Below are 72,089 nucleotides of genomic sequence, written 5' to 3' on the forward strand. Positions count from 1 at the left end.
TCATTCCAATCCCTAAGAAAGACAATGCCAAAGAATGCTCAAACTGCCACACAATTGCACTCATCTCACATGCTAGTAAAGTAATACTCTCAATTCTCCAAGCCAGGCTTCAGCAGTACGTGAACCATGAATTTCCAGATGTTCAAGCTGGTTTTAGAAAAGGCAGAGGAACCAGAGATCAAATTGCCAACATCTGGTGAATCATCGAAAAAGCAAGAGAGTTCCAGAAAATCATCAATTTCTGCTTTATTGACTATGCCAAAGCCTTTGACTGTGTGGATCACAATAAACTGTGGAAAATTCTTCAAGAGGTGGGAATACCAGACCACGTGACCTGTCTCTTGAGTAATCTGTATTCAGGTCAGGAAACAACAGTTAGAACTGGACATGAAACAACAGAATGATTCCAATCGGGAAGAAGTGCATCAAGGCTATATATTGGCACCTTGATTATTTAACTTATATGCAGAGTACATCATGAGAAACGCTGGGCTGGAAGAAGCACAAGCTGGAATAACAATGGTTATTAAGCAGCCCAGGGAAGGTAGAAGTCAAGTGATCCCAGGAAGGGCCTACATTACCCTGCTCCACGGTTGTTCCATTGGGTTCTGGTAGCCAAACTGCATTTTTCAGAAGCCTATCTGCATTTACTCTAACCAAGCCACTTGTGTTGAGGCAAAAGCAACCTGATATATTTTTGGCCAGTGCACAGACTCTCCCTGGGCAGCTAACACCATTTAGGGCAAATCAGTTATCTTCAAATCTCTACTGCTTGGCAATGCATACAGTTACTTATCTTTTGCTGGTTTCTGGAAAAGAAGACTTAGATCTGAGAGATTCACAAGAATAATGGTCGGGGGGAGGGGTGTGAAGGGAGTTGTTCATTGTCTTGGATTGTCTTTCCACGGGTTAGGGCCTGGATGCCTTCCTTACTCGAGTTTAATGTACCCATGGAGCAGTGCCCTAAAACTTCAGGGAAACATGGGTGGTTCAGCTCCATTCAGTCACTCAGTTGTGTCTGACCCTTTGCCACCCCATGGACTGCAGCATGCCAGGCTTCACTGTCCATCACCAACTCCAAGACCTTGCTCAAACTCATGACCATTGAGTTGGAGATACTATCCAACCATCTCATCCTCTGTTGTCCCCTTCTCTTGCTTTCAATCTTTTCCTGCATCAGGGTCTTTTCCAGTGAGTCAGCTGTTTGCATCTGGTGGCCAAGGTGTTGGGTTTCAGTGTCAGCATCAGTCCTTTCAAAGAATATTCAGGGTTGGTTTCCTTTAGGATTGACTGGTTTATCTCCTTGCAGTCCAAGGGACTCTCAAGAGTCTTCTCCAATACCACAGTTCAAAAGCATCAGTTCTTCGGTGCTTAGATTTCTTTATGGGTGGTTAGGATCACCAAGTGGGGTCTGTTCCCATTACAAGGGAGCTGATCTTGCGGGCTGTTGGTTTTCCCAGTTTTTTGGTGCACCCAGTCTCCCATGTGACCTGAGAGGGGCATGGAGCTGGTGCTGGCTCACTGGTGGGTGATGTTGTATCAGCGCATGACTGTCTACTCAGCCGGACTGTGCCGGGCTAGTGCCTACTTTCTGGTAGGGTGAGTAACCTCCTGGCACTAATTAGGCTAGAGGGAGGATTCCAAAATGGTTCTTGCCTGTGCCAGTACTACTGCTGTCAAATGTGCTGCTCAAATTGACTGCTGCCAGCATCTCTGTCCTTAGGGGAAGTCCCAAGGTTCTTTTTCTCTCTTTGCGAGGGTTTCCAAGATGAACAAATGGGTCTGACTAAGGCTCATTTCAAACTACTGCCTCTGCACTGTAATTCAAAACATGTGAAATTTTGTGCACACCCTTTGAGAGCAGTCTTTGTTTTCCGTAGCTTTCTAGTTTCTTCTGAACATAAGTCTCACTATGTTCTGGGGGCTTGTTTCCATGGTGAAGGCCACTTAGGCTGGAAACCCGAATATGCAGCTTAGAGTTCCTGCCCTTTAGGGAGGGCTTTACAATTGTGCGTGCATGCGTGCTCAGTCGTGTCCAGCTCTTTTGTGACTCCATGCACTATAGTCCACCAGCCCCCTCAGTCCATGGGATTATCCTGACAGGAATACTGGAGCGGGTTGCCATTTCCTGCTCCAGGGGATCTTCCCGACCTGGGGATCGAACCCGTGTCTCCTGCATTGGCAGATGGATTCTTTACCACTGAGTCAGTGATATCCCTTCTGTTTGTGGGTTGCTGATTAGAGTCCTGACTATGCTATGTCTCTGCCCCTCCTAGCATCTCACTGTGATTCTTTCTTTATGTCTTTACCAGTGGAAAATCTTTTCTGTTAGTTTTCAGGTTGTTTTCATAGTTGCTCTGTAGGTAGTTGTCATTTTCATGTGTGTGAAGAGTTGAATTCAGGATCTTCCTACTCTGCCATCTTGATTGCCCTAACCTCTATTATTTTTTAAAAAGTTCAACTGTACTAGAAGTATTTCTGGTGTTATTTGGAGTATTTATGGACAACCTAAAGATCTGCCCCTAGAAAATCTGAATTTATCTTTTCTCAGCAGGTCCACCCCTGTTTTTGCAGGCCTGGGACAAGAGTTCAATTTGAGGTCCACTTATCATAAATTTAAATTGATTAAAAGTTATCAGTCAAATTAACAAACTTACATAATGTATACTCTTGTACTCCCTTGACAAATATAGCTTCATAATAGCTTGGAAGGCCAAGTTATACTTCTTGGACTCCTTGGTGATATGGTGGCCTGCTCTCCTTCAGTTTCCACCTCCAGTTCCATTCTGCACTGCAGGGACCTTAAAGTTAATTCTATCCTCACTTTAAGCAAAACGAAACAAAAACAGCTGACTTTAGCCATCTCTTGGTGTTTGTTCTGTAGTCTTCCTTTAGGAGGGTAGACCTAGGAAGAATCCCACCTATTCCTGGAAGAAAGCTTGGGGCCATTTGGGCTAGGAAGTCTGGGGTCGTGGGTATAGAGAGTGTGTAGAAGTGGGGGCATTGTTTCCAGAAGTGGCATGCTCTATTTCTGTGTAGATTCCTTGACTCTGGAGGAGAATCAGACTGTGAGGTCTACAGTGTGAGGTAGAGGACGTGGCAACATTGGCTAGGGTGGTTCCGCCTCTCAGTGTCACGGTAAAAGCAGACTCCGGCCAGTCACAGTGTAGGAGCTGGCAAATGAAGGACAAAGTAGGGTAGAGCTAGTACTTTCTCCTACCATAAATTAATGAATAATCGAAAAAAAATGTATCTTGATATGAAGTTTCCGGAAAAATTCTCAGCAGATGTTTTAAACCCCATCATCCTTCCTTTTGCACTGTCTCTCCTTAGCCTGGGGCTCACTCACCAAACTGTAAAATTGAGATCATTGTTTGAATTATTCCATCATTTTGCTCTTCCTTGGTTTCAAGAGAGTATAACTCTTTAATTTGGATTCCAGAAACTTGCTGTTTAATCACTTTGTCTTTTGGACTTGGTTTGTTAACTAAATCTTTGGATTCATAATTTTTCTCTTGACTTAGAATTTAAAGGAAGATATTTTTCCTTTACTCTTTTAAGTTTCAAGGTATATTTGCCACTGTGGAAAAAAAACATGTAAATCCAGTTAGAGAAAAAAGATGTCAAGAGTTATTTTGGATACAATGTTGCTTGAGAAAAATTAAATTTTATTTCTCTAATTTGACAATCATTGTTTATTTCATTCATAAAGGAGAAAAATTAAGTTCTGTGTGCTGTTTTAAATATACTTTAAGGCAAAAAATTAACACAGAATATTATATGACATTAATATATGTCAGGAAGGTAACTTGAACATAGTTAAAAAACAAACGTGAAAATATTTGCTTTGCTGTGCAGGCTTTTCAAGTTATTTTTAACGAATGAGGAATTAAACACCTGTCACTTTTGCCAGCTGGTGTGAATGTTAAAAATTGCTGTCACTCTCTTGCCTGCTATTCTATTTTGCACCTGCTACAACTTGAGTCATGGGCATCTCACACATGGTAATTTAATAAGGATAGGTCCCATGACAGTGTATTCAATATTATCCCATGGGGAGTTAAAGCAGTTTTATAAGGTCTTGAGGGTAAAATATTAAATATCAAGCTTGAGAACTAAATATTCAGTGCCTTGTGGACATCACATTTTTTCTGAAAGTCATTAAAGGAGTGTCCAAGATGAGAAATTTAGCCACATGTTCCAAAACAAAAACGAGCCTTTTAGGATTGGGTTTTTTGTACCAATTGACTTCTCTACATACTGACTGTTGTAATTTTTAAAAACACATTTTATTTCCTGATGTAACAACATAAATAGGAATGTGTACTGAGAGCTGATTCGTTCAGTATGTATTCATGAGTCACAGAGGGCTATTTTAATTAATTAAAATGAGATACAATTAAAAATTCAGTTCTGCAGTCACACTTGCCACATTTCAAGTTCTCAGTCGCCAGATGTGGCTGGCTAGTGGTTACCATATGAGACAATATAGATAGAGATTTCCATTTTTACTGAAGTTTCTATGGGATAGTGCTGTGTTAAATTTCCAATTTCTGGTCTTAGGCTAACTTGACCTTAAAGATCTTGAGGCCATAGTAAATTCTCCTTCGAAAAATGATTGCAATGTCCCAACCTTATCTTGGCTACAGAGACTTAGGCCAAATTTAAAGCTGATGGCTACTGAAATCTGAGTGACCTTTGCTAAATAAAGGAGCATGATGACCTGAAGTGCCTGACATCAGGACAAAGCCATTCTAGCTTCCAAAAATGTATAGACAGGCAGGTACTTTTCAGAGATTTTAAAATCCCATATATTTTAGAGATATCTCTTTAGAGAGTGGGAGAAGTATTTATCATTTCATCTCTTCTAAATATCCAGCTACTAACTTGCAAATTCTGCTTCTATTCTTAAAATAAAAAAGTGATAGGATGTGATAGGATGAAGTAAGTTTACACTGTGAATTTATCTATCAACTGATCTTACTATTCAGAGCATGTGTTAAAAGGTGAAATCAAGATTTTGGGACACGGACATACAAAGTAGGAGAGAGGATATTAATAGATAAGAGTCTTGAGTAAGAGTGTCATTCCCAGAGAGGTTTTTTTTAAAGTGACAGCTGAAAGGTCACTTTAAATTTTATCCTTGAAGACATTCAGTGAGACAGATCAAGAGCTTATTACAATTTTCCAATAGGCCAGATTGTCACTAGAAGTGAAATAGTTCAAGCTATGTATACGATGATTTACACAAAGCTGAAGAAACGTGCTTTCTCTTAAATTGCCTGGATGTTATTGTTTAGTTGCCGAGTCATGTCTGACTCTTTTGAGACCCCATAGATTGTAGCCTGCCAGGCTCCTCTGTCCGTGGGATTTCCGAGGCAAGAATACTGGAGTGGGTTGCCACTTCCTTCTCCAGGGTACCTTCCCAACCCAGGGATTGAATCCACATCTACTGCTTGCCACATGGATTCTTTACCACTGTGCCACCTGGGAAGGCCAAATCGTGTGTATAATTTATATTAAACTATCTCTATCTGAATTTCCTCGGTTTTCTATTTTGCTTTTTCAATAATATATGATTATCATTATTATTTAGTTATTGCTCTATAGACTGTAATTATTCTCTTAAAATTTTATAATTCATCAACATTAAGAAAAGAACTGGGATTTTGAAAAATTAGTTTCTCTAAGCAGGAAGATAACAATGCAATGCAAAATGAACATTCCAGACTGACCAAAATTATTTATTGATTTATTATTTTAAGGATGTTCTTTGACCCATGGTAGAAAATAAAGAGCAGGGCTTGGATCTGAGATTGTCAGTGTTTCACCATTCTTGTCTAGATCAGCAGACACTTACTTTGTGTGGTATGAATATAATTCAGAGAGAAACATAAAAGGTATAAAAATTCAGGGAGTCCTTCAGTTTAGAATAGTACAAATTGTTTTGTTTTTCTAAATGATGGTAAACAGATTTGGACAGTTAGTCATGGGTGTTCTTAAAATAAGGTTCAGCCAGTCTTCATAAACAATGCTTGATCTATAAAGGAAAAGGGAAAAAGAGTTAGATGTTGATTGCATCTTTTCAGAAAGAAAATGGGGAAGGAAATAATGTAAAGTGAAAAAGAAGGAAAAAGCACAAAATGAACCATAAGTTCCAAGCGATGGCATTTCCTTGCTGCACAAACCTGGTTTCAAGTGCTATACTTTGGACTGTGATAATATGCTTTTCTAGAGCAATAATTATTAAAAACTACTTTAATACAGTTTAGAGTTATTCAAAGAACCTAGGATAAAACTTAGCTTTTACTGTTCTTATGTTCCAATTAAATCAATTAATTACACTCTAGTTTCTTGACTCTCCACTGCATATAGTACAGATTAAGATATGGTCTATTTGTTGTTGTTTAGCTTCTAAGTTGCTTCTGACTCCTTTGTGACTTCATGGACTATAACCTGCCTGGCTCCTGTGCCCATGGGATTTTCCAGGTAAGAATTCTGGAGCATGTTGCCATTTCATTTTCTACAGAATCTTCCTGATTCAGGGATTGAACCCATATCTCCTGCATTGGCAGATGGGTTCTTTACTGCTGAGCCACGAGGGAAGCCTTGATATGGTCTATAAATGGAAGCAAAAACCTCAAAAGTTTTTGCTTGTACACTTATACAAAAATAATCTATTTCTAAATAACCCATCTCAAGGAGTTATAATAATATAACTCATTAATATTAATATAATATTAATCATATTAATGTGTTCTGGTTAATATGAATAATTATTTATTCTAACTATTAATAACTAATATGAATAACTCTTTACATTAAATACAATGTTGAGAAAGCCTTATATATTAAAGAGGGAACAGATAGATACCTTGAGAGCTCCATTTAGTTAGACATGATGTGCTTGACAAAAGCTGTAGGGATAATACAGTTTAGAGTTAGAAAAGAGTTAAATTAAATAAAAGAACAGTATGGTAAGTTAACTTAATTCTAATTATTCTTAGCTGTAACTCTAGAGTTTATTTAAACTCTGTATAGCCCACTATTAATACTAGATTTATGGCTTTTGCCCTGATTTTATAAATTTAGCTTTTTAAGTGTTACATTCACATGGTTAAATGTTTTTCTTGGAAGTATGAAAGAGTTTATAACAAAAAATGTTCCTCACCACTGTCTCCTAGCTATCTAGTTCCTTTTTATAGCTAAGCTGGTGGAGTTATTATGCTTGCTTAGCAAGCATACAGGAGTGGGTAAGCCTTTTCCTTTCTTCAGGGGGTCTTCACAACCCAGGGATCGAACCCAGGTCTCCCACATTGCAGGCAGATTTTTTGCCATCTAAACCACAAGGGAAGCTCCCCCCGACCCAGATACAAATATACGTTATATAATTATTTTTACACAAATGGTGGCAGTTCTACAAACCCTTTTGCTCTTATTTTTCTCACTGCATAATGTACTGTCTTAGAAATATTACCATAACCATAAATAAGGCTGTCCTTGTTGTTTTTTAGAGCTGTGGGGAATGTCATTGTGTAGATGTACCAAAATCTATTTGATGCATTCTATATTGTTGGACATTGTTCTTTGTTGTCGTTGTTTAGTTGCTAATTGTGTCTGACTCTTTGTGACCCTATGGACAGTTGCCTGCCAGGCTCTTTTGTTCATGGAATTCTCCAGGCAAGAAAACTGGGTTACTATTTCCTTCTCCAGGTGACCTTCCCACTTATGGCAGTAACTGAATGTAAAATGTTGTTTATAGAAAAAAGTAAAGTTTAACCAAGATTGTCAGTGTAGATATGCTTAGCTGAGTATTTTCTTTTTCTCCTATCCTTTCCTGTCCTCTTCTCTTCTCTCTTTTCCATTTCTTTTCCCTCCCTTCTTCTCCCCTCTGTGTTTCTTTTCTTACTTTATCCAAGTTATTAGACTTTGTAAGTCCATATTGACATCAAAGCTATCAACATACTTTATTGAGATGTGGTGAGATTAGTCTTTTTGGGAGAGTGGATAAGTTTCTCAGTTTTATTGCAACATTTCAAATTTACAAGTTATATCATGCAGTTTTATCTTGTATCTTTATTTTGGGTGGTGCATTGCTTTTCAGACCCTTTGGGTGAAGCTGCTGTAAACTGGTGGCAGGAAATAGATAATTGGATACTATGAGATAAATTTCATTTAAGAAAGAACACCAGATAAGGAGAACTAAATTTTAGCACCAGCCTTGCTATTAATTATGTGACCTTCACTAAGTAGCTAAACATCTTCAGCACTCGGATTCTTCATTTTCATCACTGCTTGCTGCAAAGGATTTTGTGATATCTTCAGTTGTAATATTAAAGAATTAATATTACATTTAATATTAAAATTTATTCTGATACAAATGCTGTTTTACAGAGGTGTCGTGAAGATCTAGTAAGATGGCTGATTCATGTTGATATATGGCAGAAACCAATACAATCTTGTAAAGCAATTTTCCTCCAATTAAAAATTTAAAAAAAAATTTAAAAAGATCTAATAAAAAAGTAAAAACACATTTTAATCTGTATAACAGTGCACAAAAATGTTAAAACCCACTGAAATAACGTTTATGTATATAGTCAGATCCTTACAAGATATCTTTTTAGGGTTATTGTGTAATTGGTTGATAATAAATAACATGTGTATGCTCAATAAGAGAGTAGAGAAAAATAAGTTGTTTTAAACTCAAAAGGCATCCGCCATCAACCCAATCAGTTCAGAGTTGCTGTAACCACCAGAGCACATGAAATTATACCTTCATAGTTGATGCAGCCGTTGGAGTCTTCCTGACCTGCCATCAGGGCTTCCACTTCTTCTTCTTTCATCTTTTCACCTGATGAAACATAACTCTTTGTTCAAGAAGAAAGCCAGAGAATATTCTCAAAATTACACCATAAGTGATGAGATTTGGACTCCTGGAGACCTCTTGTAGGATAGACACCAAGACTCCTGTTCCTTTGGCAGGAAGTTTGCCAATAAATTGTTTTTGAATAAATGAATTAAATGCACATTATACCTGATAATCCACACTCTATCCGGTAAGAACTACAATGCCATATGTTACTTATTCATAACCAATAATTCAAGTTATTAAGACTATTTCCCCCAAATAAACTCACTGACATTGAGGCTAATTGAAATGGTCATTAACTTTGACTATTCCTTTTCATTTTCCCTTTTTAGTCTTTTCCCCTACTTATTTTGGTTATAACATGATTCCCCTAAGTCATGCTCCTTCCTACATACTCTATCCTATTAAGTCCACTGAAATGAATTTTTCTTACCTAGTGTGGCTAGAACATGACGAAGTTCAGCACCCATGACAGTGCCATTGCCTTCCTTGTCGAAGACACGCAGACCCTCAACAAAGTCTTCATAAGTGCCCTGGTCCTTGTTGTTGGAAATAGCTTGCAACATGGGCAGAAATTGTTCAAACTCAATTTTCTTGGCATTCATCTCTGAAAGAAATTGCAATTTGGAGAGTTATCAGCTATCATAAAATGTTACCACTAAGTTACAAATTAAGCTTGAATGTTCATTCTGAATCATCAGAAAGATCTTCATACAGCTTAAATTTCAGTTGGCAAATGGCTGCTGACAGAAAGTTTGTAACAGAGAATAGCATGACCTCTGGAGTTCTAGTGCTTGAGCTTTTATCCTTAATTCACCATTTACAAATACGTGGTCATGGGCAAGTTTCTTAACCTCTTTGTGCCTCAACTTTTTAATCTTTCAAAAGAAATACTTTGTAGTGCTATGTGAACATTAAATGAGGTAATAATGCACAGTTTATTGTAGTACCTGGGACAAACTGAGTGCTTGATCAGTGTCAACTACTATTTTATTAGTATTGTCAATTAATAAATACTATAAATACTAGGGAAGCAATATAGAAATATACTGATAACAAACCTATTGGCATATAAATATAGCAAAACTAGCTGAACTTTAATATGTATTCCACCATAGTTTGAGCTTTTGCAGAGCTTTCAATTTCTTTAAATTTTAATTTTAAAAAAAGAAGCCTATGAGAAGAATGTGCATGTTAAATACTTTGTGATCTCCTGACTTTGTGGTTTTAGAAGTCTGGAGATGATAAGAATTTCTTTAGTAACCTTCTGACAAGGTAAATGGTATTCATAGCAAAAGTATGAAACAGACTAATCAGATGTACACAAATAGATAAAGTTATGTACCCATAAATCAAAATTGCATTTACCAGTCTTTCCTTATAGTGTAGAAATCTAGTACATTGAGAAAATTAAATTTGAATGCTAAATAAATGAACATTTATGTAATAATTCCATTAAAGACAGAAGTTTGATAAGTTAGAAAATGGCAGTTAATGATTCATAAAAAAATTCTAGAGAAGAACATAGGCAAAACACTCTCTGACATAAATCACAGCAGGATCCTCTATGATCCACCTCCCAGAATACTGGAAATAAAAGCAAAAATAAACAAATGGGATCTAATTAAAATTAAAAGCTTTTAATTATGTATAAAATTAAAAGCTTCTGCACAACAAAGGAAAATATAAGCAAGGTGAAAAGACGGCTTTCTGAATGGGAGAGAATAATAGCAAATGAAGCAACTGACAAACAACTAATCTCAAAAATATACAAGCAACTTATGCAGCTCAATTTCAGAAAAATAAATGACCCAATCAAAAAATGGGCCAAAGAACTAAATAGACATTTCTCCAAAGACGACATATGGATGGCTAATAAACACATGAAAAGATGCTCAACATCACTCATTATTAGAGAAATGCAAATCAAAACCACAGTGAGGTACCACTTCACACCAGTCAGAATGGCTACGATCCAAAAATCTGCAAGCAATAAATGCTGGAGAGGGTGTGGAGAAATGGGGACCCTCCTACACTGTTGGTGGGAATGCAAACTAGCACAGCCACTATGGAGAACAGTGTGGAGATTCCTTAAAAAATTGCAAATAGAACTACCTTATGACCCAGCAATCCCACTGCTGGGCATACACACCAAGGAAACCAGAATTGAAAGAGACAAATGCACCCCAATGTTCATCGCAGCACCGTTTATAATAGCCAGGACATGGAAACAACCTAGATGCCCATCAGCAGATGAAGGGATAAGAAAGCTGTGGTACATATACACAATGGAGTATTACTCAGCCATTAAAAAGAATACATTTGAATCAGTTCTGATGAGATGGATGAAACTGGAGCCGATTATACAGAGTGAAGTAAGCCAGAAAGAAAAACACCAATACAGTATACTAACACATATATATGGAATTTAGAAAGATGGCAATGATGACCCTGTATGCAAGACAGCAAAAGAGACACAGATGTGTATAACGGACTTTTGGACTCAGAGGGAGAGGGAGGGGGTGGGATGATTCGGGAGAATGGCATTGTAACATGTATACTATCATGTAAGAAATGAATCGCCAGTCTATGTCCGACGCAGGATGCAGCATACTTGGGGCTGGTGCATGGGGATGACCCAGAGAGATGTTATGGGGAGGGAGGTGGGAGGGGGGTTCATGTTTGGGAATGCATGTACACCCGTGGTTGATTCATGTCAATGTATGGCAAAACCAATACAGTATTATAAAGTAAAATAAAGTAAAAATAAAAATTAAAACAAACAAACAAACAAACAACAACAACAAAAACAACAACAACAAAAAAGGCATTCCCTTAGTTTATGCTTTAACGTTGTCAGGTACCTCTCCTGCATAGCATATTTAGAGTTTGTGCAAATATATGAAAAGAGGCCTGAAATAGTGTTCAGTGAATGGCCATGTTTTGGGAGGATCGAATTTTTACTTTCAATGTGGCTTTTTCTTTTATAAGCACTATAATTTTAATAAAATTAATGGCATGAAAAATAAAATAAAAATAAAAAGAAAATGGCAGTTAAGAATGAATTTGGCTAACTGAGCTCTCACTTTATCTGATATTCTCAGCTACTTTTTGAATAAGTTATGTGGACATTTTTGTCCAAAGGAACTATAATTTGAGGAAAATTCTGGCAGACTGATTTAGAGGTAGTTTTTTTTCTTAATCAAATATTTTTCTTTTGTAACAAAGGAACATAGTCTTTTCTAGAAAAAAGAGATTGCCTTCCCAGCGTTATTCTCCATACAGTAAAGATAAACTGAGATATCTACTTGAAAAAAAACTTCAGTTTTGTCTCTTCTGTTTTGTTCAGAGTGGTATTTCCCAACAGACTATTATACTTTGCCATGAACCATGGGATTAGAAAAAATTTCCTTGTTGTTGACTAATGACTAGATTACCCTACCCAGCAATCACCTCTGCAGTTTTGCCACTTACATATTTCACTAGCTTTTGCCTTAGGATTTTCCTTGGGCAACCAAATGCAGGTTTTGGCTTAAGATTTTTAATTCTTTCTAGAATTTTTCTTAAGGTGTCATCTGTCTATTCTTAATTAAGATAGCCAAGTTTCTTTTAAGATGGTCACAGAAGCAGGGTATATTTAGATAGCATGATGATGATGATATTAGCATAAGGTATTGTTTCCTTTCATTAACACGAAATTATGCTTATGAATTCTCAAAGGAAGGCTAATATATCTTATGGAGGAAAAAAACTGAGACTAGATAGCCAAGAAACACTGTTACCATCAGGAGTAAATTAAATCCTATTCTATGGAACTTGTTTCTCAATAACCCTCTCTCTCTTATACATACACACACTCCCACGCATGCACACACACTCCCAGCTTCTTGGAAAAACATGTGGTTACCTTCATTGCTGGGGTTTCCCATCACCTTCTTGACCTCTGCATTGGTGGGATTTGTGCCCAGAGCCCGAAGGACATCACCAACCTGACTTAAGGTAATCTTGCCATCACCTGTTCTGTCGTACAGGAGAAATGCCTCCTTGAATTCTGCAAGAAGCAAGAAACATTTGGTTGCTTTTTTTCTGCCTCAAACTTATAAAGGAACCCAAATGTCATCAAGGATCCAGTTCAAACTCTCCTCTATTTTATAACTTTTGCCAGTCTCTTAAGTTGCTATCTTTGGAATTTCCTTTTTCTGAGTTCAATGTCAACCCTCTTTTGACATTTCTTTTTGGGACTGTTTTAAGCTGCTCCTGCTAAGTCACTTCAGTCGTGTCCGACTCTGTGCGACCCCATCGATGGCAGCCCACCAGGCTCCACCATCCCTGGTATTCTCCAGGCAAGAACACTGGAGTGGGCTGCCACTTCCTTCTCCAATGCATGAAAGCGAAAAGTGAAAGTGAAGTCGCTCAGTCATGTCTGACTCTTCACGACCCCGTGGACTGCAGCCTACCAGGCTCCTCTGTCCACTGGATTTTCCAGGCAGGAGTACTGGAGTGGGTTGCCAGTGCCTTCTCCGTATTTTAAAGCAACATTTCTAATTTCAAGTCATATTTTCAGTTCAGTTCAGTTCAGTTGCTCAGTCGTGTCTGACTCTTTGTGAACCCATGAATTACAGCACGCCAGGCCTCCCTGTCCATCACCAACTCCCGGAGTTCACTCAAACTCACGTCCTTTGAGTCGGTGATGCCATCCAGCCATCTCATCCTCGGTTGTCCCCTTCTCCTCCTGCCCCCAATCCCTCCCAGCATCAGAGTCTTTTCCAATGAGTCAACTCTTCACGTGAGGTGGCCAAAGTACTGGAATTTCAGCTTTAGCATCATTCCTTCCAAAGAACACCCAGGACTGATCTCCTTTAGAATGGACTGGTTGGATCTCCTTGCAGTCCAATTATTAGATATGGAAATTGAGAATCCTCACCATATTTGTTCATATCGCCTTCATCTGCCTTGGAAACAGGACTGGGTTAAGAAATTCTGATGCCTGGAGAAATCTTAAGAATTCCTCATAAAACCCCTCATATAATTAACAAAGTTAATAAAATTTCAAGAAAACAAACATTCAATTTGGGTTGTGTCATGTTAGGTTAACCCAAACTTCTCAAGTTATATAGAAAAACTTCTCTTGAGGTACAAACTTCCTAGACTCTCTTCTTAACTAATTTTCTTCAGGAGTAACTTCATTTTTCAGGAAAATTTTAGAAAGATGACACAAATCTCTAAGTTCTCTGGTGTCCTTTAACCATCGATGCATGACTTTAAGAGGCTCCTAGAGTTGGACACGATGGAAGCGATGTAGCAGCAGCAGCAGCAGCAGTGTAACAGAGTCAGAAGGAAGCATATTTATTTGAATCTATTGTTATAGTGATTGCTTTAAACTTTACATTTTTCAGGTATGACATATGATAACATGTTGCTATATTAGTTTTATTATACAGTTACATATTTTAATTTAAAATTTTGTGAAGATAATTGTAGATTCACATGCAATTTTATGAAATACAAAGAGATCTCTTAAATACTCTGTCTGGGGGAAATAGTGTTTCCCTCAATAGTAGCATTTTTTCAAAATTATAGTATATGATATATATACACTATATATATATGTATATGATCATAACCAGAATATTCACATAACCAGAATATTCACATTGATAGAGTCCACATATTTTACTTAGATTTCCCTAGTTGTACTTGTATTCATGGGTGTATGTAAGTACGCATTTTAAAAGTGTCTGTTTTTATAACAGTCACTCTGTTGATTGTGTGCATGTGTGCTAAGTCACTTCAGTCTTGTCCAACTCTTTGTGACCCTATGGACTGTAACCCACCAGGATCCTCTGTCAGAGGGATTCTCTAAGCAAGAATACTGGAGTGGGTTGCCTTGCCGTCCTCCAGGGAATCTTCCCCACACAGGGATTGAACCCACATTCTTTATGTCTCCTGCACTAACAGGCGAGTTCTTTTTTTTTTTTTTTTGTTACCACTAGTGCCACCTGGAAAGCCCCATTCTATGGCTTACTCGCCCTAAATTTGGTAACTTTCCTTTGATAGAATTGGTTTTGCCTTTCAGGATTACATTAACCCAGAATTAAGAAGTGTACACCAAAAAACAGAAAGATGTGCTACTATGGATTTAGGAGCAAATAAAGACATTTTAATTGAAACTACAAAGCTAAATTGAATCACTTTTCCTGGCAAACCTAAAAGTACTGGTGGTGATCTCTTGGAGTTTAATACCAACACTTAAAAACTCATTTGTGAATGAGCTGCTAGAAGTGAAAGCCTTCCTTTTAGGCCATTAGTGGCCTCAGATCAAGAGATACTATCTAGCTAGATGACTCAGAAAAATATCTTAACTATGCTTTTATCCTCTAATCCAAGACTACTAGACATTGAATTCACAATCAACTATAGATAATGTTACCACTCTTTGCTGAAACGTCCCCCTCAAATTCTATTCAAATTGACATCACAGATAATTTCCCTTACCTAAAAGACATGCTCTAGGTCCTGTGGGGTCATTAGTCAAATACAGTTTTTCATCTTTCTAAGGGAATTGTGAAACTGAACTGCTCTTATTACTGGCTCCAGGCTTTCAAGCAGATTGCTCAGAGGGCTCCCTATTACACTGGTCAGATGCTGATATAGAAATAGGGTTTTATGGGCTGTAATGGAATCTCTTTGACAGTAACTCTTTTGTTGATTTAAAGGCCAAGAACAGAAAGATATTGCTCTTCTTACTCCAGATTTTTAAAGCTTAGTTATTCCCTTGAAGAGTCTAAAACATGGGTTAGCCAATGACTACAGGCTGGCCACCTCTTTTTGTAAATAAAGTTTGATTGGAATATAGTCATTCCCATTCATTGATGTATTGTCTATGACTTTTCATACCTCAGGGACAGAACTGAGTTGTCTCCACAGAGACTGTAGTGCCAACAAAGGCTTAGCTATTTACTATTTAGCCCTCTAGGAAAAATTTGCCAGCCCCTAGTCTAGAACAACACTGTTCTAGGATTTTTTGTGATGATTGAAATGTTCTGTATCCAGGCTTCCCAAAAAGGTAGTAGTAATGAGCTGCCCATGGCTTTTGAGCATTAAAATATGACTAGTGCAAAGCAGAAAGTAGACTTTTAAATGCATTTATTTTTACTTAATTACATGTTAAATTTAAAAAGCCTCATGCGGCTAGTGGCAACTTTTCTGGATGGCACAGGCCTTAACACCTTTAGAATGCTATAATTTTCTGGTGTTCCTGTCTTTACTCCAAACTTGTGATACATTCAAATAGAGCAGCCGTGAGAAAAGCTAATCGTTGAAGAAGGAAACAAACAAAGTATGCCTTTATTTATTTCCTAAAATATAAGTTTTCCTTTTAATTTAAAGGTCGCTCAAAGGGTTTTTAAGGCTTCTGTTTCTTGGTTCTACCGTAGTTTGGCAGTCATAATGACACTGTAAGTTAGATATTTGAGAGGACTGGATATAGTACCAGATATTGTAGAAGCATCATTAGTCAAAACAGATTAAAAGTCAAGCAAACCATAGCAGAATTACCAACTGCTTTCAAAGAAAAACTAGTCCTTTTAGTACTAGGCAAATGATCTTGAGCTGAGTCATCAAATCATCTAATTTGTCTACATGAAGGCATTGACCATGAAGTAGATATAAATGAGTCTGCTATGGCAAACATCCTTTTATTTTCTTTCCTTTTTTGAAATATTTTAACTGATGTCCAAATGTGAGGTATTCTTGACACTCAAGAAAAAGCTGAAAAATGTTGACTCCTTTAGGTATAGCATGGAGTATAATTATAATTATATTCTTATGAATATCTTCACAATTATTTTTATATTATATAGCATAAATATATAATATACACATACTTATTTTTATGACCAATATTTGTACAATATTATATAACTAAAATTTTATTATTTTATTCCATTCTTTCTATAGATGTATTGTTGTCTCAATTTATCTGAGTATGTGACTTTTTTCCATTAAACATTTTGTCCTACACTTTCCAGTAAAAAAACAAGATTCATAGGCCATGGGATCTCTTAGATCTAAAGACCTGAAGAAGAAACAATGAAAGTGTTAGTGAAACTATTCAGATTCTTTTGAATCTCTTTGAGCTTAAAGTCTTGCAATTAGAAATTGTTTCTATGAAACAAATTCCTAATTAATTCAGCTAGTTTTGATTTTGATGCTATCATTATTTTTTTTTTTGATCTTTAAGTCAGTCTCAACATCCCTCTGGGAGTCTGTCCTGCATCTCTAAAGATGGACTAGGAAATGTCTAAGTTTCCTTCCACAGTTTTTTTTTTTTTAATAAATCATTTCCCCCTCTATCTCTGAGTGTACTTTTCCCCCTAAACCCACTTCACCCTCTATTTCTCTCAACTCACTGTGGTGCCTATTGAAATCATGTGTATTTGGTAACTGGGTAGTATTATTATCAATTTTATTTTCTAAAGTGAACAATTTAGATCTGCCAAATTTCTGTTTAGGTATTTGATTAACAAATCAGCCATCCAAGATCCACATCCTTTTGGGGGGTATATGTATAGTATTACCTACTATATCAAATTAGTTCTATTTAGAAATCAGTGAACACAAGGAATTATTTTGTACTGTTTAGTTTTGTTTGCTTAAACCTTTGATTACTGATTATAAATGAAGGGTTCATGCTGAGAGAATTTATATTTAGAGGGATTGAGAGCATTTATATTTAGAGTGACAGCACGAGTGGGGATAATTAGAAAGAGCTAATCTCATCTCAAGGGAGTTGGTTTTCTCACATGCCATCTTTATGAGTGTGCACATATTAACAACTATATCGTTTAAACTTACCATCCTGCTGTTGCTTAGAGAACTCGATCTGTTAGAAAGAAATTAACCACAAAGAATATTTTAACCAAACAAAAATGTCCTGATTTTATAAATGTATCCAAGCTCATTCCCTGAGTAATCGTCAAAGTAAGCTCAAAAGGTATGCCTACTTTTCAGAGTTCAGGCATAGCTTGGATACTCACAGTCTGAGCCACACAGTAACATGCCTTGGAGATGAGTATTATTTCAGAAACTGAGCAGTGCTTTGCCTACCTCTGAAGTAGAGAAGCTCAATTCACTTACCAGCAATCTGCTCAGCACTGAAGGACTGCAATGGCGAGAGAGAGGAAGAAAGAAAGAAACAACTAGTACTCTTTCAAATGCATTGACAGAAGGGAGTGCTCTCTGTTCTGAGGTTTTTAGGAAGCCGTGTAGGTGTCAGAGAATAAGAAGTTTGCCTTAGGATACTTTTGAATCTAGGAAAAATAAAAAGCTATTGCAAAACATAGTTAGGGAATATCTCTCTGTATCTTAACCCATGAGTCAATAATTTAACAAATATTAAATCAAATTCTTCCTGGAACAATATCATAGTCTGAGGTGCATTTAAGATATGTCTAGTATAGATATACTATATTAAGAACTACAGACACACTGCATTAAAAAGATCACTTGAAGTCTTTCTTCTATTTAACCAGCATGTTTTACTCAATGCATCAAAAGTAGTTTATTTAATTTTAGTCATCAGCATCATTGGATTGTTTTTTTAAGGTGCAATATTTTGCTATAATTGCAGGTTTCCCCCCTAAATTTAGATATAATAAACCTTATGAGATATAGAAAGTTGGTGAAGCATAAAGTACTTCTTTTGCAAGTAAGATGTATTTCTCTAGTTGGCATAATAATTGAATTAATTAATTAATTGAATTAATCTTGAATTAATTAATTAATCTTGAATTAATCTTGTCTATCCTCAACACACCTAGATAAAAACCAAAAGTAGATTCTACAGACTCACACTGAGCATGTTCTCTCCTCAGTTTCATTCCTATCTACTATCACATCTGTCTATAAATTACAAATAGTTTTCTCATAGGACCCACCATGGTGGAGCTGCTGGGCTGCAGACAGTGGCGAAGCTGAAGAGTGAGTTGAGGGCCGCTCCAGTCCCGTGGGTCCTCCCTTGCTGAAGCTGCCTTTTATTTCTGGAGAAGCTGTGACCTCACAGCTAGCATCAGGTTCCCGAGAGAAGTAGCCACTCCTCTTGGAGGGTTTTTTAACTTTCTTAGGGCAAAGGGAAGGAGAGATCTGTACCCTGAGGTCTATTTTTAGGAAATCAGAACCTAAGAGTGGATGGCCATGGTGAGACCATTGCCTATCAGTACTTTTATGGTCTTTATTCCTGAGACAGTCTCTTGGAGTGTCTTCCTTGAAGAAGATTCTTATTTGTTCAGTGGCAGAGGGGCTTAGACTTTCTCGAAAGACTCCACCTGACCTCTTCTCTTAGTGAATTATGGACTTTGCAAGCTTTAAGTCAGCAGTGTGTGTATAAATGGAACTTACTGGATGGGACTGGTTTGGGGTTTCAAATGGCAACTGCTATAGAAGGAAGAGCCTCTGGAGCTCTGTCCTCTGTGGTAAAGTTCAGAGGACTTGAAAGGGACACACACATTCCATGTGCTTCTTAAGGTCCTACCAAGTGAAAATCTGGTCAGTTTGTGAAATCGCCAACTAAAGACCATTCTTTTGCACATTGTACTCTCAGAAGTATAGAATTCATTTAAGCCAGGTATGGTTTTAATCTCCATTTTTAGTATTCTTCCTTAGCATTCTTACCTTAGGGGTAGGTATTAGATTCCTTCCTTGTTCTCTTTAGGAGAAGGAAATGGCAACCCACTCCAGTATTCTTGCCTGGAAAATTCCATGGACAGAGGAGCCTGGCAGGCCACAGTCCATGGGGTCGCAGAGAGCTGGACTCAGCTGAATAACTGAGCACACACTCTTCCCTTTATGGTGGCTGACTAGTCATATTTTTTGAATTTATGAAAGTCCTCTAGGAGGGAAAGCTGATGGGCCATTTTGTATTTTTTTCCTCTCATTCTATACATATTCTTTTAAAATTTATAAACGTTGCTTACTTTCTTACTAGAACATGCTGTTTCCCTTCCTGTCATGTCAAACACTTTGTGACTCAGTCGCCAGACTGAGAACCAAAAGAATCCAAAGTGAAGACTGTGAAATGCAAGTTGTAATTTAGAATTTTGAAGGTGTCCATGGGATTGGTATTAAATTTTCATGGCAGCTTATGTGAAAATAGGTAATTTCCTATTTCCTACACTTCCTAGAATGATATTGGGAAAAGATCAGTCTAGATGCCCACTGAAACTCAGACATGTTTGTCAGTTTTCTATATACTTAAAAGCAGCTCAAAGGCATAACAAATGTTAGAGATAAATTCTAATTTGAGTGCTGTTTAGCAACTATTTTTAAGAAAATGATCACAAAAAGCATAGTCTCCCTCTGCTAGACAGAGGTATACTTTGCAACTTTCCCCAAGCCATTTGGAAAGAAATCAACATTTAAATGTATGTCATTCTTTTTTTTTTCTTTTTTGTCCAATGTCTGCAAGTAGTGAAGAAAATCTGATAGAATCTGAATCCCAAAATGAGGCTTGAAAGTGTAACTTAAACAGTATTAGAAGCCATATAAACACATTTTCATGAATAGACTGACATTTTGAAAGGTTGTTGGGAAATAGAAGTTAATAAAAAGATTTAAATCCTTTGAATCATTAGGGGAAAATGAAAGACAGGGACCAAGGTGGGAATTTGTCACCTTCGATAACTGTAATTGGAGTCTCGTGACTTTTGATGCACAAATCAAAGCCATTACAGCATACCATCTTTCTCTGTTTTAGTTTTAGGTATTGAGTCATTGCATTTGAATCGCCCTATGATCAGCATTGAGAACTGTTGTATTCTTTATTAAATCGTCAAAGTTCCCCTATATCATACTCGTCATATACCCTACATAATGCTTATTTTCTTTTTTTCAGATAGAAAAATGAGTCCTTGAATACATATAAAATACAATGTGTGTAAAATCTGTCATGTAAACTGGAAAGTCAATTTAATAGCTGTATTTATGTTATAAACAAGTTATTCATAGCCACTTGCATACTAATAAAAGTTTATTATTTATTAAAATACAATGGAGGCAGTTATTACACTACTTCACTTTAGTTTTTAATTCATATATTTATCACATAAAGAATAAGAGTTTGATTTTTTTAATGCTTATTGAAAGAAGAAAACATTTTTAAAAGTTATCGATAATGCTAGAGAAGGCTACAGTCTAGTCTAGTCTAGAGAATAAATTGTAGTTTAGAAGTCAAAAGACCTAGACACTGGCCTCATAGAATAAATGGAAGATGATGATATTTATTCTCTGGTACACTTTACACTTTGACAAATGGTAAACACTTTCACTTGTATCTCCTCCTGGGTGTTATAACGATGGAGTAATCAACCCTTTGCACAAAGGCATGATATGGATACAAAATGTCAGTTGATTTTGGACTCGGTTTGCTATATGGCATCATTTTATTTTGAAAATTAGATATAAGTCTCTTCTGTCTGGAATGTTCTCCTGTCATCTCTGTTTCTTGGAAATTAATTATCCTTCAAAACCCTTGAAAGAACCTTTCCTATTTGTCTAACTCCTTTCTTCCACGTCAGTATGTTTAACCTTCCTGATTGTAAACTTCTGGGGAGCACAGGCTGCTACTGGAGACCCGTTCCCTTGGCCCATGATGTGAAGAGTGTGAGCCAACCGCTCCCTCCTGGAGTGCTGCCCCTGCCTTATTCTTAGATCGTGTCCCCCATGATCCTATACAATACCTTGTCAGCATTAGATACTCAACAGAATTTTCGTTAAATTAAAATCTTTAGAACAGGGACTTCCCAGGCGGCACTAGTGGTAAAGGATCTGCCTGCCAATGCAGGAGACCTAGGTTCGATTCCTGGGTCAGGAAGATCCCCTGGAGAAGGAAACAGCAACCCACTCCAGTATTCTTGCCTGGAGAATCCTATGGACAGAGGAGACTGGCCGGCTACAGTTCATGGGGTCGCAGAGTCAGACACGACTGAAGCGACTTAGCACATAGCACAGCACAGAACAGGTGTACAGTAAGCTCCTCCTTCAAACATGTTTCCTCCTCTAGAATATTATCTTCCTGGAGGGGAGAGACTGTGTCAGTTCCTTTAAAGAGCTTATATTCTAGAGGAAGGGGCACTCATGCACTCATTCTCCTCTGGTACTGCATCTCCAGCACCTAGAACTGCCAGGCACATAGTTAGTAGGCATGCTCATTTAAAATTATTGATATTATGTGCATGTGTGCACGTTAAATCACTTTAATCGTGTTTGACTCTTTGCGACTCTATGGACTGTCAGCTGGCCAGGCTCCTCTGTCCATGGATTCTCCAGGCAAGAATATTGGAGTGGGTTGCCATGCCCTTCTCCAGGGGGTCTTCCTGACCCAGGGAATGAACCCGCATCTCCTGCGTATCCTGCGCTGCAGGCGGATTCCTTTCCGCTGAGCCAAAGGGAAGCCCTTATTGATGTATATGCCCTTATCTTTCCAGAACATATCTTAGATTTTATACAAATGTTATGATCAGGACTTCTAATTGACCACCCCCTATTTTTTTAAAGCTTTTTTTTTTTTCATTTTAGTCTACATACTAAAATGACTGTTGGTAAAATAACTACATTCCACATTTTTATGATTCATATAGTAAACAGTATTGGATTTAGATATGTAGTAGACAAGATACTGGTACTAAAAAAGATTTTTATTGCAATGTTTTCAGATTGTTTCTTACTTTGAGAAATATTTTTCTAATAGTAATCATGAGGTTTAGTTAACTGATTAAAGACAAGACAAAGCTGCTGGTATATAGAAAGAGTTGATTTATAGGAAAAATATTAACATGCATTTACTCAAACAGGCTGTTGGACTGATATAAGTATAATACGAAGAGCTATAATTAAAGATGATCTGGGAGATATGTGACGTTGAGTGCTGAGGGCTAATGCCCTAAGAAGGAAGATAGACTGTAGTTTTAAAGAGCTCAATCATCACTGCTAGATACAAAGGAGAATGACTGGTGAGGTTAACTAAAGACCTTACTCTAACCGCTTTTCAATCTAGAAAAAGTTGTTGCATGTTCGCTGAGTTAATGCCTGGCAGGGAGAACAAAAACCTGGATGTAAGCAAACCCTAACAAAAACTTAATTATTTTTACTCTAACTTTAGAGTTATGATGAATTATTGTAAAAGGCAGGCAGAAGTACCATTTTGGAACTCTGAGAGTTTTGTACTTCAGAACAGTTCACTTAATTTAATTTATTTTATTGCACTTTTTATTTCAACAAAGGATATATTTAGCTTAGTGACTCTAATATGGTGTAAAAAGGAGAAATTAAGAGCAACGAGAATACAGTACCAGCCTGAGTTGTCTATATAAGATCGAAGAGATGGCTGTATTGGATAAATTGATCCAAACAGAAGAAGAAATGAGTAATTCTGTGCTTAGGATGCCTAAACTAGTCACCTGAATTCACTCACATTAGAGCAAAGGCTGGATTATTAAAACAATACATTTTAGACCTACAGGAATTAACAGAGAAGTTTAAGTGAATTTTAACAAAAATTTTAAAATGTGACCTAAGTCTGCACTTCTTTGGATTTCTCATCAGCTTTCCCATTGTTAATAGTTGATAAACAAATCTAAGATTTCTTGAGTTGCTCCTGTTCTACTTTGTGCATTTGTGCGTAATTTAATTAAAAATCCAAGTTGTGTTTATGTTCTTTCCTTCCTTTTTTTATTTTTAAAATAAGAGCATTAGAATAAAAGTCTTTGTGTATGTATTTTAAGGAATTATAAGTATCTTCTTTTTCCTACTTTTCTGGAGTAGAACTTCCTTTTGTAACAACATGGATATGTGAATATTGACATTATTATTATGGTGATTTCAGGTCTTTTGATAGGGTGGAAAAAGTCCTAGAGGGGTTTGAGGTATTCAAAATTTTGTTCTGGTGCTTCTGTAATGAATCATGTCTTTTGATTAAATAACTTCTCTTATCTGGGTTATCAGTTCAGTTCAGTTACTCAGTTGTGTCTGCTCTCTGCTACCCCATGGACTGCGGCATGCCAGGCTTCCCTGTCCATCACCAACTCCCTGAGCCTACTCAAACTCATGTCCATTGTGTTGGTGATGCCATCCAGCCATTTCATCCTCTGTCATCCCCTTCTCCTCCTGCCTTCAATCTTTCCCAGCATCAGGGTCTTTTCCAATGAGTCAATTCTTTGCCTCAGGTGGCCAAAGTATTGGGACTTCAGCTTCAACATCAGTCCTTCCAATAAATATTCAGAACTGATTTCCTTTAGGATTGACTGGTTGGATCTCCTTGCAGTCCAAGGGACTCTCAAGAGTCTTCTCCAACACCACAGTCCAAAAGCATCAACTCTTCTGCGCTCAGCTTTCTTTATAGTCTAACTCTCACATCAATTATGTGACTACTGGAAAAACCATAGCTTTGACTAGACAGACCTTTGTTGGTAAAGTAATATCTCTGAGTTATAGCTTCCTCAAATAAGAAATATTATTCTGCATGGTTTCTAGGATTGCTTGTGGTTCTATAATGTTTTGAGTTTTTCATCCTTTTCTCAGTAGTATCTACAGCAAGTCGCTTTTTTCCATGGAAAAAAAATTGCCTAAAAATTTGATATATTACTTTGAACCAGTTTAGATAAAGAGAAGTTGAGCAAAACAAAATTTTGTAACACTGTTCTAATGAGTGTTTTATATCTTACTTATATCAGAAGATGGTATATCATTGGGTACCTAACTAGGAAAAAGAACCTCACTTGCCACAGTGAAAGGAAGAAAGTCAAGTTGAATAAGATGTAGTTTTGTCTTAAGGAAAAAATTTTCTGCTCTGGCTTCAATCCACTATTATTGATTTATGATCAAGAGGACAAGGGTTGATCATCTATATAATTGACATTTTCACCAGTAGAATTGAAGCCATTACTACTTATATATATTGCAATTTTTGCCTTCCAGATTCTGATTTGGGAGGAGAAACAAACTGTAGAACTTGATATAGGAACAAATTATAGAAGATCTCCTTTTCATACAAAAAGTATTCTAGTATGAAGAGAAGAAGAAAAAAGTGTAGTATCAGCAGACTAAATATAATCCTTGCCACAATTTCCATGAGTCAGATGGTGTTTAATGCTGGGTAATTATGGAAAGGCTTCTAAAGACAACTTGCCAGGGGGTTCATTCGCAGCACTAAAATGTCAAGAGGCTAAATTTGGCACTGTCACTTTGTGGTCTCCTTGTCTTGCAAAAATTTCATTATCTTTAAAATTAAAAGTGCTATTCACTAATTATTGGTAAACATTCCTATTCCTTTCCAAACTGCCTTTACTTTGCAAAGACATTATCTAGTTAAATATTATTTAAAATATAATTTTAGACAGAGTTACAGAATGCCCTTTAATATTTTCTCACTCCACTCCACCTGTTCTCTTCTTTTGCAGGGTAGATGTTTCAAAGTGGAAACTTGATACCAATACTTAGTGATAGTCTCAAATAATTTTTGATTTGCTCCTGAAGTTATAATCATGCCACAAATGGATGAATATTGCAACTGGTTGACATTCTAGTTGTATTAAAAGGCCAGGGTAAAATAAGACAGATTCTTAAAATTATATGAAGAAAACTTAGAAACAACTTACATCTTCACATATTCCTTCTAATTAGAAATTGACTATATGTCTCCTTTCTCTCTTTCTTTTCCTCAGACTAGTTACGATTTAATCATACATGTGGCATTATGTTCCTTTATATCACCCCAAAGAATATTTGGTTGAGATTTCCAGTTGTTTGTAAACAAAATATAAACCCATACTATTCTTAGAATATTAGTCTAATGGCAAAATTTGCATGTCAGGTTTGACATAAGTTCATGTTTAATTAACCAAAAGCAAAATTATTTTAAAATTCAATAAGTTTAACTACTTTTAACAACATTTAAATATACTTTGGTATAATTTTTTCCAGCTTTATTGAAGTATGATTGACATATAATATTGTATGTTTAACGTGTACAACATGATGATTTAACACATGATGATTTTGATGATTACCACAATAAGTTTAGTTGGTTAATATAACCATCATATTGCATAGTTATCTTTTTTGTGGTGAAAACCACATAATTTGCTCTCTTAGCAATTTTCAAGTATACAACATGGCACTGTTAACTATAGTCATTACATTGTATTTTAGATCCTTAGAACTCAGTAATCTTTTAACTGCACGTTTGTACCCTCTGATAATATTCACTCTTTTCTCCCATCCCCACCCCACCCTGGCAATTACCAGTCTACTCTCCTAACAGCATTTTTGATATCCATGTTCCATTTACAACTTTTTACGGGAAGCTGGACCAAAGTGATTAGGGTGTCTTTCTGGGATTCTAATATCTCACCTTCCATCTGTAAATGAGAACACCCAACCTGTCAGCAACATGTGCTAAGATAAGGGAAAGCTGAGGAAAACAGAGCAGTAATGAATTGCCAAGATGAAAGGTCTCAATGAACTAGCTCTGATGGGTGCCAGTAACCCCCTCCTCTGGCTGTAGAGGGCTGTGCAGGGCAGCATGAGAGTCACTCTTACATTGATCACTCTTACCCTCATCTTTAAGAGCAAAAAAGTCTTCTTTTCACATTCTTAGAAACAGCAACTTACCCTTTATAACAGGAGGTAGTTTAGGAAATGGTTAATACAGTTGACTCTGGATTTATCCTGGTAGGTTATCCTAGGTCTATTACATACTTGTTATTTGAAGATGGACTTGACACTGGACCTCATTTAGGCTTGGTTTCTTGCAAAATGTAGCTAAAAACAACCTAAGTGTAATGTTTTGACTATTAAATATTACAATTAGGCACAGAATAAATTCATAATAAATATTGATTATTAAAAGAGCTTTATAATATTCAAACCTTTTCATAAGCTATGAGCTCATTTATTTTTCCAACAATTCTAAGTGGGACTGGGTTTGTGGTTGTTAGTGAAAGTCGCTCAGTCACGTCCGACTCTTTGCAACCCCATGGACTATACTGTCGCATGGACTATACAGTCCATGGAATTCTCCAGGCCAGAATACTGGAGTGGGTAGCCTTTTCCTTCTCCAGGGGATATTCCTAACCCAGGGATTTAACCCAGGTCTCCCGCATTGCAGGTGGATTCTTTACCAGCTGAGCCACAAGGGAAGTCCTAGCTTTGTTAGGGATGAGAAAAAATAACTTATAGATTAACACCAACAATCCTATACCTGGACCAGAACACGTCAGATGTTGCAATGAATACATAATATTTGCCTCCACCGAATACTCATCAGTAAAGAGATACATTTATTGGAAATGTTATATTTCCACCTTATCCATTAAATTGAAAGTTTAAGGCTTCCCAAACACATGGTCAATTGTTGCTGTGAGACTTGTTATTGACGAGTTTCTGTCAATGCATTCTGTACCTTTACAACTTTTTTTAAATGTTGCCCGCAGTATATTGTCAGGGATGACCTGACTGAGTGATGACTACAACAAGAATTAAAATTTAAACAGCACAATGACAGACATATTCAAAATCTCATCACTTCAGAGCAATCCCAACATACCAGCTAAGGCATGCATCATGCAAAAAATTTGCTTAAAGTGAAGATCTTTTAAAATCTAGGCAAATGATCATCTCATTGCTTATCTACTTCTGTTATTTCATTTGGTTGTAGTTTTGGGTGACAGGGGTTAAATCTTGTTTGTATTTGCAGCTAAACTCATGGTGGGTTTTACTTCCTACATTTGCAATTTTGCCAGGCAATGTTCTACAGTATCACTCTCTGAAAGCAAAGAGTGCTTAGAACCACCCAGGACAATAGCTTTAATGCTCAGATATCAGCATAGCTGATGTTTGAAAAGGATACTCATAAAAAATCCATCGGGCAAGGGCATATCAGGTAAGCCATCCCTCAGAAAATATCAAAGGTTTAATGTCAGAACAACAAAAGAAATGTCCTAAACAAATAACCAATAATGCAAGAAATAGGTTGGAAAACACATTTAAGAAACTGATAAAACCAGTTCATATTGTTCATAGTTCATGGAGAGTCAAATATATGGCTAGTAACATAACTGGGATAGTACTGAGGGATTAAATATTATGATTGCTGTGATTACACTACACAAAGATAGTTCCACTTAAACTTCAGCCCTAATCAAAGTATAAGGAACAGCTAGAGTTCTAATCTTATATGATTTATGAAAGACTGTAAAATCCAATTAAGTCTTTTTCCCTTTATCGAGTTTTCAGGAAGTTAATGAACGCATATAATAGCTCTATTAATTTCTTTAAAGTCCATTTTCTCTGCTTGAAAAAAGTTTATAACTTATATGAGGTAATATATTTAGAAATATCATTGAGTGATTAAAAAATCATAATATGAAATGTTTTAATGCACATCTTAATTAGCCTTCTTACCTACTGGGATGAAATTAGATTTTATAAATTTCTCAAGTTGCATCACATTCTTTGGCTATGTTATCATATGTATAAATATGTTCTGATTTCATAGTGTTGAATACATATCATTAAAGCCATTTAAATTCTTTTACAAAAATATATTTCAATTCTGTTTTATTCTTTTTTCTCTTTCTGTTAAGAATGAGCTCTCTGAATAAAAGATAATGTTTCTTCTAGATTCATTTAACGTCCCTTTTCAGTTTGTGTCCCTTATTAAAATCCATCACCTCTCTCATTCTACAATGAAATAGTGAAGATGGAGTATATCCTATCCTTACAGAGACTCTCTAGGAGAAATTCCTTCTTTTTGTGTGTGTGTGCTAGCTCACAGTAGCATTAATTCAAGATACAGATGAAAGGATAAACCAGTTTTCAAGATACAGAAAAGCATCACTTCTCTGCTACAAAGAAGCAATCAGTTTAATTTTTGGATTTAAAAAATGATTCCTTTCTTGTCTTGTCTTGGAGACTTTTACCTGCCAAACTAAAATTTTATTTACTTACTTATTCTTACACAGTTCCTTGGGGAAGAAAATTAATGCCTGTTTTCATTAGTGGGATACTTCATTTTCTCCTTAAGAAGGCACATTTTTTTCCTTTCCAAATGCTTGGAGTCCCAGATACAAAAGGGTGATATTGTCTTATAAATCACGATAAATATAAAGAGGAATCACTTTGACAGTGATTCATATCTTTAGTATTAATATAAAATGGAGAGTCAAAGAATAGAGGCAGTCGAAATTATTGTAGTATCTGTAATCTTGCTTATTGCACAATGTAATCAGTGTGCATGTATAAGATACATTAACCAGTATTGCTAGAGATGAAAAATTTGATTTTCTCCCAATGAACTGTATGCATACAGTTCTCAAGATAGAAAAACATTTATTGGAAGATATAACATTCATTTCTTCTCCTAAGTGGATATTCATTAAGAATAGTTCCTAACCAATATTAGATTCTATAATGAACTTTTTTCAAATATGACTTCAGTGACTTACAAACTCAAGATAAAATATCTACGATGATCTACTTCTACTTTGAAATATAAAATTTCATGTTTAACTGTACTATTGTAAAAATTTTAAATATATTTACTTAATGTTATCACATACATCTAAGGGTAATCTAATTCAATATTTTTGTCAAAATATTTTAAATATCTACAATTATACTAAAATAGTCAATGAATTATTTTTTTATAGGTTAGCTTGATTGTTGCAACTAAACAACATATTAAATACTAACAAGGATTAAGTTAGCAAAATTCAGATTTATTAAGCACAGAACTGTTGGCTTCAGTGAAATGATCACCTCCTAGGCACTTCAGCTACTAGTTTTCCATATAAGGCAGGGTTCCTTTGATGAAGATTTTCAAACTGTCATTTGGACCAATCAGAGCCCAGTGAATGAAGAGACAGTGCACATTTGATAGGTCATATTACTGAGAAGTAACAGGCACATCCATAGCATCATTTTTCCAAAAGCCGATAACCCTTCAGCAGTCAAGAACTTTGATCACAGCAAAACGTTGACACAAAAATCAATCACATTCTCCTTAGTTCAAGATCAGTATGCAAGGAAGAGCTCAAAGACAGAAGCTCAAAGCCATATAACTAACAAGTTTTACAATATTGGTGGTGGGGGAGGTTAGTTTCATTTAGAAGCAACTCACATTTTGAATTAAATGCTGTATATAAATAAGCAAGATGACAGTTATAGTCACTGAAACACTTGAGTGCATAGTTATCTGCACTAAGATCTCATTTAGTGTTGTATCAAATTTTATTAAGCAAAGCTGAAGGGGGAATTAACTTGAGTTGCAAAAATCTCTTTTTCAGATGAAATACAGCAGCTGTCATATACATCTAGGACAACTGGGTCATCAGCTGTTTTTAAACTTTTGGAAACAAGTAGGGACTAAAACTCTCTTTTTAATGTAGCTTTAAGGAAGAGTTTCAGTTTCCAGAGATTTTATTTTAAAAAAAAGAAACCATTGGTTTAAATGTTTGTAAAACATAGACTTTGACAATTGAGGGAAAAAAAGAAACAGAAAACAAAGAGTACAGCAAACACAGGTTTCAAATATAATGCCATACTCGTAATAATTTTGCTGAAATTGTATGCTGCAGTTTTAAGTTTTTTAAAATCAGGATTCTCCTCTACCCAGATCTATCAGTTTGCTTAGTAATTCCATTCCTCTCCATGAAAAACATGCCCCCTCTGCAAGTCCCTAGTGTTCCCCATTGTTAAGAGATGTTTCAGTGACCAAACAATTTGCCCTTTTTGTTACCTTGATGGCAGAGAGGTCAATCTTTTCTTCTTTGGGTGGGGCAGGTGCAGGTGCAGGTGCTGGGGCAGGGGCCGGGGCGGGGGCAGCAGCAGCAGCAGGTTTCTTTACGTCCTTCTTTGGTGCCATTTTGTTTAAAAGGATGGGTTAAAAAAAAATGAGAGAGAAGGAGCACCTCCAAAAGAACCTGTCAAAGTGATTCTTGGAAGAGGAGTGGTGGTTCGGTTGATCCACAGCCCAGTGTCTTGCAGGTGGACCCAGAGTGTTAAATGGTATAAGGGCATGCATATATATTTCACTTAGTGCCTAACAGAATCTTGACACTTGGGGCTGGATTGGACAGTTCCCTAGTCCAGGGGGATGGCATTCCGGCTCAGACTATAAATGGAATCAAAAGGGTCAGGGCTTCATCAATTTTTTTAACTCCTCTTGCTTTCCACCCCACCCCCCCTGCCCCCACCACCTTCATATATAAAGGAGAAAGAAGTATGACAAAGCCAGCCAGCTTTAGATCCTTTGATGACAGTAAAGTAGATTGATTGATACTTTCTCTTCATAGAATTACAGTTCTGCTGAAGTTGTAAATCATTTTTTTTTTCCTATGCCTAAGAAACTTTAGTGAAGGATTTGGTTTCAGCTTAGAATTTTGGCAGAGTATCACCAACTTTCACCCAGCTTCTTTGTGCATGCTCCTCCTCTCTTGCCATAATTTGCAAGAAAATGTTTGTCAGCAGAAAGGTAGTGGTGTTTAAAAATAAAAAGCAGACGTATAAGGAAAGCCCATTAAGTCTTAAAGTGGCTTCCCTTCTAGGGAGCACAAACTCTGACTCCCTCTCTCTTAAACTGTGGTGAACAGTATGCTAAAACGAATAATTCACAGCTGCTTCCTATCACTTAACTTTTTTCTATAATGAAAAATATCAAATGGGGAGGAAATAATAGGAAGATTTACCCTCTTGCCAAACACTTTTTCTAAGAGTAAAGTAACTTTCAATCACAGTAGATACTTAATCCATTTTACTTCCTAAATGGAACCAAGTCTAATTATTTATCATCTAATTTTTTCATCCATACTAGGGACATAAGATAAAATTTTAAATTTACTTAAATGACCAGAGAGATAAAGAGAGAAAAGGACTTTATCATTAGGTGGAAATTTTGGTGACTAACTTGTAAGTTTTTCCTTTTCTGTCCTTGACTTTCTCAGTTAACAAGACTAGACTCATATTAAGAAACATGATTAGCCAATGTACCATCCTCACTCCTGTTAATTTGTGAGATATCTAATTACTGAGTAGTTATTAATTAGTCAGAAAAAAACCCAATAGCAAGTCTGAGATTTTAAAAGAGCATATTTACGCATTGTTGTTGTTCAGTTGCTCAGTCACGTCAAACTCGAACTGCAGCATGCCAGTCCCTGTGAACAGGGACAAGGCTTCCCTGTCCTTCACTGTCTCACAGAGTTTGCTCAAGCTCAGGTCCACTGGGTCGGTGATGCCATCCAACCATCTTATCCTCTGTCACCCCTTCTCTTCCTGCCCTTCATCTTTCCCAGCATCAGGGTCTTTTCCAATGAGTCAGCTCTTTGCATCAGATGGCCAAAGTATTGGAGTTTTTTACATGTTATATATATTCACACATTAGATATATAAGATTATATATATATTTATATGTGTACATATTATATATATATAAAACATGTAAACAGATGATATATATTCTAATTGTTGAATATAACTGTGCTTATAGATTTTAGCCATTTTCTTTAGGTCTGATTAAAAGCATTCCCCAACATGGTCACTGCTCTTCTCTATTGCTCAGAAGGATTGAGACTCATATTAGCAATAATTCATTAAGTCATAGCTGATCCACAGTTAGTCTGATTTCACATCGTGGCCTGACCCACTGGACTATATTATCCACATAGGTTTAAGAGAAGCTTTTTTGTTACTCCCTCCTCCTTGCTGTCCCACATCAACGACTCAATCATTACCTAAATTATGCTACTCATTTCTTATAGACAAAGAGAGTCATGAGAATCTGAACATAGTTTACCTAAGTATATTGCTTGTCTCAAATTAAAATAATTAGAATTCAAAAAATAATGCTATATTTGTAATAGAAACTATTTTTGTAAATAGCAGAAATTTTGTCTACCGCTTTTTTTTCCTTCGGATTATCAAAGAAAGTACTGCATAATGGAAATGTTCTTCCTTTAACTCATACCCTGTATTAATACTTTGCTTCATGTGCGGAAATCCCTTAAAATCTGTGACAGGCTTACAAGTAAAAGAACTTTATGGGCTCTGAGCAAATCAATTTGAAATTGGAATACTTTATTTCATGATAAGGGGGAAATGGCTTGATCTCACTATGTGTCTAAATCCTTTCTTGTTATCAAATAAATATCATGGTTTATGAATTCACAGAGGAAAAATATATTGGTGTAGAATTTTCTGCTTGAAAAGTGGAAATCACAAAGGTATAATGTCATTCATATCTTATCAAGGGTATATGCTGTCAAAACATGACATTACTCATGATATTAATGTTGACCAAGAGGGTGAGATGGTGTTTGACAGGCTGTTCCTCAAAACCCATAACCTAGTCTAATCATGTGAAAAATCTAAGCCCCAATTGAGGGATACTGTACAAAATTCCTGAAGAGCACTTTAAAAAACAGTCAAGATTATTAAAATCAAGGAAAGTCTGAGAAACTTTCAGAACCTAGAGGAGACTAAGGACACATGATGAGTAAATTAATGTGGTATCCAAGATGGAATCCTAGAATAAAACAGGGACATTGGGTAGAAACTAAGGAAATCTGAATAAAGCATAGACTTTAGTTAATGCTAGTATATCAGAACTGGTTCATAACAAATGTACCATATTAAACCAAGATGCTAATAATAGAAGAAACTGGGTATGGATTACATGGGATCTCCCCTCAACTTTTCTATAAATCTACAACTACCCTAAAATAAATACTTTATTTAAAAATCCCAAGAATGAAAATCCCTAAAACTAATTTACCCTGAAACTTCAAAGAAAGGAATTGTAAGATCTCATTCATACTTAGTCAACAATCATTGTGTTTTGGTCAGGCATATTATAGAAGGGAAGCCTAAACATGCACACTATTTACAGCCCTGAGGCCTTTTCTGAAATGGTTAGTCTATTGGACATGATGTATACATTACTTTGATAGATGTTACTAACCAGACAGAGAAATTATCTGTGGAGAAAGAAGAATTTAGAGCCTTTCTGTAACTATGATCTTGAGTAATTTAATATAGTAATTAAAATCAAAGTGAAATTTCTCTCTTGACTCTTCCTTTTTATAGGCCATGTGACAAGGTTTACTTGTAAGGAGAAAGAAGGGCAACAGCTGAGGAGTCATGTTCTCAGTGACAGCTGATTTGCCAGTGAGCAGATCTCCAAGTGTTCTTCATGCTTAACTGTACCATTTGCTGTATAAGTTTTTCTGAGGCTTACCAAAGTGCAGGGGAATAGTAGAGAAGGGATAAATTCACTACTAAAGGTGGACTGTCATATCCTACCTTCTAAACCCTTTGTATTTTTTTTTTTTTTAACTACACGGTCAAGATTTGATACACATCAATCTTTTTCTTATGTAATGGTGTAGGTCTTTAGGTTCTTTTGGACTAAGATAAAGTATTTGTTTTCTATTTGGAAATGTAGAGCCTGGGAAATGAGAGGAAGCAGTATTTCCCTTTCTCTGCCCTGGTCCTTATAATAGCCTAACAATCTCATCCACTGACCAGGCAACCACAGGGATTTATTTATCACACATACTGATCACTTATAATATGCTAGGTGCTTTTATAATAGCATTCATTAGGCTTACTGGGTGAACAAGATGGATTTGGTTCCTGTTCTCTTGGAGTTTTGCTGGAGATGGGGGCTGTGAAAAACAGTAATCAAGTAAATGAAAGGATGGCAAATTGTCACAAGGGATAAAGAAAACCAAGTGCTGTGAAAATAATTATTTGAAGTGGAGTGGACACTCACTTTTATATTTGAGGAGATGCCATTTTAGCTTAAAAGGAGACCCTTTCCTTGTACTTGATTTATACTTTTAGATTTTCTGAAACTTAGAACAGAAGAAGTAATGATATTATAAAATTTGCAATTATATGGAATTTAACCATTTACAAAATGAGTCCGAAGTGTAAAATGTATATATCCTTCAACTCTGCAATGCTAATTCTTCACAATTAGTAATGACTAATTGGATGACTGGTTGGATATTAAAATTCCTTGTGAAGATTTTATTAAATTCCCATACCTGGGTTCAAGAAATTGTTTCTTTCAGAATTTCTTCCAGAAATTCTGATCTAATGGGTCTGGTGTGGGGAAGGGGCAACAGAGCATGGGCAGCAGTATTTTTTTACAAGCTCTGTGGATGATTCTTATGTAAAGCTAGTTTTGAGAAACACTAGCCATAGTGAAACACTCATGCCTATGAACCAAGATCCTGTACAGCATTGTTTCTAACAGGAAAACGATCACAACAAAAATGCCTATCAATGAATATTGATTAAATTGACATGGTCCATGTGGTGTTTTTCTATACGGTTCCATGGGATAAGGAAAGATCTGTAAGAAATGAAAATAGCAAGTTACAGAATTTGATACCATATATGTAAATATATCCACAAAAATCTACATAATTACCTTTGTATGTATAAATACATGTCTAGGTTGATTCCTGTTGAGACAGGTGAGAAATGAGTTAAGAGGACGGCAAAAATTTCAAGGGACTTCCCCAAAGGTCTAGCGGGTAAAGAATCTGCCAGCAATGCAGGAGACACAAGGCATGCAGGCTTGATTCCTGGGTTGGGAAGACCCCTTGGAGAAGGGCATGGCAACCTACTCTAGTATTCTTGCTGGGAAAATCCCCTGACAGAGGAACCTGGCTGGCTACAATCCATGGGGTTGCAAAGAGTCAGATGTGATTGAAATGACTGAGCATACACAGAAAGCTCAAACTGAGTGCTGATGGAGGGATTGTAGAGAAAGATTAGGAAGACTACTTCCCATTACTCCTCTTCTGAACACTGAAGCTGTTATCCTGATTTAGGATACGACTTGAAAGATGATGTTCCTGTGCTTCTCCAAATGCTCATGGCTGTGTATGTTGCAGAAGAAAGGTAATAGTATAGGGGGGCTTGAGATCCGTGAAGAGAAGCTACAGAGACTCACTTCTACAATCTCATTTGTTGTGATGCTCTCTTTGATGGCACTGTTCCTTCCTCTCTACTCTTTCTCATTTGTGCCTGAACTGTGGATCTCGGGGATAGATACCCTCCACACACACACACACACACACACACACACACACACACACACACACACAAACACACACACTCACACACGCACCCTTACAAGGACACACTCTCTCTCTCTGTCTCTCTCTCACACACACACACACAGCTACAAGGACACACATACTCATACACACCTTTCTTCAGCAACCAAACATAGCCCCGAAGAATTAGATCATGCTAAGCTTGATCTACTTATCTACTTAGTAAGCTTCTTACTACTTATCAAAGGAGATGAGTTTTGAATGCTTATAATATTCTCTAGGAATGAGAGAGGAAGAGACTTGGGAGTTTTGAAGTACTAGAGAATGAAATGACGAAAAATTGTAATAAGAGTTGTAATGGACTTAGCTCTTGGACTTTTATTTTTTGATGTTTTAGAGAAAGAGAAATGATAAAATGTAGAAACGATTGTTTGGGCTGGATTTCTTTAACTGACATGACTGAAGTGACTTTGCATGCATGCATTGAGAAGGAAATAGCAACTCACTCCAGTATTCTTACCTGGAGAATCCTGGGGAGAGAGGAGCCTGGTGGGTTGCCATCTATGGGGTCGCACAGAGTTGGACATGACTAATGCAACTTAGCAGCAGCAGCCCCAACGCTCAGTGTTGTGGCTGATTTATATTAGATACTCAAAATTTACAATGAATAGATAATTTTGGGTAATAGCATGTAATAATTAAATGAATCTTATTTGAAACCACAAGGAAAAACAAATTGACTTTTATAAAGTCAGTTTAATTAAAAATGTGTCAACTAGCAAGTGAGTAAATGTAACAACCTTCAGCAGAATTTTTGGATTTCTGTTTTGTATTAGGGCTGGGAGCTACTTTGGTACACCTATTTCTTAGGTATAGGTTATATTGTTGCTGAATTCAGAGTCAAATCTTTCCTTAAGCCATGGACAGAGAATAAAGATTTACTTTATATTCCTGTTTTGATGATAATACAGTATACAGAGCCTATTATATATATTACTATGAACTGGGTTTATAGCAAGCTGTTCTTAAAGAGGAATTACTCACTTTAGACATAGAATGGGTAAAAATGGTATTATTTATGAGTCTTGAAAAACTGTGTGTGTGTTCAGTTACTAAGTCATGTCTGACTCTTTGCAACCCCATGGGCTACATCATGCCAGGCTCCCCTGTCCTTCACTATCTCTAGGAGTTGCAATCAAATTAGGTAAAAAATATATTCTCAGGAAATTTTATTCCACAAACACTAAATATCTAGCATGTCTTGTGAACCATGCTGGACACTCTGAATACAATTGTGAGCAAAAACTTGAGGTTATAGTCTGTTGAGGGAGAAAAGCACTGGTGCGTCACCCACATAAATCTAAAATTATACTGAGATGGGTATTTGAAAGAGTATATAAGCAGGGTTAGGAGAATATGGAGTTGGAACAACTTGAAGGTATCAGTGAAGTCTGCCCTAAGGAAAGGATAGTTGGATTGAGAACAGGAAGAAAGGCAGTAATACATGAAGGGAGCAGGGATGAAGATTCTAGCCAACAGAAATGGCAGTGCACAAGCCACCTTAACAAGAGTTGCCATACATAACAACAAAATATCTGTATAAATAAATATTAAAGCAAAAGAAAAAAATTAAATGAGGGTCACAATTAAAAAGAAATTGAAAGTGGCCCCATCAATTGTCCTTCATACAAATCAAAAAGACATTCGAGTTTCAAAGATTTGCCTTCTTGGCTGAGTCTGTATCTGCAAAGTAACTTAGAAATCCCATCTGTCCAGCCAACTAGAATAAAAGTAGGTGACAGAAAACTCAGAGAAATCTTGATAATGCAAAGTATATAATGGATTTTGCCTATCTTTATTTTTATGGAAAGGACGTGAAAGTGAAAGTTACTCAGTTGTGTCCTACTCTTTGCGACCTCATGGAGTACACAGTCTATGGAATTCTCCAGGCCAGAACGCTGGAGTGGGTAGCTGTTCCCTTCTCCAGGGGATTTTCCCAACTCAGGGATCGAACCTGGGTCTTCTGCATTGCAGGTGGATTATTTACCACCTGAGCCACCAGGGAGGCCCTGTGGAAAGGAGGAGACAGGTAATATTACTCCAGCTTCATAGCAAGGACTTTGAAAAAGACACATTGACTTCATCAGCTCCCAAAACTCAATGTGTTTTCTTGCCTCCTACCAATTATTTTGCCCAAGTAATCAGAACGTTTGTGTGTGTGTGTGTTCCCTGAATATATAATTCCTCAGAAGCATAGACAATCATTTTATATTTACCCACATATAGGGACCATTAAAAGTTTTTAGTAAAGTCTTGTTGAATTAGAATGGAATTTGTTGTCATAACTCTCTTATACAATCCTGAAGAAAATTTGTTAATTAATTGAGTACTATTGGCTCTTCATATCCATGGGTTCTGAATCCTCGGATTCAACCAACTGTGGATCAAAAATATTTGAAAAAAATTCCAGAAATTTCCAACTTGCTGCATGACAGCAACATTTTTGGAGAAGGAAATGGCAACCCTCCCCAGTATTCTTGCTTGGTAAATCCCATGGGCAGAGGAGCCTGGTGGGCTACAGTCAATGAGATCACAAAAGAGTCTGACATGACTTAGCCACTAAACAACACAGCAACAATTTACATAGCATTTCCATTGAATTAGGTATTATAAGTAATCTAGAGGTGATATAAAATATATGGGAGGATGCACATAGGTTATATGCAAATTGTTGTTGTTCAGTCATTAAGCTGTGTCTGATTCTTTGTGACCCTATGGACTGCAGCACACCAGGCTGTAGTATATGCAAATAATACACCATTTTATAGGAGACTGGAGCATCTACAGAGTTTGGTATCTTTGGAGAAGGAGGGGTTCCCGAATCATTCTCCCCTGGAGACTGAAAGATGACTGTATGTAGTAAACAAAAATTGTGAAAATTTTAATTTCTCCATATGAAATGTCCTTTTCATTTGTGATAATTATTTTTTGGTGTAACAAAGTACTATATTAGGTTTAGAAGTTTGCCTCAATTTCCTCTGTTATGCCTCTTTAGGTAAAATAAGAATTAGCTTGGATATGTGAAGAATTACTGTGTGTATGTGTGTGGATAAAGAGCACAGTGTTAATAATAGTTATTTCTGAGTGAGAAAAGTATGAATGAGTTTCTTTTTGGTAACGTATATTTTCTATTTTTCTTCTGTGGTTGCAGTTTGTTTATGTAATACATAAATGATAACATAATTCAAAAAGCCAACAATAAGGATTTGATATGGGTACAATACAAAGAATTCATATAAAAGCCCACTTGTTAAACTTTCAATTAAGATTCAGGAATTTTTTCCCTTTATGCTTATATAGTCAAGTTCATGTCCGTGTGATAACTATATGAAAACTTGCCAATGACAGGCATGTGGAATGAGGGGGCTTCACCTAATTCCATGCCCCAACAGCTACTTATCTGGATTTTAGCTGACATATCCACAAGACCCCAATATTTGCCTATTATAGCTCTTCTATCACTTACAATTTACTTCCTTGCTTGAGCTTTGTCTATAAATTACAATCCACATTTGGTGGGTGAGAATTGTATGGAAATTATATCTTCTTATTGGCTTTTCCCACTTAACAAATTGAATAAAAAGTAGAGTTTATGTCTCTGAGTCTCTCAAGCCTTTGTAAGTAGCATGCATTAAATCATCCACTTCTCCAATCACAATTTGCCCCAACAGGAATAAGACTGTATCTGTGATTTATTTAGGTAATGATTGTGTAGTTCATATGGCCCAACCTCAAAGCTAAAGGAAGCAATGAATTGTTGAATTATTTCCCCATGAGAATATTAACTAGGGAAGTCTGGTTTACTTCCAAGGAAGGAAGAAAGAAAGGAAGGAATAGAGGAAAGAAGGAAGTTACCATTGACAGTTGTTTTAGTTTTAGAGAGGCTTAAATACAAAATAAGGGAAATTGATAAGGTACAATCCATCATCTCTTTTTACTACAAAGTTCTATGAATTTTGCTTGTGAACAGCATTATTATAGTGGCAATCCATGGATGGTTATTGTGTATTATCTTCATCAAAACTTGCAACAGTTTTGAGGTAGAGATATATCCTACTATCCATTTTACAGACCGAAAGACTCAGCAAGGTAAAATAATGTATTAGTTACACACAGTAAAAGTGTCAAAAACAGAAATAGAATCTGGTTTTGATAATTAAAAGCCTAAGCTCTTTACTATTGCTCCCTACTGACTGAGAGAAGAGAAGTTACATGTGAAAAACTATGTGGATTACACATCAGCTGTCCAGTTATGTTAGAATTAAATCTTGTTGATCCATTTGAATGCTATGTTTCAGAAGAGAGACTCAAAGAGGGAAAATAACTACCCAAAGGCTAGAGACTCCAATGTCTGAGAAATCTTGGGAGTACTGGGAAACACAAAGTGGAACAGAGTAGACAGTAGTGACAGGATCATCCTCCTGGCATATTTTTTAATGCTTTAATGAATGGGAGTGTGTGTTTTATTTATATTTATTTATTTATTGACTCACCATGAGGCACGTGGGATCTGAGTTCCCCAACCAGGGATCAAACCTGTGCCCTCTGCATTGGGAGTGCAGAGTCTTAATCACTGGACCACTAGGAAAGTCATTCTCCTGGCATTTATTATCCAGAGAAAAACATTTATGGGATCTTTTAATAATGGAATTATGACCTATGGAACTTGCAAGATGAACTCCTAACATTGTTCAACAAGGTGGATTTGACCTAATTCCCACCTGCCTCCCTTCACTACGTTTATCTTTGCATGTAACACTGTAGTCATACTGACCATTCCACCTTAGGGGTGCATTTTGTTGTATATAGGCTGTTGTTGCTGTATCTTTGCGTGCAATACTTTTCCAAACAGCTTTTCATGCCAGTCTCCTGGGATTACTGAGATTTCAGTCTTCAGTGTTGCCTCTTTAGAAAGACCTTCCCCAGTCATGTTATCATAAGGAGTCCCTATTTCAGTCATTATCTAGGCCAGTATTTGATTTTCCTCATAGCCTTTATAAATTTCATATTTTATAATTTGTCTTCTAATGTATTTTAGGAAGTGTGCTGCTCCATGAGATCAGGGACTCATCTGTCTGGTTCTACAGCAAACCTCAAGCTCTCAACTCATAGTAAGTTCAAAACAAGTATTTATTTATTGAATGAATGAATAAATAAGTGAGTGGCATGGGTTTTGACATTGGTTAACGATAATTAAATGACTCAGGCAGTTTGGAGCTCTAATTTTTGAGAGCTTGGAAGAACTTGGATAGCTAGATTAGAAAGGCAATGAATAGAAAATTGATTATCAGAACCCATTCTGAGATGATAAAGACTTTGGCATTATTTAGTAGAAGGAAGGGACAACAGTGACTAAAAAACAATTTTAATTATGTAAAATGTAACAAGAGAACGTTCATTAGTGCTTCTTAATATGAAACTAAGTAGGATGAGTGAAGAGACTTTCTGATAAAAATAAATAATTCACCAACTGAGGATTAAGAGATACTCTTAAAAGTGTTCTGAAATGTTGTAAACAGTTTCGTTTTAAGAGCAGATAGGTATTTAACTGCAGGCTTTTTAAGGGACTAGGAGTGGATAATAAAGATAATGTTTTTTTTCTTTTTGATATTTATACTTTCATCACTAAGTTTTTAATCAGTGTTATTTATTTAACTCTCAGTAAATCCCATCCTTGTGTAAATAGGAGCTGGTGTTTTTTTCTTCTACTGCTCTTAGAGTTACCTTGGTAGAGGTCATGCCACATCCAGGGCAAGCCTGGATCAGTGCTTAGGAATCCTTCCTTCAGAGGGAGATGGTGAGCCATGTGGAAAAGGAGTCAGCGCGATTCCTTGCATGGTTAGCATGCTGCTTCCCTTGGGGGCGGGGTGTAAGGTTTCTTAAGGAAGGACATTTATAGTGATTAAAATTGCTCAGAGCTTGCTTCATTGTGTAATCCTGATACTGTAGTATGTGATTTTGGCAAGAGGGGAGTATGAAAGGGACAGAAAACCCCAGACGGTGACATAGAAGGGCGCATGGAGTAGGCGCTACCTCAAGTAAAGGGTCTGCGGCAGCAGACGCACAGGAGCCGATTGGTCAGACTCCGGGTCAGAAATGCCTCCTGGTCATCTCCGGAGAAGGACCGCAGAGAGCACAGATGCCCAAGGACAGCGACTGTCTGTTAGCTCACGGTCATTCTATAATACTTACCATCGTTCCAAGAACAAACTGGCAAAATAAGCATTTGCTGTTTTTCTGGGAAATAAAGTACAAAGTAACTCCCAGGGCAAAAAACGTTAAGAAGAAATACTAATTATGTGCCTACCTTAAAAACCAGTAATTCTACTGCTATAAACATACCTTACCACAATGTCTACATGTGGGCATAAACCTTCTTAGCAACATTATTCATAGTAGCACAAAGCTGAAAACAATTCAGATATCCATCAACAGTAGAGAGGACATGTAAAGCACAGTGTATTCATATAATGATGCGTTACACAGCAGTAAGAAGGAACAAACTACAGGTATATGTAATAACGCGATCAGTCTCATGTAGTGTTGACTTAGGGAACGCTGATTAGAAAAAACAGTATATATAATATGATTCTATTTATATGAAGTTCAAGACCAAGTGAAATGGACTGATTGCATAAGAAGATAGGGTGGTGGTTAACTCGGAAAGGAGGGTCAGGTAGTGGAGAGATTGGTAGCTGCCTGAATATATTCACTTTGTGATTATTCATCAAGCTGTACACTTATTTTGCCACCGTCCCAAACATATAACTTAATAAAAAGCTCAGTAATGAAAAGAAGTAATACTGCCCTTCAAAGTAAAATGAGTGAGAGTAGACTGACTCAATGGACGTGAATTTGAGTGAATTCCAAGAGATGGTGAAGGACAGGGAAGCCTGGTGTGTTGCAGTCCATGGGGTTACAGAGTCGGCCACGACTCAGCAATTGAGCCACAGATGAAGTCGAAGGAACTGAGGGCTGCTGTTTTCAAGTGTGTTTTAGGGGCTTCAGGGGGCGTGAGTGTCGCTGTCTCCATTTGGAGGATGGGCAGCAACTGCAAGGACAGGAATAGCCATGGCTGACAGTGCATTTGCTACTTCTCCCGGTCAAAGTTTTCTAATTCTGGCCAGGAGAGTATCTGTGACTCCAGGAGGCCACACTGTGGCATGTTAAACATTCTCTAGGGACTGGCAGCCTTAGCCTGTGGGTTTGGAGGAGTTCTAGAAGAGAGGATAGCACAAAGAGCATGTTGGGCCCACTCCAAAATGGCACCGGGATCTAAAAGATGCCAGACACCTGTTCCCCATAATAATAAACTTCAATGTGAGATTTCTTGCTTTTTAAAAATTGCCCCATACATTCTTGTATATCACACAACTGTAGGCTTTTCTGACATGGAGGAAGTTAGGACCATGAAAGCTGGGAAGAAGGCAAAATGGAACTGCAGTGGCCTCTTTCTCAGCTTGTAATGAACTATTTGCAGTCAAGACCAAGCACGCTTATTGATTCTCATCAAGTGAGATTCTTTGCAGAGTGAAAGCATCGCCTGCCCTGAGGTGAGCCCCATGGGACTGTTCCTGCTGCACTCTTTCAAACAAACAGATTAAAGTCCTCATAAGATGCTTCTTCTGACACATCCACACTGTACATATGAAAATCCCCTCGGTGTCCTTTTGGCAGTCAAGATGCTTGTAGCTTCAGTGCACTACAGACTGTGTACCAGCGGGCAAGGTGATTTTTTTTTTCCTTCCCAGGAATGTGTAAAGGAAGAATTATATTGCTGTTTGTTGAAATAGACTGTATATCTCACAAGTCCCATTTCAATAATCTTCTGGAGGCGAGAATGAATTTTGGATTGGAAAGGGCATTACAACGAGGCTAAATAAATAGCATGAGGCCCCTCAGCACCTAGCCAGCAAGCAGAGCTACAATGTGACTTCCAGCCTTTACATTTCACAGTCTCTTTCTTCAGCAAACAGAGTCTGAAAGGTCTTACACAGAGGCAGAATTTTAAGTCTGAACACTCAGGAAACTTGGTCTTCGAACTCCAAAGCTGTCGTATAATCCCCTGAGAGGTGTTAGAAACTTTCCAACTAAACTTTTTATGTCTTCAGTAATTGTTAAATCCAATATGCCTTAGGTTTCCCCTCAGATTCAGTCTTTGAGCTACATATATATTCCTGTACATTTCTCCAACTTTAAGACTGGACTCCACCATCAGAGGCATATGAAAACCCTCTATAGGGCTGTGCATTGATACTACAAGTCTAGAAATCTAAGATATCCTGGCAGAGGGAGAAAGACCTTTGGCTCGGGCTGGGAGGAATGGGAAATCTGAGTGCTCAAGTTTGACGTGTGGTTTGGTCCCACTTCTTCGTTGTTGTTGTTCAGTCGCTAAGGTGTGTCTGACTCTTTGTGACCTCATGGACTGCTGCATGCCAGGCTTCCCTGTCCTTCACTATCTCCCTGAGTTTGCTCAGACTCATGACCATTGTGTCAGTGATGCCATCCAACCATCTCATCCTCTTTCTCCCCCTTCTCCTCCTGCCCTCAATCTTTCCCAGCATCAGGGTCTTTTTCCATGAACTGGCTCTTCGCATCAGGTGGCCAAAGTATTGGAGCTTCAGCACCAGTCCTTTCAGTGAATATTCAGGGTTGATTTCCTTTAGGATTGACTGGTTTAATCTTTCTGTCCCATTTCTTTCTCAGTTTATATTTCTTTAGGTGTGAAGGAAAGGGAGTATCTAAAGCAGGCCTTGTGTGTGAGTGGAATTATTTTTATAGTTTGCCTTCTCACAATGAACCTATTTTTCCTAGAATATTGAAAAAAAATGGATGAACTCCCACCTTATCCCTGCTAACCTCCTCCTCATTCATGGACTCTTGTCATTTGACTCTTCAGCTTATTCATTATGTTTCTGTGCCTCAGGACCTTTGAAAATGCTATTGTCTCTCCCTGCACTGACCTTTCCACCTTTCTTTCAGTGACTGTATTTTCCTGTCCAACAACTATTAGCTTAGATGTCATCTCCTCAGAGAAACCTTATCGATCACACTATCCAAAGTAGGTTTTACTTCCCCTATTCCTTATCGCAACACTTCATTTGATGAACTCATGGTATTTATAAGAATTTGAGTTATTTATTTACCTGATTATTATGCAGTTTTACCTATTATTATGTAAATTATGTGAGGCAGCATTCATGGCTATCTTGTTTACTGTTGTAGTTCTCTAATGTGGAATAGTATCTAATATATAGTATTATCAGTTCAGTCCAGTTCAGTCGCTCAGTCGTGTCCGACTCTTTGCAACCTGATGAATCGCAGCTCACCAGGCCTCCCTGTCCATCATCAACTCCTGGAGTTCACTCAGACTCACGTCCATTGAGTCCATGATGCCATCCAGCCATCTCATCCTCGGTTGTCCCCTTCTCTTCCTGCCCCCAATCCCTCCCAGCATCAGAGTCTTTTCCAATGAGTCAACACTTCGCATGATGTGGCCAAAGTACTGGAGTTTCAGCTTTAGCATCAGTCCTTCCAAAGAAATCCCAGGGTTGATCTCCTTCAGAATGGACTGGTTGGATCTCCTTCCAGTCCAAGGGACTCTCAAGAGTCTTCTCCAACACCACAGTTCAAAAGCATCAATTCTTCGGCGCTCAGCCTTCTTCACAGTCCAACTCTCACATCCATACATGACTACTGGAAAAACCATAGCCTTGACTAGATGGACCTTAGTTGGCAAAGTAATGTCTCTGCTTTTGAATATACTCTCTAGGTTGGTCATAACTTTTCTTCCAAGGAGTGAGCGTCTTTTAATTTCATGGTTGCAATCACCATCTGCAGTGATTTTGGAGCCAAAAAAAAAAAAGTCTGACACTGTTTCCACTGTTTCCCCATCTATTTCCCATGAATTGATGGGACTGGATGCTATGATCTTCGTTTTCTGAATGTTGAGTTTTAAGCCAACTTTTTCACTCTCCTCTCTCACTTTCGTCAAGAGGCTCTTTAGTTTTTCTTCACTTTCTGCCATAAGGGTGGTGTCATCTGCATATCTGAGGTTATTGATATTTCTCCCAGCAATCTTAATTCCAGCTTGTGTTTCTTCCAGTCCAGCGTTTCTCATGATGTACTCTGCATAGAAGTTAAATAAGCAGGGTGACAATACACAGCCTTGACGTACTCCTTTCCCTATTTGGAAGCAGTCTGTTGTTGCATGTCCAGTTCTAACTGTTGCTTCCTGACCTGCATACAGATTTCTCAAGAGGCAGGTCAGGTGGTCTGGGATTCCCATCTCCTACAGAATTTTTCACAGTTTATTGTGATCCACACAGTCAAAGGCTTTGGCATAGCCAATAAAGCAGAAATAGATGTTTTTCTGGAACTCTCTTGCTTTTTCGATGATCCAGCAGATGTTGGCAATTTGATCTCTGGTTCCTCTGCCTTTTCTAAAACCAGCTTCAACATCAGGAAGTTCATCTTTCATGTATTGCTGAAGCCTGGCTTGGAGAATTTTGAGCATTACTTTACTAGCTTGTGAGATGAGTACAATTGTGAGGTAGTTTGAGCATTCTTTGGCATTGCCTTTCTTTGGAATTGGAATGAAAACTGACCTTTTCCAGTCCTGTGGCCACTGCTGAGTTTTCCAAATTTGCTGGCATATTGAGTGCAGCACTTTCACAGCATCATCTTTCAGGATTTGAAATAGCTCTACTGGAAGTCCATCACCTCCACTAGCTTTGTTCATAGTGATGTTTTCTAAGGCCCACTTGACTTCACTTTCCAAGATGTCTGGCTCTAGATTAGTGGTCACACCTTTGTGATTATCTTGGTCGTGAAGATCTTTTTTATACAGTTCTTCCATGTATTCTTGCCACCTCTTCTTAATATCGTCTGCTTCTGTTAGGTCCATACCATTTCTGTCCTTTATCGAGCCCATATTTGCATGAAATGTTCCCTTGGTATCTCTAATTTTCTTGAAGAGATCTCTAGTCTTTCCCATTCTGTTCTTTTCCTCTATTTCTTTGCATTGATTGCTGACAAAGGCTTTCTTATCTCTTCTTGCTATTCTTTGGAACTCTGCATTCAGATGCTCATATCTTTCCTTTTCTCCTTTGCTTTTCACTTCTCTTCTTTTCACAGCTATTTGTAAGGCCTCCCCAGACAGCCATTTTGCTTTTTTGCATTTCTTTTCCATGGGGATGGTCTTGATCCCTGTCTCCTGTACAATGTCACAAACCTCATTCCATAGTTCATCAGGCACTCTATCTATCAGATCTAGGCCCTTAAATCTATTTCTCATTTCCACTGTATAATCATAAGGGATTTGATTTAGGTCACACCTGAATGGTCTAGCGGTTTTCCCTACTTTCTTCAATTTAAGTCTGAATTTGGTAATAAGGGGTTCATGATCTGAGCCACAGTCAGCTTCCGGTCTTGTTTTTGTTGCCAGTATAGAGCTTCTCCATCTTTGGCTGCAAAGAATATAATCAATCTGATTTCGGTGTTGACCATCTGGTGATGTCCATGTGTAGAGTCTTCTTGTGTTATGCTCAATAAATATTTGTTGAGTATATAAATGAATAGGCTTATTTTGGGTGATACATTTTTCTTTGTACTGTGCAAGGTTTTTTTCTGAGGCTAGTGTCTTAGATATTTTTCTCTCAGAGACTTATAATCCTTTTTCAAATATTAACTAATTAATATTTGACTGTGCTGGGTCTCTGTTGCTGTGCGGGCTTTCTCTGGTTGTGTTGAGCAGGGATACTCTCTTGTGGTGCATGGATTTCTCATTACAATGGCTTCTCTTGTTGGTGAACACGGGCTCTAGGGTAGGCTTCAGTCGTTATGGCACACAAATTTATTTACCTTGTGGCATGTGGATCTTCCCAGACCAGGGATTGAACCTGTGTTTCTTGCATTGGCAAGCAGATTCTTAATCACTGGGCTACTAGGAAAGTCCTATAATCCTTTAAATAGAAAAAGTAAATGATAGTTGTTCAGTCATGTCCAACTGTTAGAGACCCCATGGACTGTAGCCCTCCAGGCTCCTCCATCCATGGGATTCTCCAGGCAAGAATACTGGAGTGGGTTGCCATTTCCTCTCTAGGGCATCTTCCTGACCCAGAGATTGAACCCGGGTCTCCTGCATTGCAGGCAGACTCTTTATTGTCTGGGCCACCAGGGAAGCCAAGAGAAACATATATTACAGTTTTGGAGACAGGAAGAAAGAGAGTTGGTCTTATTTATCTTTCCAACCTTGTATTAGTCATCTGTTGCTGTATCGCAAACTACCCCAACATGTGTAACAGCTTAAAGCAACAATAAACATTCATCTCACATAGTTTCCATGAATTGGGAACTCACAACCAGCTTAAATGAGTATTTCTGGCTCAGAGACTCTCATAAAGTTTTAACTAAGATGTCGTCTGGGGCTGCAGTCATCTGCAAAGGCGCCGGTGGTCCACGCCTATGGCTAGCTAGCAGGGATGTTGACAGGAGCTCTCAGTTCCCTGCCATGTGGGTTTTCTGTGTGGCTGGATGAGTGTTTTCACAAAATGACTGCTGGCTTCCCACAGAGCAAGTGATTCAAGACAGAAAGCTGAAGCTGCAAAGTCTTTCATAGCTTAGCCTCAGGTGTCACACCCTTTTGTTCTCAGCATAGTTACTTATGTCAGTCCTGTTTGATGCAGGAGGGGACTACATAAGGTGTGAAAACCAGGAGGTAAGAATCATTGGAGGCCATTTTGGAGGCCAGCTTCTTCAAATCCCAATGTGGTTGTGTTTTTTAGTTTCTGGGGTTTTCCCTCTTGTCTCTGTTTCTCTCCCTCAGTCAGCTAATAGCAACATCAACCCTCTCATAAGGAAATATCTCAGGACCCGGAGACAATGTAATAGGCATCTGCATGTGAGAAAAAAACATTGTGCTTCCTGAAATCAATTTCTGCATGCACAGAGCTCCCCTTGGGCCCACTGTGCCTACACAATGGAAAAACACACAGGAAGTTCTCTAGTAACATATATATATGTATATATATATATATTTTTTTTTGAGTGAAAGAATGAAAAAAATAAAGGAATCTGTTTTTTCCCCTCATGAACCTGAGGTCTGGTTTTGTGCTGTGACTTACACAATTTCCAGCCTTCAGAAATACACATCAATTTTAATAATAAAAAAAAAAAACATGCTGTTAATTTTTAACTTTCATAGTCTGGGTAGATGCCTATCAGACTTGAAACCCATTCAACACAAACCAGACAATTCTTTCACTTTCACAAATGGGCAGTTTTATCCCTTTCTTCTTCTCTCTCTTTCTTTTTTAAGTATTTGCATTTGTTGAAATTTATTCTGGCCATTAAGTTTAATGCCTAATACACAGAATAGGTGTTTTAATCCTTTACCTACTTACATTAGTTATAATCCATTTCCAGAACTATTCTATAAATGTTGTCCCTATGGACCTAACTACTGTTGTTAAATTTATATCCTACTTATCTGTAAAATGCTTTTGGAATTTAAAAAATATCCACACTCCAATAATGCCTACACAAGTTATTTTTCCTTAAAAGGTTCAAAACACATAAGATCCTTCTTTAACAGTGGAGTATCAAGTGACATTTTATATCTTAAAAATATCATTTATTGTGATTCTCATTTACATGATTTGGTGGCTAGGCTTTGCTAAAGATAATTTTAGAGCACTACCAGAAAATTAAAACCAAGAACTCTGATCCAGTGCTTGTAGGAGTGTACATTTATGGTATAACTACTTTGTGGATTGGAGTTGAAATTGTGTACTTTCTATGGACCAGTAATTCCAGTCCTGGGTATTTATATATTACCTCATATGCAAAAATGTGTATTGCAACGTTGTTGGAGTGAAAAATTCGGAAAGCATAAAAGCAAAAGCACAAATGGATGACAACATAAACCATTACCAACATAAAATATTGATATAATTCATATAACAGAATATTCTACAGAAGCAAAAATCAATAAAATAGTACATACATCAACTTAGGTGAATCTCACAAGCATTATGCTGAAAGATAAAAAGCAGTTTATACAAGCAAACACAGTGTCTGACTCCATTTATAGCCTAAAACGTCCAACCAGTATCATATTGTCTATGGTCTAAACAGACAGAATAAAAATACAATATACATGAAAATTACAAACCTCAAATTTAATATAGAAATGTTCCTTCTAAGAAGGAGCGGGGATGAATAAGATATGGGGGGGTAGACAGACGGATTTAATTGTAGTTGTAATATTTTATTTCTTGAGCTATATGGTACTTATATGGATTTTTGTTTTACTATTTGTACTTTGCAAAACAGTTCAAAATTTTAAAAATTTGAGTGAAATGGTGAGATCTTTTCAGAATCATAGTTTGGCTACTTGATGGTGAGAACTGAGATACAGTTATTAATATAACAACAGTCAACATGAGTGCAAACAACATTTTATGTGACTTTTTAAATTGGAGTTTCCATATTTTTATATAGACCTCTGCTGCTGACAACATTGATTTCTCCTTTTATCCAAGTGATCATTTTGACTGAAATCAAATGTGCCCCTTTCTCTCTTTGCTCTGTAAAACTGCATTGGTTGCATCAAGTCATTTTTGGTCTAATGTTTTATATGGCTATAATGCTTGGTTGAAGTATAAAAACATGAGTATTAAAAATAAAGACCTTGAAGAAGAAATCTAGGTTCACAAAAGGGAGAATTAAAATTTCTAAACTGCTTCCTCACATATTCTAAATAATCTTTGAAGCACAAATATTTAACAGTTATTTGCTCTTCTGCTCTGTTTGCCTTTCTAGTGTTACAGAATGGTTCAGCAAAAGAAAGAAAGAAAGAAAAGATAAAGGAAGGGATGTTCCAAGGGTGGCTGGTTTTTCTCCTGTATGTGGTAGAGTTACTGCACTTTTATCACCAGGCAAGCGCTCAGAGATTTGCAGATTAAATTTCTGCAAGTACTTTGAAAGTTCCCTCATATAGTCTGTGAGCATACTACCCTTAGTTGCAGAAATACAGGTTTTGACACTGGGTATTGGCTATGCTGGAGTGGCTATCCTATTCTAATGACTATATTTAAATCTCTATGATTTTAAGAAAATGACATCTCAATATTATGGGGTGAAATTTCTAGCATTCTAGCTGTCAGCAATATGGTAAACAAACAGACAAAACAAAAACCAAACCCTGCAAATGAAAAAAAGGAAAAATAAATCCCAGATGCAAAAATATAGTTGTCCCAAGTTTCATTAAACCATTGGTTCTCAACCCTGACTGCACATTGGAATTACTTGGGGAGTTGTTCAAAAACACTGATGCTTGGTCTCATTCTCAGAAATTCTGATTACAGCCTGGGCATCAGAATTTTTTTAAAATTATTTACTTTTAATCAAAGGATAATTGCTTTACAATGTTGTATTGGTTTCTGCCATATATCAGCTTGAATCAGCCATAGGTATACATATGTTCCCTCCCTCTTGAACCTTCCTCCCACCTGTTCCTACCCCTCTAGATTGTTACAGAGTGCCAATTCATTTCTCTGAGTCATACAGCAAATTACCATGGGCAGTTGTATATGTTTCCATGCTACTCACTACTCTCCATACCCTCCACCCCCATGTCCATAAAGTTGTTCTCTCTGCTCTCCATTGCTTCTGGACATCAGAATTTTAAAGGGTCTTCCAGGTGATTCTAATGTAAAGTTTATGAACTACTTACTGCATTAAATTAAAAAATATTTTTCCTGTATGAGAGGGCCTGAAAGTGCAGTTGAAAACTTATTGACTCTCAATTCACAAATATTCCTACCCACCATTGAATCAGTTTATACAGATTAAAGGTAACTAATTAAATCAGTGCTATTGCTAGCCAGACCCATGCACACTGAAATGAGAGCTGGCAGCCAGGATGCAAAGGAGAAGGAATAATATCCATTTTCCCCTCTCCTTGAAGAAGAGTCAGAAATGACTTAGTGACTAAATAGTAACAAATGAGTAGAAGCAAAAACTTATAATTGGTGTCTGTGGATTAAAAGCATCTGTGAAATGGTATCATGAGTACTTAGCAGTGCTTTGGACATAGTGAGCACTGAATATATATTCACTGAATAAAGGGATGAATACATTAATAAATGAAGGGACCTTTGAATACAAGGAATACTCAGTGAAAGTATCATGTTGGTGAGAATCAAAATCATCTAGCGATTCTATAACACTTCTGAAAAAAAATTGAACGTCCCACATCTCTATTCTATTTATTCCCACGGCATTTGTTGAAAGGAGCTATATTTTTGTAATGTTGATTCTTCCTAATCTTAAGTGGGAGAGAGATTGCTGATCATCTCAGTTCCAGTTGGAATTCACCTGTCATTCAGTTCCCTTGCAGGACACTGGGAGAGGGAAACTCTTCACAGCTGTCCAAGATCAAAAGTAAAGTGTTTGTCGTTCAGTCGTTTCTGACTCTTTGTGACACTATGGACTGTAGCCCACCAGGCTCCTCTGTCTATGGGTTTCTCCAGGCAAGAATACTGGAGTGGGTTACTATTACCTTCTCCAGGGAATCTTCCCAACCCAGGGATCGAACTGGTGTCTCTTTCATTGCAGACAGATTCCTTACTGTCTGAGCTATCAGGGAAGCCTGTCCCAAAATCAAGAGGTTCCCCAAATTAAACACTGAACATTCAAGAATATTTCAAGATGAGATATACTTCTTTTTTTACTTTCTCAGCAATACCTTAAGTATTGAAAAGAGCTTTTGATAGGTGATAGTTCTGGGATGATTTTTAATTTCCTTATCAGCTCAGGAAGCTGTTCTGCTTTTCACTCCCCTACCTTGGCGCCCCTGCCCTCTGTGCCAAACTCTTGTAAACTGGTTCGCAGAAGAAGATGTACTTTCGCTTTGAGACCGCGGTTAGCTTTCTTCCATCAATTCAGTTAAAGGGGCTTCATCTCAGGATAGTTCACCACTTCAGGTTGAAATTAAGTTCTCCTTAACCTGCCCAGGGGAGTTAGGGAGATATTGAAGTGCTTTCCTCATCCTTCTGCTAAATCAATACTGCACTTGACTCATTATGTGAGTATTAGAGAAAAATTTCTTTCAACTAACGTTGAGGAGGATTGGACCAAAATAGAGGTACCTAAGTTTGTCAGACTAATAAGCACAGGAAAAAAAATCCCAAGAAGTAAATTTTAGTTGACTATTTTTGTGTTTTGTATGAGTCCTAATATCCTGATACCAGGTGGTCGTTTCCTTGGGGACTCCAACAGGGAAGAGAAGAAAGGAAGAGGAAGTGTTTGAGTTTTTTGAACAGTAAAATTATTGCCACTCATTTACCTTCAGAAAAGTCTTATTTTTAATGCTAGACAAAAGTAAAAATTTTAACATGAAAACAATAGTGGACCTGTGGCTGATTCTTGTTGATGTATGGCAGAGGCCAACACAACATTGTAAGGCAATTATCTTCCAATTAAAAAAAAAAGAAAAAAAGCAATAGTGGGCATAAGACTCCATGATGTGAGTCTTTGGGTTTATGTATTTTATTAAAATTTTTGTTGTTTTTCTTTTGTATAACTAACACCTGTACATGTAAATACTGTAGAAGTCTATAATTTAGAAAAAATATATTTCCCATAATTCCATTCCCAGTAATAATATTTTAGCATATATTTTTCACATTTTTCTATATATAGCCTAATATTAGTAATAATTTTAAAATGGTATTTTTTATAAAAACAAGATTATATTTTACACATTATGTGATATTTTTTGGTTTTGTTTCAGAATATATACTAGTTATCTTTCCATCTATATGGGGATATATTATATTGTCAGTTTTAAATTACTTCATATAAAAATGTATGTCAAATTTTCATGTTTCAACTGGATTAAAAAACTTTATCCTTAGGCACCTGAGAAAGGATTTTTGTCATCATGATTGTTTATTTGCATTCACAGAAATAATAGCCTAGGTCCATCTGGAAAGGCACCACAAGCATTTACTGAACACGCACATCTGCTGTGTGTAGGGTGGTACAAAGATGAATAAATTGTGTGCCTGCTCACGGTCTAGTGCAGGTAACAGAGAGGGTTAAATACTGTTAAAGCCATTGAGTTTTAAGTTCCCCAACAGTGGTCTAAGTGAACTTTCTGAGTAGAATAGGGGAGGGAGAGACTAATTCTGACTGAGGAGAATGGGTGAAATTTTGGGACGGAAGTGTGGTTTGCATTAGACCTCAAAGGTTGTGTTGGATTTTGATAAGAGAGTAAGGAAAAGGTCTGGTGCAAACAGTGTGACCTAAAGCATGTGACCCTAAAGGACATGATATGTTCAAGGAAATGTGAGAGTTGAAGAACGTGTACAGAGCAAGCGATAGGATATAAAGCCGCAGAGCTATCTCCAGGCTAGATCCTGGAGGCCCTTAAATGGAAGGCTTAGGCGTCTGATGTAAAAGAAATTGAAAGTCTGTTGATGATCTCTGATCAGGTGGTTGACTACATATTTCACACACAACTCTGTTACAGAACGTTGCAAGCTGTGCTGTGACTGTTTACTTATGTGATTTGTAAATATCTTCCACACACAAAAAGTGAGCTCTTTTGGAACAAGAGATCATTTTAAACAATTCATCTTTATAGCCCCAATATTGGTAAAGCAGCTGTCGTATTGCATATTCATAATGTTAAATTGGTTTTTAAAAGCTATTCAGTGAGTAACTGCTGTGAGTCAGGTTCATAACACATCCTGTCTCAGTCACTCTTATAAGTAGTCAAGCTCTGTTTTTCCTGTCTACTTTGTGTTTTTCTTTTCTACTCCACATTGGAAGGAAAGTTATGACCAACCTAGACAGCATATTCAAAAGCAGAGACATTACTTTGCCAACAAAGGTCCGTCTAGTCAAGGCTATGGTTTTTCCTGTGGTCATGTATGGATGTGAGAGTTGGACTGTGAAGAAAGCTGAGCACAGAAGAAATGATGCTTTTGAACTGTGGTGTTGGAGAAGACTCTTGAGAGTCCCTTGGACTGCAAGGAGATCCAACCAGTCCATCCTGAAGGAGATCAGTCCTGGGTGTTCACTGGAAGGACTGATGTTGAAGCTGAAAACTCCAATATTTTGGCCATCTGATGCGAAGAGCTGACTCATTTGAAAAGACCCTGATGCTGGGAAAGACTGAGGGTGGGAGAAGGGGATGACAGAAGATGAGATGGCTGGATGGCATCACCGACTCAATGGACATGGGTTTGCGTGGACTCTGGGAGTTGATGATGGACAGGGAGGCCTGGCTGCGGTTCATGGGGTTGCAAACGGTCAGACATGACTGAGCGACTGAACTGAACTGAACTCCACATTACTTCCTAGCAGAAATCCCCATGTTTAGAGTGAATTTCTGAGTTATGATGGAGGCTTTATATTAGGATATACTTACACTAGAAAATTATTTTATCTGAAATTCAATCTTAACTAAGCACCCAGTACTTTTATTTGCTAAATCTTGCAACCCTACTTACATAGAGTTAGCCTTCCCTAGTTAGTCCAGTTGATATCTTTTTCCTCTTTCTTTTGATTTTTTTTTAACACTTTGAAATGCAGCCTCTAACAGACGTGCCACAAAACACTGTGATTCACTGTACAACTTTAAAGGGATATTCTCGAGGCCTCTGCATTACTTGCTTGCTTTTAATGTTGTCAGACTCCCACCTCTTTGGGAAAGGAGATTGTTTGTGTGTGGTTTAAAACAGATAACCATCACTTCAGTTCAGGTCCGTCGCTCAGTCGTGTCCGACTCTGCGACCCCATGAATCGAAGCACGCCAGGCCTCCCTGTCCATCACCAACTCCCAGATTTCACTCAGACTTATGCCCATCGAGTCAGTGTTGCCATCTAGCCATCTCATTCCCTGTCTTCCCCTTCTCCTCCTGCCTCCAATCCCTCCCAGCATCAGAGTCTTTTCCAATGAGTCAACTCTTATGTAAATGTAAATTTTCTCTCAAGAAATTTTGGTTAACATAAAACCCATTCTGGACTTTGAGTTAACTCCATGCCTATTATAGCTGTCATGGGGCACAGTGAAAAAGAATACTGGTTGTTTACTTTCTGTATTCATAACAAAAGTCTTTATTCTGTTTCCTTGCCTATAAAATTATAAAGTATTTAATGCATATCCAGCTGGGCTGGATGAAGCACAAGCTGGAAGCAAGATTGCCGGGAGAAATATCAACAACCACAGATATGCAAACGACACCACCCTGTGGCAGAAAGCGAAGAACTAAAGAGTCTCTTGATGAAAGTGAAAGAGGAGAGTGAAAAAGTTGGCTTAAAGCTCAACATTCAGAAAACTAAAATCATGGCATACAGTCCCATCACTTCATGGCAAATAGATGGGGAAACAATGGAAACAGTGAGAGACTTTATTTTTTTGGGGGGGCTCCAAAATCACTGCAGTGATTGCAGCCAAAAAAGCTATGACCAACCTAGACAGCATATTAAAAAGCAGAGACATTACTTTGCCAACAAAGGTCCATCTAGTCAAAGCTATGGTTTTTCCAGGAGTCATGTATGGATGTGAGAGTTGGACTATAAAGAAAGCTGAATGCTGAAGAATTGATGCTTTTGAACTGTGGTGTTGGAGAAGACTCTTGAGAGTCCCTTGGACTGCAAGGAGATCCAACCAATCCATTCTGAAGGAGATCAGTCCTGGGTGTTCATTGGAAGGACTGATGTTGAAGCTGAAACTCCAATACTTTGGCCACCTGATGCGAAGGGCTGACTCATTTGAAAAGACCCTGATGCTGGGAAAGATTGAGGGCAGGAGGAGAAGGGGGCGACAGAGAATGAGATGGCTGGATGGCATCACCGACTCAATGGACATGGGTTTGGGTGGACTCCGGGAGTTGGTGATGGACAGCGTGTGCTGCAGTCCGTGGGGTTGCAAATAGTCAGACACAACTGAGTGATTGAACTGAACTGAATGCATATAAAAATATAGGGACCTATAATAAATTATGCATACACTTCTGTATCTTGCTTCATATATTTAGCATTGTTTGAGATTTATCCATACTGATACATGATGCTCAAATCAGTCATTTTCATGACTATATAATATTTTACTGGTCAAATATCACATAATTTATTTATCTGTTCTCCTGTTGAAGCTGTTTGAGCATTCTTATATACATGTCTTTGTATACCTGCAAGAGTTTCTTTAAGATATATAGAATGGACTTGCTAGTTCATAGGATACAGGTATTAACTTTACTACATATTGTTGGATTGATCTCCTAAGACAGACTTCATTGTCCTGTCATACTTGAGAGTTCCAAGTTCTCACTAAAACTTGGGAAATAATTAGATTTTAAAAATATATTTCAATCTGAATAGGATAAATTAATATTCTTACTTTACTTAGCATTTTAATTATTAATGAGGATGAACATTACTATTGATATGCTTATTGGCCATTTAGAGTTATCTTTTGTGAATTGTATGAATATAACCTTTGCCCATTTTATGGTTAGGTTTTTTTGCCTTTTTCTTATCCATTTGAATGAGCTCTTTATTCTGAATTCAAATAATTATTATATGGCTTGTAAATATGCTCTCTTTGTGATAGACCTTTTTATTCATATGTTGTTGTATACAGGTTTCTAATTTCAAAGTTGTCAGTTTTACTAACCATTTCTTTTAAAGGGTGTGGTTTTTGGTTAGGAAATCATTCTAAAGAAATTATTTCCTAATCCAAATTCTTTAAGGTATTAATATTTCCTATATTGTCTTCTCTATTTCTGTGTTTTTGAGTATGGTGTAAAATAGTGATTTTTAAAATTTTTATTATTTTTTAATTTTTTAATTTTAAAATTTTTAATTCTTACATGCGTTCCCAAACATGAACCCCCTCCCACCTCCCTCCCCATAACATCTTTCTGGGTCATCCCCATGCACCAGCCCCAAGCATGCTGTATCCTGCGTCAGACATAGACTGGCGATTCAATTCTTACATGATAGTATACATGTTAGAATGCCATTCTCCCAAATCATCCCACCCTCTCCCTCTCCCTCTGAGTCCAAAAGTCCGTTATACACATCTGTGTCTTTTTTACATAGAAATAAAATGTCTTGAGTCTACGTATTGAACAGTCTGTTTTTCCCACTATAAACAAGTTTCCATATACTTTGTAATGTTTCTGGAGTTTTTACTGTTCCCTTTTGATCTATTTCTCTATGCCTATGCTAAAATCTCAAGGGACAGCCTCTGTAGTTGTACAGTAACCATGCTATGCAGAAGGATGTTTTTTCCAATGATTCCATTTTGGAGAAGTATCTTTTCAAATGTGTTGATGGTTATATTTAAATTAAAATACATTTAGTGCTAATTGTATGATAAAAAGAAGAAGCCAGGTACCTCCTTATTCCTTCCAGTTCTTTCATTTTTATATTGTAAAGAAAAAATTAAATTCTCTGCTATAAGATCTCTTTCTCTAAATTCAAGCTTTGCAAAGGGTACTTAGCATGCTTGAAGGTCACTGCTGATGAACAGCTTGGAATCAGGCTATTAATATTCACAGAACATGCCTATGCTAAGTGACATGATTGTAAAATATTCTGGAAGCCAATGTTGTAGTGCTTTCTGGTAGTGTTAAGTGTTCCAAATAAAATCACATTAAAGAAGGGAGATTAGTGTCACTAGTATCAACTATATATATTTTATCTTTTCACTATAATTTTATTAAAAATGAATCTAGTGTACATAAACCTTTCTGTCTTTGAAAGCTGATCATTTTTTAAATTTTTTTTGTCTTTTTTTGCTAGTTAGGAGTTTTATACTCCTCATTGGATAACTTTACATTAAAGATACTTACAAATATATTTCACTGTGAACTTTAACAATTAAGCAGTTTTACTGGCTTCCCCCTGATTTCTTAACATTTAAGTACACATTCACCTTCTCATTTCCTAGAATTTGTTGATGCAATCTGGAATTGAAGATTCAGAGCATTATCTTTTATTATGAATCTTCTTCAAAAAACATTTTTATATTAATAATTATTCACATAACTCTCAAATCCATTGAAAATTTTGTCTTCTTCCTCAAATTACTTTTCCATGTTATTAATCTACATCAAATTACTTTTTAAAGCTGCTTTCATAGGCTTAATTGGTAAATAATAGACTGAATATGTTTAAATGTACAGTGTGTTATAAATGTATATATCTATCTACATCTGTATCTGTGAAACCACCTCAGTCAATGTAATAAGTATATCCATTACACCTAAGGTTTCTTATGCCCCTTTAAATCTTTATTTGGATTTATGGTTCATGTCCTTGAATGAAAATTTCAAAACAAGATTTCTAGCAATTTTACCTAACCATCCAGCCTTTACGTGTGGGTTGTAGAAGGTTCATGGATCCCCATTCAGTGTAGACTCCTGTGCTAACCTGGAGATTCAGGCAAGATTGGAGTTATTCCCACAGTTACTGCTCCATCTTTTTGTCATTTCCATTTGTCTTCTGATTGAGGGGATTTTAGTGAATGGGTCAGGGACAAGAGAAATTTTTTTTCCCCTTCTGGTTGGCTTCTTCCGTGATTGTGATAAATAGTGACTAGTGTTGCTTCCCCATAGTTCCTATATTTCCCATGGAATTTACTCCAAATGCCCTGTTCTTGGTGGGGTTCTAATTTCCTTCAAACGTAGTAAGGGTCATTCACATAGTAGGGGAATGCCTCAGGGGTTTCCAGTTATTGGTAAAGCTACTGTCACACTGGATTGTGGGTGTCAGAACTTGGATACACCTGGCAGAAGTGTTTAGTAAACATTTATTGCATAAATAGTAGATGAGTTCCAATTAGAGTAGGGGTAGAGGACTAAGTCACATTCTAGTGTTTCCTTCACTGAGGAAACACCAGCTCATGAGAAATGCCTCAACTCAGTTTTGCTACTTTCCTTATTGATGGGTTTCTGATTTTAATCTTAATTAATTTCATAGTGATTTTATTATCCAACAGTTGCGGGGTTTTTCTTTAGTTAAAGTGTAAATATCAGTTTATTTAGTAAATGCTGCAAATCAAATAAGTAACTCATAATAAGAATTAACATGCACCCAGAGTGGTTTAAATATTTTAAAAATTTAGTGCTTTTAATAACTAAATTTAATGACAAATGTTTGTAAAGATCTGAGGGTCTCTTTGAAATTATTAAGACCTAACATTTCGCATGGACCTCTCTGGACAAGCACATTTTGTTTCCAACTGGAGCTTTTGAGTCAGTGCAAAGCTCTCTTTCGAATTCAATACCATTGCATTTAATTGAAGGTTATTGTAAAGTATAATGAGGCTTTTAGGCTGGTATTTGTGTAATTAGTCCTGAAACACATCTTGTTGATTGTGTGAAGGATTAAAAGGGAAAAGGACAAAGCTTCAACTCTGGTATTAAGCTGAACACCAGCAGAATATTTCCAAACTCTTGTTTCTGAATCTGTTTGTTCTCCATTCTCAGAGATTATGTGAACAACATTCTTTTCTCCTGAGCAGTTCAGAATAAAATGAATGAGGAAAAATTCCAGGAAAACGGTGCTGGGAAATGTTCATAGCAATAAGACATCTGCAACCAGGAAGACTTTCCAACTAGAAATCTAGATTGCTCAAAAATATAGTGTTTTATTTGAAGCAGACTTCAGTGTAGAGGCTTTTAAGTGCCTGATCTCAGTGAAATATCTTTTGGAACTGATGTCACCCATTTATTCATTGTTTCAACAAAAGCAATGTTAATGTTATGGTAGAATTTGTAAAATTTTGTACTTGCCCTGCCAAGTTTGAGTATGAATTTTACTAGTGGATATACCAGTTTGTTTTCTCTCTCTTCTTTGTTATAATTCTTGTTCAGACAGATGATAAGTGGCAAAAACTATAAATAGTCGATGGGATAAGTGTCTAGGAGTGTGGGTGCAAACTTGGGTCTTGATGACACTGCACAGCCACTCTTGCTAGAATCCTGAGAAATGCTCCAAGTTTGCATACAACTTCTTTGTCTTTAGGGATTTGATTTTGAATCCTTCTGAATCCCTGTGGTCTTTTATCTTACTTTGTCCAATCAATATGAGTTTGATGACTCTTCTACCTTAGATTTGCTTTTACTTTTTTACCTTAAGATTTGATGCAGGTGAAAAGAACCTGCTTCTGTTTTCCTTTTGCTGAGGTCTTAATGAGGCTTTGCAGCTTACATTTAATTAATAGAGAAGGAGGTAAGGAAACATACAGAAAATGGAGACTGTATCCTTAATTCCCCAATCAGAACTGGCCTGAACCTTAGTTGACCTTTATTTGGTTCTACTAGGTCTCAGGCTTCCCTGGTAGCTCAGCTAGTAAAGAATCTGCCTACAATGATTCCAAGTCACTGGTTTGACTCCTGGGTCAGAAAGATCTGCTGGAGAAGGGATAGGCTACCCACTACAGTATTCTTGGGTTCCCTGGCGACTCAGCTGATAAATAATTTGCCTGTAATGCGGAAGACCTGGGTTCAATCCCTGGGTTGGGACAATCCCCTGGAGAAGGGAACGGCTACCCACTCCAGTAGTCTGGCCTGGAGATTCCATGGACTGTATAGTCCTTGGGGTTGCAAAGAGTCAGACAGGACTGAGTGACTTTCACTTTCAGGTCTCATCTGACATCCAGAATGGGATGGGAGATGCTTCCAAGTCCCATTTACCATACCAGCCAGCTGCAGGGGAGAAAGAGGAGAGAGAAAAAGCACTTATAGAGGAGAATTCTAGAAGGAACAACAAAGTACTATGAGAAAGTGTTTGTTCTAGTGCCTTTTTTTTTTTTTTTACTAAATCTTTATAATTTATGGGTTCAGGTATATGTGTCTTATGACTCCATTTTGCCCAAGGTTTAGATCTAAACTTCTGTTCCTGGAGAGCAGGATAGAGGAGGGGAGAATGGGAGTCAATGTTGATGCTTGGAGAGTCATTGTTATTGCTGTTTCAACAGTCCAAGGTGTGTACTTGAGTATGAAATGCAGACTTTATAGATATATAACACATACCAAATGTATTGTTCGTGTTTAATTTTAAATACTTAAATACTTTACAACAGGGAGTATGATACACTTCCACATAGTTTCTTTTAATGTATTTCTTAGGAGCAGGAATGCTACGGAATTGTTCCTTAGCATTTGAAACTTCAATGAGTGTGGATTCCAGGGACAATAAAGCCTGAATTTTATTGGGCTTTGAATTCACATTAGAGAGTTCATTAACTTGTATAAGGGGAGTTGTTCGGTCATTCAGTTGTGTCTGACTCTTTGCGACCCCATGGACTGCAGCACATAAAGCTTCATTGTCCTTCACTATCTGCCAGAGTTTGTTCAAACTCATGTCCATTGAGTCAATGATACCATTCAATGATCTTGTCCTCTCCTGTCCGCTTCTCCTCCTGCCCCCAATCTTTTCTAGCATCAAGGTCTTTTCCAATGAGTTGGCTCCTCTCATCAGGTGGCCCATAATATTGGAGTTTCACCTTCAACATCAGTCCTTCCAATGAATATCAGGGTTGATTTCCTTTAGGATTGACTGGTTTGATCTCCTTGAAGTTCAAGGGACTCTCGGGAGTCTTCCCCAGCACCGATTCAAAAGCATCAGTTCTTTGGTGCTCAGCCTTCTTTATAACCCAACTCTTATACCTTTACATAATTACTGGGAAAACCATTGCTTTGAACAGATGGACCTTTGTCAGCAAAGTGATGTCTCTGCTTTTTAATACACTGTCTATGTTATAGCTTTTCTTCCAAGGAGGAAGCATCTTTTAATTTCGTGGCTGCAGTCACTGTCTGCAGTGATTTTGGAGTTCAGGAAAATAAAGTCTGTGAATGCTTCCAGTTTTTCCTCATCAATTTGCCATGAAGTGATGGGACCAGATGCCATGATCTTAGTTTTCTATATGTTGAGTTTTAGGCCATCTTTTTCACTTTCTTCTTTCACCTTCATCAAGAGGCTCTTCAGTTCCTCTACACTGTTTGCCTTTAGGGTGGTGTCATCTGCGTCCCTGAGGTTGTTGATATTTCTCCCTAGAGTCTTGATTCCAGCTTGTACTTCATCCAGCCCAGCATTTCACATGATGTACTCTGCATATAAGTTAAAAGGACATCGATTAATCAGCAATCACAAAAGCATCCATACAGTCATACAGCCGGTTCAGGGAAGCTCTGTGAAGTCCAATTCCCTGTCCTTTAGGCACGAATGAGCACGTAGTGCAAACGGTGTCCCAAGACAGATACAATGATGCTCTAGAGGCAAGATCAGCAACTTTCTGGTCAGGGCAGTCAACTGAATACCAGGTTCATTTGTAGGGACTAGCGAAAAATCAGTCCTTGAAAAGGATCCTTCTAAAGGATGTGAATTATTGATTTTTACCGTATTTATAAACTCCTTTATAAACTTGTGATATGAAAGTAACAATATACAACCTTGATGTACTCCTTTCCCACTTTGGAACCAGTCCATTGTTCCATGTCTGGTTTTAACTGTTGTGTCTTGATCTGAATATAGGTTTCTGGGGAGGCAGGTAAGGAGGTCTGGTATTCCCATCTCTTTAAGAATTTTCCTGTTTGTTGTGATCCACACATCAAAGGCTTTAGTGTAGTCAATGAAGCAGGAGTAGATGTTTCTTCTAGAATTCCCTTGCTTTTCTATGATCCAACAGATGTTGGCAGTTTGATCTCTGGTTTGTCAGCCTTTTCTAAATCCAGTTTGAACATCTGGAAGTTCTCGGTTCACATACTGTTGAAGCCTAGCTTGAAAGATTTTGGACGTTATCTTGCTAGCATGTGAAATGAGGGCAATTGTGTGGTAGTTTGAACATTCTTTGGCATTGCCCTTGTATGGGATTGGAATGAAAACTGACCTTTTCCAGTCCTGTTGCCACTGCTGAGTTTTCCAAATTTGCTGGCATATTGAGTGCAGCACTTTAACAGCATCATCTTTTAGCAATTGAAATAGCTGAGTTGGAATTCCATCACATCCATTAGGTTTGTTTGTAGTAATGTTTCTTAAGGCCCACTTGACTTCACACTCCAGGATGTCTGCCTCTAGGTGAGTGACCACACCATCGCAGTTATTCAGGTCATTAAGACTTTTTTTGTAAGGAGAGTTGGAGATACTTTTTCAATGATTATTGAGTGATGTTAAAGATATGTGGGGATCTTCCTGACCCAGGGATCAAACCCGGGTCTCCTGCATTGCAAGCAGATTCTTTACCATCTGAGTCACCAGGGAAGCCCTAAACATATGTGGTTTAGCTGGAAATATAGAACAGGGGCTTCTGAAAAGTTTATAAATATGGTAAAATCAATAATCCACACCCTTTGGAAGGTGCTGTATTTCAAGGACCGATTTTTTTGCCAGTCCCTACAAATTACCCTGGAATTGAGTTGACTGCCCTGACCAGAAAGTTGCTGATCCTGCCTCTAGAGCATCATTGTATCTGACTTGGGACACCGTTTGCACTATGTGCTCATTCGTGCCTAAAGGACAGGGAATTGGACTTCACAGAGCTTCCCTGAACCGGCTGTATGACTGTATGGATGCTTTTGTGATTGCTGATTAATCGATGTCTATATGAATGACAGAATTCTGTCTGAGATTTGCTTCTTAGATAATATTCCAACCTAGTTAGCCAGATTACCAGAAGATTTGGCTCTTACCTGTCTCTTTCACTGTCAGAGGCTACTGATATCTATCCAAAGAACCAACCAATTGTGAAGCTTAAATTGACATTTTTTCCCCTAATTTTTTTTAAATTGAGGTATAACTTACTTAAAGTGCACAATGAATTTTTATTATCATCTAGATCAAGTTATAGAATACTCTTGACACCTCAGAGGGTCTTTTATGCCTCTCTGGAAAGCTGTTTTGAATGATTTTCAGATAAAGTTGATTATCAAGATTCACTGCCAAGTTTTCTATCTGGTTTCAAATCCTTTGAATTCAAAGGATCATGAAATTGCTATAGCAGCAGGGATCGATAATCTCTTTCCATAACTCCAAGGAAGGTAGCAAAGAAGCAGAACGGGGAAAATACAAACAGAGAGATAGTGGGATACACATAGAGGAATAAGCACCATCCAGCTTTTCTTTCTCCTCACTCTTTCCAGAAAGGGTAAACAGCCAGCTGTTTGTGTTTTACATAGTACTCTATAAAAGAAACAAAGGAAAGAAAGAAGGCAGGCAAAAAGAAAGAAAAAAAGAGGAAGAAAAAATGATGGTCACCAGGAGCCTGGGGCCAGACATCATGTTATCTTGTCAAACCCTTACAACTGCCTTATAAAGTGGAGAACAGTCATTGTCTCCATTTTGCACCTGGAGAATCTGAAGTCCCAGAAATGTTAAGCAGTTTGTCCTAAAACACACAACTTGTATGTATTGGAACAAGAATTGCAATCTTTTCTGCCATTGTAACCAATCTTCTGCTAGAAATTTAAGTGCTGTTCCAATGCCAATGTTTCATCTCTAAAATAAAAGGTGGATTTATCACTGATGAGATGACTTTATTGGCATAAGACTTTCTCTAGTCAGTATCACCGGTTTACGGTTTATAGCTAACTAGGCAGATAGGAAGAGAGAGAAAACAAAACTAATGGCAATTCGTATTGCTTTCTTTTATTCCATGTTTACCTGCTGGTATTTTCTCTATATATATTTGAGGGCAGTATATGAATTTACAGAGGGAAGCTATTTCATGTCAGCACTGAATCAACTACAATGACAGAAGGAAGGTTCTTAGTAATCTAGTAACCTCAGAACAATGTCATTTGCAGTTTTTTGTGGTTTTGGGGATTTTTCCTGCAGTTAGGAATTCCAAGACGTCTGTACATAGGGAAGGAAAAGGAGAGAGCTGAACCAATTATCTGAAGACACAAATACATGTTTATGTGAACTATATAAAATTATAGTTTTGTAGGTCAGAAACAGTAGGATATCATCACGGTAATGTGATTCACGGAGAAGGCAATGGCACCCCACTCCAGTACTCTTGCCTGGCAAATCCCATGGGCAAAGGAGCCCGGTGGGCTGCAGTCCATGCGGTTGCTAAGAGTTGGACACGACTGAGTGACTTCACTTTCACTTTTCACTTTCATGCATTGGAGAAGGAAATGGCAACCCACTCCAGTGTTCTTGCCTGGAGAGTCCCAGGGACGGAGGAGCCTGGTGGGCTGCCATCTATGAGGTCGCACAGAGTTGGACACGACTGAAGCGACTTAGCATCAGAATAGCAGCAGAATGTGGTTCAACTGAGTGTTATTGCAATAGATGAAAAATTGTGATTTGAGTTGCAACTATCTTCAAAGATGAAATTAGATATTATTCTTAAATTCTAACCTTATACCCTCTCTACAAACAGAACCAGTGTCTGTTTGCCCAAACTTCCCATTTGACTTCCCATTCTTAAGAAATGCCCTTTTACTCTAAAAAGTCACCCAGCGTGCTCTCTCTCTCCCAAGAAGACCTCATTAGTTTATTTTTGAAGGGTGATGATTGTAAGCATGTGAAGACAAAGAAGTGTCTTCTGTGATGTTACAGAACAGCTGCACAATTGGTTTGCAGGACCTTGGTGTCCCTCACGGTGGCTATGGTATGTGGTACTTCTACTTGAGGAAGCTTCTCTCAGTGACAAGGCAGCGTGGGCTTCGCCAGTGAGAAAGTGCCAGGCCTTAAAATGGGAGCAAGGGGACTTGGGGACTAAAATAAAACTAAACCAAATGGTGGAAACATGCTCGACCCCTTAATTTATCTGATTAGAGCCAACAGGCGCCACTGTGTAGAACATTTGCTCCCTTCCCAAACGCCATCAAGCAGCAGTGGAACTATTTCTAGGCTTGGCTCCAGACTGAGGGGGGAGGAAGTCACGGTGGATTTGATTTCAGCCTGGAGTCACTGGGAGATGGTGACAGACTGCAGTCACTGCAAAAGTCTAGGGGCATCAAGTGTTCTCCAGAGCACATACCGCCCTGGAGGAGGTTGCACAGCCTCTAAGGAACGTTCCTCTAACTCTAATCTCAAGGCAACTCCAAATCCTACCCTATATTAGTCTGCTTCATTCTCTGAATACAGCTGTACTGATTACTTAAACTTTAGAGTTTTGCAAAGACCTTGGTGGCTAAGCTAGTTTGGTGTACTAGGCTAGCTTAATATTCGTTTCCCTCAAACTTGCATTATATTGTGTAAAGCATACAAAGAGGGACAGAGCTACCCTGTGCTATTCTGGGATAGTAGTTATCAGTAAGAGGAATAAAAAATAGAAGACTTTGTTCCAGGGAGTGATTACAAATTCTGACAACCCTCCTCTGACCTTCTCTGAAATCAGTACTTTGTACCCCTCCACCCCCAAGCAATCTGCCACTAGCTGTGTGTCCTTGAATTGCTTATCCTCCTTGGGACTGACTTCACACATTTGTAAAAGGAAGCGTTCAAAGATCTCTAAGGATCTTGAAAGTGCTAACATGCTATGAGTATAAATGTAAAAGTACCTTTAAAGATTAAAGGATTTGTGTGGCCAATTGTTATTGTACAAAAATCTTCCTCAAATTAATCCTTTCCAAGTCCGCTGTTAGTTGACTAATCAACTCCATTTTAGAAGTGGAGGTTATTTTTCTAATAACTTAATTGAAATGTTTATTGAGCACCTGTGCTAGGTACAAAAGTTTATTCAGGTTTGTTGGAACTGAATCTTCTATAATTTGGGGACTCAATTTATAAAAATGCAATTAGAAACACAAGCTTAGGTGAACAAGTGAATATTCAGAGTGAGAAATCATAACAAGTTACTGAAGCTTAGAGATTTAACTTTCTTCTGAGCTCTCTTTAGGCAATGTACCAAAATTGCTTACATAGAAATGCTTGTGAATGAAACCTGGCTTTCTCCTCACTTAGACAGAACATTGTACAGTTCCCAGCTACTCCTAGCGCTCAGTGGGACCTGTTAAGTGAAGTTTAAGCTTCATGAAGCTTCAAAGTAAATCTGCCTCTAGGGTTTTAGGAAATCAAGAAACATTGGGTAGGGTTCCCAGCCTCATGGGCTTCCTTTGTGGCTCAGATGGTAAGGAATCTGCCTACAATGCAGGAGACATTGGTTTGATCTATGGGTCAGGAAGATCCCCAGAAGAAGGGCATGGCAACCTACTCCAGTATTCTTACCTGGAGAACTCCGTGGCCAGAGGAGTCTGGTGGGCTACGTCCACAGGGTCACAAAGAGTCAGACACGACTGAGCAACTAACACTTCCCACTTCCACTTCCCAGCTTCAAAATAATTATAGTAGGCTGTAGCCATTAGACCTCCCAAGAAAAGAACTACTGGTGTTATTCATCTAACTGCATGTCAGCAAGAGGATTCAAATGATGAAAGTTATTTATTTCATTTAAAAATTTAATTTTGAAATAAATTTAGGCTTAAAAGGAAGATTGTAAAAATAGTAGGTAGAGCACTTGTGTAGTCTTTGTCCACCTTCCCCTAACATGGAAACTTACAATGTACAATTATTGACACCAGAGAGTTAACACTCTTGTAATACTATTTACTGAAGTACAGACTTTCTTAACATTTTACCTGTTTTTCACCAAATTTTCACCAGTAGTTTATTTCTACTTTAGGATGTAGTTCAGGATCCCACACATTTGGTTGGCATGTTGCTTTAGTCTCTCCCTATTTGTGTGATAGGCCCTCAGTCTCTTTTTTACTTTCATGACCTTGATGCTTTTGAAAGTACTGCTCAGTATATTGTAGAAGGCTCTCAGTATGTGTTGTACAATGTTTTCTCATAATTAGATTGAGGTTTTATGTATATATATATATATATATATATACAGATTGAGGTTTTATGTATATATATATATATATACAGATTGAGGTTTTATGTATATATATGTGTGTATATATATTTATATGTGTGTGTGTGTGTGTGTGTGTGTGTGTATTTCTGGCAAGAATACAACAAAAGTGATGTGCTCCTGGATCATCATCCAGGACAAGCATACCTCATTTTATTGAACTTTTGCTTTATTGTAATTTGCGGATATCACGTTTTCTTTTACAAACTGAAGGTTTGTGGCAACCCTGCATCAAGTACATCTATTGGTACCAGTTTTCCCACAGCATTTGCTGACTTCTATTGGTCAGTCTCATAATATTTCAAACTTTTAAATGTTTTATTGTTTTGTGGTGATTTGTGGTCAGTGAACTTTGATGTTAGTACTATGACTTATGGAAGGCTCAGATGCTGATTAGAATTTTTCAGCAATAAAATATTTTTTCTTTTTGAAAATTTATTTTTAATTGGAGGATAATTGCTTTACAATGTCGTGTTTGTGTCTGTCATACATCAACATGAATCGGCCATAGGGATACATATGTTCCCTCCCTCTCGAACCTCCCTGCCACATCTTACCCCATCCCACTGCTCTAGGCTGTCACGGAGCCCTGGGTTTGAGCTCCCTGTGTCACACAGCCAATTCCCATGGCTATCTGTTTTACAGATGGTGGTTGTATATGTTTCAATGCTACTCTCACAGTCTGTCCCACCCTCTCCTCCCCAACTGTGTCCACAAGCCTGTTCTCTGTCTGCATCTCTACTGCTGCCCTGCAACTAGGTCCGTCAGTACCATCTTTCTAGATTCTATATATATGCGTTAATATATATGATATTTGTTTTTCAGTTTCTGACTTCCTTCAATCAGTATAACAGGCTCTGCTGCTGCTAAGTCACTTCAATCGTGTCCGACTCTATGCGACCCCATAGACGGCAGCCCACCAGGCGCCCCCCATCCCTGGGATTCTCAAGGCAAGAACACTGGCCATTGCCTTCTCTGATAACAGGCTCTAGGTTCATCCATACCATTAGAACTGACTCCAATCCTCTCCTTTCTGTGGCTGAGTAATGTACCATTTTTCCTGTGGTCATGTATGGATGTGAGAGTTGGACTGTGAAGAAGGCTGAGCGCCGAAGAATTGATGCGTTTGAACTGTGGTGTTGGAGAAGACTCTTGAGGGTCCCTTGGACTGCAAGGATATCCAACCAGTCCATTCTGAAGGAGATCTACCCTGGGATTTCTTTGGAAGGAATGATGCTAAAGCTGAAGCTCCAGTACTTTGGCCACCTCATGCGAAGAGTTGGACTCATTGGAAAAGACTCTGATGCTGGGAGAGACTGGGGGCAGGAGGAGAAGGGGACGACCGAGGATGAGATGGCTGGATGGCATCACGGACTCAATGGATGTGAGTCTGAGTGAACTCTGGGAGTTGGTGATGGACAGGGAGGCCTGGTGTGCTGCGATTCATGGGGTAGCAAAGAGTCGGACATAACTGAGTGACTGAACTGAACCGAACCGAATGTACCATTGTATATATGTGCCACAACTTCTAATAAAGTATGTTTTAATTAAGGTATATACATTTTTTCTAGACAAAATGTTGTTGTACACTTAACAGAGTATGCACTTAAGACTATGCACACTTAAGAGTACACACTTAAGGGAGTATGGTGTAAACATAACTTTTATATGCACTGGAAAACTGAAAAAAGTGTGGTTTGCTTTGTGACACTCACCTTATTGCAGTGGCCTGGAACCAAACCCAAATTATCTCTGAGTTACACTTGTACTATTCTTTTCTTGCTAAATTGTTTCAGCATATGGCTCTTAGGAGTTGTGACTTCTGTGTCATGTCAGTGTTCCCACAACCTTTTTTCAAGCATTTCTTTGCTTTGTGGCACCAAAGGATGTTCCAGGATCCTCTTGTATTTCTTTTCCCTTGCCCTGGAATTGATCACTTCCACAAGAAGCCCAATATCAGATCTTTTTGATTAGTATGTTATTTTTGTTCTTACAGTCCTGGGTCTTGGATAGGCTGTTTCCTAAAGTAGCACAAATACATGCATTATTGATCACTAAGACTGGGCTTGTGCAATCCTTTTCTAAATTGTAATCACAAAATAAAAGAAACTGGGATGTGAGTTCTGGCCACACTATTAAAAACCAAGTGTGCTAGCCTCCACACAAGATTCTCAAGGAAGTTAAAGAAATAGATCCTCCTTGACATTTTCCTTGCTTCCTTTCCCATGTCTGACTGGCCGCCATCCATCCTCACAAATTCATTTCCTTCACTCATCTTCCATGTGGATGCATAAATCTTCCATTTGCAAATCTAGCCTTATCTTTCACTCTGCTGAAGAAAAAAAGAGGATGGTTTTTCTATATTTTGATGGTATTTCTGAAAACATATGATTAGTATTATGGCCCCCTAATATAGATCACAACAGTTCTCAAATTATGATAAATTGGAATCAGCTGAAGGGCCTATTAAACCACAGATTGATAGGTTCTCCCCAACTCCCCACTAGATTTTGGAGTTAGTAGGTCTGTGATGGGGGCTTCCTTGGTAGCTCAGCTGGTAAAGAATCCACCTGCAATGCAGGAGACCCTGGTTCGACTCCTGGGTTGGGAAGATTCCCTGGAGAAAGGATAGGCTACCCACTCCAGTATTCTAGGGCTTCCCTGGTGGCTCAGACAGTAAAGAATCTGCTTGCAATTCAGGAGACCTGTGTTGGGAAGATCCCCTGGAGGAGGACATGGCAACCCACTCCAGTATTCTTGCCTGGAGAATCCCCATGGACAGAGGAACCTGGGGGGCTATAGTCCATGGGGTCACAAAGAATTGGATATGACTGAATGACTAAGTCCAGCACAGTACAGGTCTGTGATGGGGTCCTAGAACATGTACTTCCAACAAATTCCCAGGTGATACTGATGATGCTGGTTCAGATAACCACTGGCAGACAAGATAATATCCAGATTCCTTAAGAAGAAACCTAAGACCCTTTTACAATTACGTCCTTGGACTCACCTCCCACCTGGCCCCTTTCCTCAAACATGCCATCTTTTTTCACATCTTTTATTTATTGATTTATGGCGGTACTGGGTCTTCATTGCTGCACACAGGCTTTGCCCAGTTGCAGTGAATGGGGCTACTCTTCGTGTG

At 37.7% G+C, this 72,089-nt stretch overlaps 1 protein-coding gene across 2 annotated transcripts; it reads right to left on the bottom strand.

Annotated features, from left to right (window-relative positions):
• Positions 1-5,723: 5,723 nt before the first annotated feature.
• On the bottom strand, positions 5,724-31,129 carry MYL1 (myosin light chain 1). Of its 2 annotated transcripts, none has more exons than XM_069578243.1 (7): positions 30,660-31,129; positions 17,726-17,753; positions 12,777-12,920; positions 9,303-9,476; positions 8,774-8,851; positions 6,875-6,917; positions 5,724-6,040 (listed from the first exon to the last, which is right to left on the bottom strand). In XM_069578243.1, exons 1-6 carry the CDS (start codon positions 30,783-30,785, stop codon positions 6,889-6,891), a joined length of 579 nt encoding a protein of 192 aa, XP_069434344.1. In that variant the 5' UTR covers positions 30,786-31,129; the 3' UTR covers positions 5,724-6,040; positions 6,875-6,888. The 2 variants fall into 2 exon arrangements, with proteins under 2 accessions (XP_069434344.1, XP_069434345.1); XM_069578244.1 differs by lacking the exons at positions 17,726-17,753; positions 30,660-31,129 and adding exons at positions 18,008-18,032; positions 18,808-19,228.
• Between the last annotated feature and the right edge of the window lie 40,960 nt (positions 31,130-72,089).

This window comes from Ovis canadensis, chromosome 2 (assembly GCF_042477335.2).
Source record: "Ovis canadensis isolate MfBH-ARS-UI-01 breed Bighorn chromosome 2, ARS-UI_OviCan_v2, whole genome shotgun sequence".
In the NCBI taxonomy this organism is placed as follows: Eukaryota; Metazoa; Chordata; class Mammalia; order Artiodactyla; family Bovidae; genus Ovis; species Ovis canadensis.

What these genes read in the sequence shown, in the direction of transcription:
- MYL1 (XM_069578243.1), bottom strand. Translation starts at nt 30,785, where the DNA reads ATGGCACCAAAGAAGGACGTAAAGAAACCTGCTGCTGCTGCTGCCCCC. An exon ending in CTCTAAGCAACAGCAGGATG is followed by an intron (nt 12,921 to 17,725) that starts GTAAGTTTAAAC and finishes TGCTTCTTGCAG; the next exon opens with AATTCAAGGAGGCATTTCTC. An exon ending in GGGAAACCCCAGCAATGAAG is followed by an intron (nt 9,477 to 12,776) that starts GTAACCACATGT and finishes AATTTCTTTCAG; the next exon opens with AGATGAATGCCAAGAAAATT.